At 46.0% G+C, this 72,089-nt stretch overlaps 1 protein-coding gene across 2 annotated transcripts; it reads right to left on the bottom strand.

Annotated features, from left to right (window-relative positions):
- Positions 1-16,161: 16,161 nt before the first annotated feature.
- Positions 16,162-58,725, bottom strand: LOC115078122 (killer cell lectin-like receptor subfamily F member 1). 2 transcript variants are annotated; one of them, XM_029580785.1, is made up of 6 exons: positions 58,555-58,725; positions 41,575-41,673; positions 41,357-41,473; positions 21,426-21,610; positions 20,734-20,843; positions 16,162-16,620 (listed from the first exon to the last, which is right to left on the bottom strand). In XM_029580785.1, the coding sequence occupies exons 1-6, from the start codon at positions 58,637-58,639 to the stop codon at positions 16,497-16,499; spliced, it is 720 nt and encodes a 239-aa protein (XP_029436645.1). In that variant the 5' UTR covers positions 58,640-58,725; the 3' UTR covers positions 16,162-16,496. The 2 variants fall into 2 exon arrangements, with proteins under 2 accessions (XP_029436645.1, XP_029436646.1); XM_029580786.1 differs by having other exon boundaries at positions 41,357-41,470.
- Positions 58,726-72,089: the final 13,364 nt, after the last annotated feature.

Raw genomic sequence — 72,089 nt, 5'->3', positions numbered from 1 at the left:
TTGACGTAACTGCAGAGATGTGGTCAGATATTCCCCACCAATCAGGAAGTCTGTGCAGGCCTTGGCCTCTTCCCTCTTGCTGTGTGGATCCTTCACTAATCGTCCACTTTCCCTCTCTTCCCCTGCCACATAACCACAGAAGCCTTGTTACCGTTCACTAAATTCAGTATGCTAGAACCTTACAGCTTGAAATATCATCTTAGAAATCCTGAAAATGTATGCCACATCCAGTGCACTGTTGATTGTGCACGGAGAGGACCCAGCCACCATGTTAAACCATGCCCATTAAGGCGCAACATTTTTCATTCTGAGCATTTCCCAGTGCTCAATTGTGGTCCAGTGTTGATAGCCTCATTTGCATTTGAAGTTGCAACATTGGGTCACTACATGATGCCCACCAGTAAATTCTAAGAAAATGTTTTGTTTTCCAATTTAAAGAAATTCTAGGGAGCCCCGTGCTTTCTAATTTAACAAACTCAAAAGTTCTTGAGATGAATTGTTTTCCAATATTCCACTGAGTTCTCTGAGGGAGGAGGGGAGTGGGGCAGACACCACTTTTTCAAGGCTACAGGGACACAGGGACTCATACAGCCCTTCTACTAAGACCCTTGGAGATGGGAAGGATACAGCTAGTTTGGGAATTCCAGTGATAGGGTCAACCACAATTCTGTTCACTCTCAGAGCCTTGATACAAAACTGAGCTGTTTTGGGACATCAAGGGTCTGTTTTCTAGTGCTTTGCTACTCATTCGCCTGGCATGAGGATGTACCATTGAGAAACTGATGGTTTTATAATTTAGTATTATTTTGCATATCATTTTAGTGTGTCATGTTGAGGTTTTTTGGTTTAGAAGTTGTTTTTATTGAATTATGCATGTATTTTATAAACTGCTTAGAACTGTATGATTAAGCTGTAGAAATTTTATAAATAAATAAATAAAATCCCATGCCTGATACCTTTGAAGGCTATTTTCACTCATAGCATCTCTGAAATACAGGTGCTGACATATCGGGAGCCATTCCTCCAGTTGACTCCAGGAATTTTGTAGCTTCGCACCGTCCCTTCCTTCTTGCCAAAGGTAGTCTCGAAGTTTCACCTGAACCAGTCCATTTCCTTACCGTCCCTAGATAGATGCAAGGACTCGGAAGATTACAGCCTCCTATGCCACTTAAACATCAGTAGGCTGTTAGTATGGTATCTGGAGCGATTAGAATGGTGCACAAGATGGCCGCTTCTTTGTTCTTTCCTGATAAGAAAGCCTGGAAATCTCTCCTTCTCCCCATAGCCTCTACTGGGCAAGATCATCTGCAAGATAGAACACCACAGAGGTCTAGTCCTACTAGTGGCTCCAGTTTGGCCCAGATGCCTGTGGTACACAGACATGCAAAGACTCATTGCGGGGAGCCCTCTGTGCCTCCCTCCACAAAGGAACCTTCTCCAGCAGGGCCCAATCCTTCACAAAGATCATTCTCTATTCTCTCTTATGGTCTGGCCCTTGAGAGGACTCACCTGAAGAAGCGCAGTTACTCAAAGGCGCGCGCAGAAGTTACTCAAAGGCGCGCAGTTACTCAAAGGCGCGCGCGGAAGTTCTCAACGTCTCTGAGCATACATGAGCGGCCAAGATCTCCATGATTCTGGAATTCCTACAGAATGGTATGAGAGGGCAAAGTGGATAGGGGAGTAGGGAGAGCAAGAGGAAGGGACCTTCTTACAGTGAATTTCTAGGGGAATTCTGCTCAAAATATTTAAAATTCTGCATCTGTAATAACTTTTTTCTGTATTAATTTAAAATGTAATTAATTAAAGACTGTCATGTAAATTGTGTTATTTTAACCAATATAAAGTTTGCAGAATTTTAAGTTTTTGTGCACAGCATTTTAAAAAATTTTTGTGCAGAATTTCTCCAGGAGTACAGCTGTCCAATGTTGCCTATAGCAGAAACCTGGGTTGAGTCAGGCTTAGGCCAGAGTTTCATGGGACCACTCTTCTTGACTGCTAGTGTAGCCAGAGGATTCTTTGGTAACCTGGAGTTCAATGCTAGGGTGTGACACCAGGGAGTCATCCTGAGGAGATGATAGGCTGCGATGGCGCCGATGTGCCCTGTCCAATGTCATTGACCTTCTTGCTCGACGTGGGGGAGAAAACCTGTGCACGCTTCCTGGGAGAGAAGGTTCAATCCGTGTTCTTCTCTCCACCTTGCATGCTTGGTGCATTTACCATGGTAGTCCTTCCAGGCAGGGGACTTACTGGAAGACCCCCCTACGCTGTGCTTCCAGATTGATAGGTTCAGGTATGTTGATGTGTCCTTCAACCTCCCCAATGTGGATGCTAGCAGCAGCGCATCGGGTGGAGGAAGGATCACCCTTCCTGACAGCAGGTCTCATGTATGTCCATAGGCATTAGCTTCCCAATGGGTGGATGAACCAGGCAAGCATCCCACGGTCTCAGTGGACCATCGAGGTCCTAAGTGTGATACCGATCCCATTCAAGCTTCATCTCTGAGTGGTCCTCGATGTATGCAGGATACGCGGGAATTATACAGTAGTCTCTTCGTCTGTGGGAAGAGGGAAACATCTTGTACTAGGCAAAGCCCGTGTGGGCAGACGGGGTAGCCTGGACACCCTATTGCTTTTGGTGACTGATGTAATAAATCTAATGGTAGTTAGTCTGCGGAGTTAGCAATCTGTTGTCAAAACTCACATAAGGTCCCAAGGAAGCTGGAAAGGATTAGGCTCCCACCTTTTTGAAATGTGTTAGGCAGTGCAATAGTGGCTGTGACCATGCGGAAAGGGTGTATCTCCATCCCATATGGCTTGTTTCTTAGGATTTGAAGGCTCCAGAGCCCCGGGGGGGGGGGGGGGGGGAGAGCATGTCCCATACATAGGTATTTGTATCCCTAGGATAGGACCACCTAGTAACTCGAGGTGGGGAGTAGGTAAGAGTGTAGGGGGTTAGGGGCCGCTTTCACATTGTACATGAGACGTACGAACAGAACAGTGGTCTCTTGTGAAGATTTGCTGGCCGTCGGAGTGAGGAAACTCACTCCAAGATGAGATTTGGGCAAGGGTCTCTCAACCTAGCTTGATGTTACCCAGGTAGAGAGTCCATCAAGCTAGGTTGAGAGACCCTTGCCCAAATCTCATCTTGGAGTGAGTTTCCTCACTCCGAAGGCCAGCTAATCTTCACAAGAGACCACTGTTCTGTTCGTACGTCTCATGTACAATGTGAAAGCGGCCCCTAACCCCCTACACTCTTACCTACTCCCCACCTCGAGTTACTAGGTGGGCCTATCCTAGGGATACAAATACCTATGTATGGGACATGCTATTATGGCCAGTCTCTCTCTCTCTCTCTCTCTCTCTCTCTCTCTCTCTCTCTCTCTCTCTCTCTCTCTCTCTCTCTCTCTCTCTCTCTCTCTCTCTCTCTCTCTCTCTCTCTCTCTCTCTCTCAGAAATACATCAGGTTTGGCACTTATCACAGAATATGAAATGGTATCGCACTAACTTAGCTCTTTGCACAGGTAAGTATCACAAAATGCGATAAATACTACATTAGCATAAACCATGTCCCTTTTGCTATCGCATGCGGTACTTACCACATTTTGATAAATCTAGGCCAATGTTTGTAGTAGCGATAGCTTCCAGGCAGAAGAGAATCTTCAGAGTGTCCAGGAACATGGGCCCTTAAGGAGCGAGTGCCGGTTCCTATCTGTAATCTGAAAATAAAGAAAAAAGCGAGGCCCCCGAGGAGCGGGTACCTCTGGTAAGTCCGAGGAGGCAGAGTAGCTTGGGAGGAGTAGTCCAAAGGTAGCGAGATACAATCCCATACCAACCCCTTGCTAACTCAGTTTGATAGTGAAAATAGAGACCTTTAAATATTGGAAGCGGATGAAGTCATCTCAGGGGGACGCCCCTGAGGTTCGCGCCCTTGCTGATACATCAATCAGAGCACGCGCATGCGTGCAACCTAGGTCTTCAGGCAACATGACGGATCTGCAGCATCGAGCCAGTCCTGGAACGCTGGAGGGAGATGGCATGGAGATGCCGCGGCAGCCAACCATCCATCAGACCCGGAAGGAGTCGCCACAGAGGTAAAGAGGGCAGAGTGAGGGCATTGAGCAGTGTTGGTCGCAACAACTGAGGTGTTCTAGAGCGGTCCCCTGCCTGATGAGGTGACCTGCCACTGCATGGCTAGATTCCCATTCTCAGGAGTAAGTTGTCATCACAACCGTCTACTGTGGTATCCCTGCATAGGCTGTGGCTATTCAGAGTGTGAAAGCCTGAGCTCCTTTCTACTGCCAGATGAGTCCCTCTTCTTGGAGGCCATTTGCAGAGTCGATCCTCTTCCTTCGTCTGTATAGGGGATTGTCCTCTGGCCACCTATGTGGGCCATGATTACTGCCCTCACCGGAATCGCTTGGGTTTGAATCTAAGGTGTATGGGCGCCCCCGTCTTTGTTGGAGATGTGGTACATCCGTTTGCTGATGGCCTTCCTTTGGGTCACCATGGAGGGTGGCAAGCACCAGAATTGCCACCTCTTACATTCATCATATGTAGATCTGCCCTGGTGAGGGGGGGGGGGCAGGCATTTCATCCCCGTCTTGCCCGCCTCGATTATTAGTGGGTTACGTATAATCACATAGCTGACGTCGCTTTCATTTTCCGACTGGTTGACACTTGCTGGCTGGGCACTGCACCCTGCCACTAATCCAGCCACAGGCCACAGTCCTTGGATTTCGGTAGTCACATTTTGTTTTCTTTTATGCTAAGTGTTGCCCGGGGCCGCCAAAAAAATTTGCCAAATTTGTCGCTTCGTTTCCCAGTCTGTAACACATTGTTACAGCCCTAAATCATTCCTTTCTCCAATGAGTTGAAGGGTTTTGGCCCCATGTGGCTGATAGTGAGGCCAGCTTCCTCAGCCTTGCTGATGGCTAGCTGGCATTCAAGGCCACCAGCTGCTGGTGTTCTGGTTAGCAGATCCATTGCGTCAACTGTTTTCTGAGTGGGTGACTATCCCCGTAGAAGATGTCTCACCCCGGGGGATGGAGGTAGACCTGAGATCTCCCTCCCCCCCCCCCCCCCAAGGCTTCCCCATCTCAATGAAGCATGGGGAAGGTGGACTGCGCTGTGGCCAGATCATTGCAACCCAGTCGCAACTACACTGCTTCATCGGTATCTGAAGCGGTCATAGTATGCCATGAGCCTCCACCCTGGGATCAGGCAACCTCAACTGACAAGACCAATGCACTGGACAGGAGAAACATATTCTTCCTTCTTAGGCAAACCTTGTTAGCTCATCAGAGGAGATCATCGCCAGTCAGTGAGATAACTAGCACTTCCGAGAGAAGCCCCTTCAAGAAACTCTTCCCGGGTGAGCCTATGCTCAAACCTTCTTGACCAAACGCCTCTTTGATCAGGATGCCAGAATGGTGAGGCTGTCAGTCCATTGTGCTTACATGCATGGGGTTGAACCATCCTCAAGTCCATGTACACCAGCTGGCCAGCCTCCTAAGCCTTGTCTATATTTATATTGGAGTAACGCCTCCACAGGTCAGCCTACCTCCAGCATAGATTCTGCACATCGATGCATAGCCAACTCTCTCTTACACCTCAATCAGGTCATGACACCTCTGTGCGGTGAAGGGAGGTACGCAGCTTGGGATCCCCAAATGGGAAGATACCCGCTGCTGAATGAGCTGATGCCTTGGCTTCAACCAGTCACTCTGACGCAAATGCTTCAAAGCATCAGATGCATTGCATCAATGAAGCACGTAGAAGCCTCTGCTTCGATGAAGCGCAACGATGTATCAGGTTCGGTGAAAGTGCTTGGATGCATCGAGTGGATGGAAGTACTTCAAATGGATGGCAGCGCTTGGATGCATTGCATGGATGGACAGTCCACGATGCTCCACTCTGAACCAGCATGGGGTGCTTAACAAAGTCCATGGCTCACTATAGGGCCTTGCTGAAAAGGCCATCTCACTCTCGGGGAAGTCCCATCTGGGCCCCGGAGCTGACTCAATGACACTGGTCTGACACCAAGCAGCACAGACCCAGCTTCCACCTTCCATTGTGAATCTTCTTCCAAACAGTGAATGAAGGTAACCAAATTAATAACAAAAATAAAGTAAGAGAGAGCGAGAGCTCCGTGTGCACCCAGTAGCTCAGAAAGAACAAGACTGAGGCAGGATGGGAGTTACTGGGAGATACTCCCACGTGGGCACTCAGAGCACAGCTCTGTGTGCTTTGAGAGAGCTCTGCTACATAGAGGACCGGAGGAAGTTCCCCAAAGCCATGGCTAATTCAGCCTGCTTATCTGCGGAAAACCCTTAGTCCTTAAGCTGGAGTCCGAGTTCAACAACACTGGAGAAATCTCCAAATTAACGAGTTTTGAAGGTACTTCTTTTTGTAGATGATATTCTTTTGTTTGCACCTGAGGCCACAGTTAATTCGCTATTAGCACTGAATATGTTTTTTAAGATTATGGACAGTTTTCTAGCTGCCAGTTAAACCTGGATAAATCTGAGGAATTATATCTCACAGGCTCCATGAAAAAGGGGCTGGGTTAGGCTTTCCTTTGAACTGGGCTGATGATTCAATTAGATATTTGGGATTACACATTCATAAAGATCCTGCTAAATGGTGTGTTTGGAATATTCCTCCCATAATTCAGGAATTTAAAATTAAACTACAGGACTGGATGCAATTTCCTGGTTTATTAACAGGTAGAATAGCGCTTCTAAAGATGCTGCCGCTCACAAAATTACTTTTTATATTGCAAATCCTTCCCTTAATATTGAAGGAAAGAGATCTTTGATTAGTAAATAGCTGTAATATGTTCTATGCTTTATTATATGTATTAGCTAGCAGAATAACTTGATTTGGAGCATTTCACTCTATAAGTGTTAATTCTGTCTGAAAATTATGAATGTTATTTTGTAAACCGTCGTGATCTTGATATGGAAAGACAGTATATAAAATGTCTAAATAAATAAATAAATAAAGACTGGCTCTAAATTTATCTGTGAGGGGGAAGAAGATGAGATTGAGAAGTTATCAGTCTCTAAGGAGAAAATGAACTTCCTAATAAATCATTTTTTTATTTTATTTATTTATTTAAAATTCTTTTATTTTGCTGCCTCTATACAATAGTTCAGCACGGATTACAAAAGGCAATCATAAAATTTAAAAACAGACAATAAAAATATATATAAATTAACAAAAAACACTTAAAATCATTATTGATAAACTGCAGATTAAAATACAAGTATCATCCAAATGCTATCTGAAAAAAAGACTGCCTTCAATGCTTTTCTAAAGTCTTTTAACTCCCCTAGCTGCTTCACCTCCTGTGGAATTTTATTCCATTCACTGGGAGCAACTATAGCAAAAGCACACCCTCTAGTTCTAGCTAGCTTGAAATTCCTTACAAATGGAACCTCCAACAAATTACACTGTGTAGAGCATAAAGCGCGGGAGGGAACATTTGGTCTTATCAAGTCGCTCAAAGCACAAGAGGAGAGATTATGTACAAATTTAAAACTATGGTCATAAGTCTAAATTTACTTCTCCATTTTATAGGAAGCCAATGCAACTCTCTCAAAATTGGCGTTATGTGTTGACTTCTGGAAATTCCCTTCAAAACCTATGCAGCAGAAGTTTGTACTATCTGCATTGCACACAAAACGCTATCTGATAAACCAATGTATAATGTACTACAATAATCCAGATGGGTAAGAACCAAGGCTTGCAATACTGGTCGAAAAAATGTGGGTGGTAACATCACTTTTAGCAGACGCAACATCTTTAATTTATAAAAAGCTACCTTAATAACATGACTAACCTGAGACTTCATTGACAATTGAGAGTCCAAAAGAATCCCCAAACTCTTGATCTCTGACTGTATAGGCACCACAAAATTTGTGGATAACCACACATTCTTTCCAATCTTTGGGTCTGTATCCCAACCTATCCATAATATGTTGGTTTTCTTAATATTTAGAAATAAGCAACGGATGGTCAACTAATCTTTCAACTGTTTAATGTCTCCTGAAGTTTTTCCTGTGGAACTTCACCCTGAACATTACTGGGCAAAAAAAAAAAAAAATGTCATCTGCATAGATGAAATACTTAACATTGAAAGCTTGATTTTTTCCTATTGGGGCCAAATAAAGGTTAAACAATGTCGAAGACAAGGCAGAGCCCTGAGGCACACCACACCTGATTTTAAACCAATCTGAAAATTGTGTTTCTATTTGAACCCTTTGTTTTCTATCAGACAAAAAGGAGTGGAACCAACTTAAAACAGTGCCACCTATACCTATAGCTTACAACTTGTTTATGAGTTTGTCATGATGAACCATGTCAAATGCCACTGACAGATTTAACTGGACTAAAACGCCAGATCCACCTCAATCAAGACAATTTAGCAAAGTATCAGTGACAGATAACAACAGCTCTGTTGAATAATTTTTATGAAATCCAAACTAATATCTATCCAGCAAATCATATTCACTTTTATATTGATCTAATTGTCCTAAAACAACTTTCTCAAGAACTTTCATCACTGTAGGTAAATTAGAGATTTGCCGATAATTTTCCAAATCTGCAGAGGACTGCTTATCGTCCTTCTTGAGTGGTCTCACAATAGCTTGTTTCCAAACTCTAGGAAGCATGCCGTCCTTCAGAGATCTGTTAATCATATCTCTCACAACACCACATGTTACTTCTTGTAGATTTTTCACAATTTGAAAAGGACATGGATCTGAGGTTGTAAAAAAGATACCTAATGCTCAATACTTTAGCATCAACCTCTTTTAATGATGTCATTTCAAACTCCTGCCACATCACTTGAGAGGGGGCTGCTCTCCTTACACTCACTACTACTGACATTTGACTGATTAATTTGCTGTTGAAGATTTTGGATTTTCATATCGAAGAATTTAGCCAACAAGTTTCAATCAGGGGTCTCAGATATACCTAAAGAGGCTCTCTCGGTTAATCTCTTTACAATTCTTAACAATTCCTTTGGTTTGTTAATGGAAAGCTCAAGTTTGGAAACATAAAACTCTCTCAAAGCTTTTAAACAGTAATCATGATCGTCCTTCATTGCTTTCTTATAAGCTATGTGAGTCAATTCATCCCTTATTTTCCACCATTGTTTTTCACTTCTCCTAACTACCTTCGTTATTTCTGCACCATCATGAGTAAACCAAATTGCACACTTTTTTGACTCACTTACATATACCTCGTGTGTCGGTGGCACTTGGTTATATGCTTGGCTTAATGAAGCAGACCACTTTTGCACATTTGATCAAGTGACAAACTATCCCAGTTAAAGTTGCCTATTTCCTTCAACCAGCTTTCCTTAAACTTCTCATTATCTACATTAGAGTGCTTTATTTTCTTTACATTTAATGTTGAAGTTTTTTGTCTGGGGGCTTCAACTAACAAAGCAAAATGAATTAAACAATGATCAGACTGGGGGAAAGTGACGTCACCCAATGCAGACAGATGCTTGAGACCTCTGCTTCGGACACGATCCCGATTATTACTATCAAAAATGACCCAGCCCCGGTCAAAAAGACTTAATTATGCTGACTGAAGGGTTGCAGAATGTCTACCAGGAAGAAGTTGGTGGATCTAAAGCTCTTCTACTATGATTCTAGCAATTTGAGGTTCATGGCTTTGGGTGAAACTTCAGACCCCAGAAAAAAGCAACATGGCCAATACAACCACTAAGCCCATGGAAGGGAGAGAATCTCCTATGCCTGGTATGGAACTCACCAAGGAAAATTTTAAAAATTGGTTTCAAGAGATCCAATGAGACATTAAATCCATTAAGGCAGATATGCAAGGCACCCTTAATGAGTTTCATTTGGAGTTGGTAGATTTTGGGAGGCACGTCGAAGTTGTGGAAGCTGCAATGGAAGATCAGAAGTCCGAGATGACTTTTATAAAAATAGAGATTGTGGGTCTCCAAAAAATAAACTCGGAGTTTACACTTAAATTTGAAGACCTTGGAAACAGGTCTCGAAGATCTAATATTCACATCCAAGGTGTACCGCAATCTGAGGCTTTTGATGACACTAGCCTAGTAGTGCGGAAGATCTGTCAAGCAATTTTAAATGTGAGAGACAATACTGATGATCTTGGCGATGATCATTGGGGGCGCCAAAGAAGAACATCCCCAGAGACATAATAGCATATGTTCATAGTTATCGCATGAAAGAAAAAATACTGTAACAGGCGAGAACCATGAGTAATATCTCCTGGGAAGGCCACAGCATAGCAACCTACAACGATCTGGCTCCCATAGCATTGAAGAGAAGGAAAAACCTGCAGTCTGTAACATCATTTTTGCATAGGGAGAATGTTTGTTATCATTGGATCTACTCAGAAGAAGAAGCAATTCCAATACTGGCTCCACTGGGATTTTCTGCACAAGCACAGCCTGATAACGCATGCTCAAAAACACGTGGAGAAGCCCAGATGGCAGCGCGTAGGCAAGAATGGCTCCAGACTCCGGCACAAATCTAAAGATCACCTTCTTTCTCAGGAGGGTGCCACATGAAGCGGTAATCATGCAGCACTATGGGGACAGTAAACCTTCTTTTACAATTTTCTGAAAAGTGGTATACAGGGCTCTCAGCACTGCTTAACGGGACTGATGTCGTGGTATTGGGATGGAGCTTTTCTCATTGATATTCAGGGGGTGGGGGGATGTGGGTGCACACTCCCTCTTAGAGGCTCCGCTGTGGTGGTGGCAATTACAGAGAGTGGAGGGTGGGAAGGGAATGCATAGGTGGGTAAGAGAGGTTTGGGACAGTTTTACATGGTTGACATGGGACTTGTTTTCATACCTAAAGCAGAAGTTTTTTCAAGACTCTGGCTCTAGATTGGGGCTTTTGTCCTTACATTATTCGGAATGGATGGGTAATTATGTAATCTTTTGATGGCTACCATTAAGTTTAAATTTAAAGGTTTAAATTCCCCGTATAAAAGGAGTGCTCTATTTAAAGAATTGCTCTCCCTGAAAGCTACGATTGCATTTATACAGGAAACACATTTGTGTAAAAGGGATGAGAGATTATTATGCTCCCCACAGTATAACCAAATAATTCTTGCAGCTAGATCTCCATCTCATAAATATACTGGAGTTGTGGTTCTCATCTCTAAGGACCTGCGGGCTCAGGTGGAATTCGTGTACTGTGATGAGAAGGGAAGTTTTTTGATTGTGTACCTTCATAAACAACAGGAGATATTCGTCTTGGTTAACATTTACTGCCCAAACGTGTTTCAAAGAGAGCTTTTCCAAGAGCTAGATACAATATTATTACAATTTGAATGTGGAAAGGTAGTAATGGGGGGCGATTTCAATATTGCCCCCCCCCCCCAATTACTCCCTTTCCACTGTTCTAAAGGAGGTGTACATCGTTCCTCACAGGACAGGAAAGCTCTCTACAGTTTTATGTCCAGGTGGAACTTAATTGATATCTGGAGGGATAAGCATTATGCAGAGTGGGATTATACTTTCTACTCAATACCCCATGATACATATACTAGAATTGATTTCTTCCTGATCAATAGATCCCTAGTGTTGGTAACCGAGGAGGCTGGGGTAGGGAATATTTCATGGTCTGACCATGCTCCAGTGTAGCTAATGGAGAGAGATTTTGGAAACTAAAGATTCCCTGGTAAAGGATCGAGATACAGAATTACAAATCAGGGCAGCAATCCTAGAGTCCTCCAATTCAATAAAACATCAGATGTGAATCCAGTTGTATTATGGGACTGCTTGAAAGCTGTGCTTAGGGTGATATTGATATCTCTAGCCTCACATAAAAAGAAGGAAAAAGGGTGTCTGTGACAACTACTGATTGCCCAATTGAAAATAACAGAACAGGCACATAAAAGCATCCCTTTCCCAGGCTGCTACAAGCTAAGGGATATTCGTTACAAATTGCAGGCACTAGAGATAGAGGAAATGGTTTTTAAAATGGATCTGCTGAAGCAGACTCATTCTGAGCATTGTATTAAAGCTGGCAAGCTACTAGCCCACGTACTAAAGACTAAACTCTCCCAATCCCAAATAATAAAAATAAAAGATAGCAAAGGGAAAATGATAATAGATGGACAAAATAAGGGATCGACTCAACCAGTTCTATGCTGAATTATATGCTAGGGACCCTAATATTATTGACTCAAACAATGACACCTTTTTATCTGGTGTTAGACTTCCGTGCTTGGACCAGGAGGTGGCTAAGAATCTGGGGGACCCAGTTACCTCTGCTGAGGTACTTGAGGCCATTGCAGAATTAAAAGCTGGAAAAACCCCATGCCTGGTTGGCTTTACCCCTTTAGTCTATAAGAAGTTCAAAGAGGTAGTAGTTGTCCATTAGTCGAAATGTTTAATTATCTCAGGACAGAAGGCTTTTTGATACCATCCTCTAAAGTGGCGGGAATAACCATAATCCCCAAACCTGAGAAAGATGTGATGCTATGCAGCTCTTATCGGCCGATATCACTCATAAATGTAGGCTTGAAATTATTAGCTAGGATCTTGGCTAAGCGATTGAGTCTTGTTATCTCCTTATTGATACATGAAGACCAGGGGGGCTTTATACCTGGACATATGGTGGTAGATAATTTCAGGAAGATTATCGATCTTACCCGTAATGCCAAGCAAACCAAAACCCCTTCAGTTCTGTTTGGGGAAGATGCTGATAAAGCATTTGACCGGCTACACTGGTTCTTCTCATTCCAGGTTATGGGGAAAATGGGGATTGATGGACATTTTCTTAATTGGGTCAAAGTATTGTATAGGAATCCTACAGCTTGTATAAAGATCAATGGTGGGTACGCAAGGAATTTTGAGGTGCAACAGGGAACAAGGCAGGAGTGCCCATTGTTACCGTTATTATTTGAAATCTGTGTGGAACCGCTAGCAGAGGGGATCAGGCAAAACTCGGCCATTAAAGGTATTCAAATTGGGGGAAATCATATCAATATAAAATATCCCTATATGCAGATGACATATTGTTCACCCTAACGGACCCCGAAGCATCCCTGAGCTTCATAGTGAAGGAGTTAAATGAGTATAGGAAGGTATCAGGTTTCAAAATCAATATCGATAAATCAGAGTTGTTACCTATATATGTGCAGGAAGGGATGCTTCAGTGGCTCAAGGGGCTTTTCTCTTTTCAATGGGCACGATTAGCTGTGAAATATTTAGGGGTAATGATTGGGTCGGAATATTCTGAGTTATTTCGCGTAAATTATTTACCATTGTCTAAAAAGCTTGGGAAAGATTTAGAATCATGGGAGTGGTTAACTATATCATGGCTGGGTAGGACTGCAGCAGTGAAAATGTCTCTCCTACCAAAAGCAGGGTATCCTTTCCAAACGCTGCCATGTAGGTACCAGTGGGATATCTTAAAATATTTCAATGGAAGATCTTTTCCTTTATATGGAATCTCAAGATCTGTACTATTTCAACCTAAGAACATAAGAAACATAAGAAATTGCCATGCTGAGTCAGACCAAGGGTCCATCAAGCCCAGCATCCTGTTTCCAACAGAGACCAAACCAGGCCACAAGAACCTGGCAAGTACCCAAACACTAAGAAGAACCCATGCTACTGATGCAATTAATAGCAGTGGCTATTCCCTGAGTCAACTTTATTAATAGCAGTTAATGGACTTCTCTTCTTGTTTGCCCTTGGTCAGTAACCCATCGTGCCCTCCCGGGGACTCTTACAGTGCACATTTCAGAAGGGAGAAGTTGGTTTATCTTCAAATTAAGAGCTTTATTAATTCGAATTTCAAACTCAGAACTGACAGCCTACGTTGGAAACGTTTCAGAGATTAAAGCATCTGTATAAAGTCAGTAAAGGTACAATGTCCTCCCTTTATCCATTTCTTCCTTCTCTTATGTCCTAGAATAGCTTGGCTGAAACCTGGCATGCAGACATTATAGTGGGGTAACTGAGATGACATCTTTCTATGTAGCACTGACTGTGTGCTACAACATGGGAGAGAGTTATTAGGCAAATTGTGTCAGATATGGTAAATATCAATATTCAACCAGCACCTGCCTTGGATATTCTGGGCAATGCAAGTTGTCTTAACATAGAAACATAGAAACATAGAAGTGACGGCAGAAGAAGACCAAACGGCCCATCCAGTCTGCACAGCAAGCTTTCAGACCTAATTGTTTTCATACTTATCTGTTACTCTGACCGCTGAGGTCAGGGCCCTTATTTGTAACTTTTTGGTTCCAATTCCCTTCCACCCCCACCATCGATGCAGACAGCAGTGCTGGAGCTGCATCTAAGTGAAGTATCTAGCTAATTGGTTTGGGGTAGTAACCGCCGTAATAAGCAAGCTACTCCCACGCTTGTTTACCCTGCCTGTGCAATTCAGTCCTTGTTGGTTGTCTGAATATAAATCCTCTTTACTTCATTCCCCCCTGCCGTTGAAGCAGTGAACTGCACTGGATATGTATTCCAAGTATCAGGCTTAATTGATTTGGGGTAGTAACCGCTGTAAGAGCGCTAATACGAGCTCGAGATGTAACAATTGAATACAAACAGCGCGATCTTTTAAATTTTATTGCAAAGGCTACCAATATTTTAGTTTTTAGATTGTTTTACATATTTTATAGTCAATTTTATGATGCTTTTATGTTGAGCTTTATGCTGTCTTAACGGCTAATTTATTTCTTATTCTGTGTAGTTTTAGCTGTTACTATTTTATGAATTATTGTATTTCTTATAATATTATAATCTTGTAAACCGGTGTGATGGTTTGTCTGATACATCGGTATATAAACAACAATAAACTAAACCAAACTAAACTAATAAGCAAGCTACACCCATGCTTATTTGTTACCCAGAGTATGTATTTCATTCCTTGTTGGTTGTAGACTGAATATAAATTGTCTTTTCTTCATTCTCCATTCTCCCTGCCATTGAAGCAGAGAGCTATGCTGGATATGCATTGAAAGTGAAGTATCAGGCTTATTTGGTTTGGGGTAGTAACCGCCATAACAAGCAAGCTACTCCCCTGCTTTTTTGAGGATGCAAAGCTGTTATTGTATCAAAATGGTTGGCCACAGATGCTGCAAACAGCAAATTATGGAAATGACTGAATTATTGTCTTTAGAATTTAAGATGTTGGATACCAAACCTAAAAAGGCAGACTAGAGGATTCTGAAGATTTGGGGTTCCCTCTATGAAATCATTACCCACTGACACAATCTTAAGTCTCCGCATGTAGGAGGGAGGGTTTCATTTTCCTCTTGCCATTATCCCCCATACGTTATGTTCCCCAGATGGGGGCTTTCTGCGTGAATGTTTTCTGCTGTCGATGGGAAGTTAATTTGTTGATTACTCGGGAAATGAATATTTCTTATTTGCATTATGTTATGATGATATTGAAAAAAATAAATCAGAGCTATTTATAGTTTTTACAGGGGGAGGGGGAGGATGTCGCCAATTTCAATTTTTCCACAGGGCACCATTAATCCTGCCCCTCCCCCTTCTACCATGCACTACCACCTGTGCACCTCTACACCCCCGTGCACCTCTCCAGCACCCCCTGTGCACCTCTCCACCATCCCCTGTGCATCTCCTCTCCACTCCCTGTGCACCTCTTCACCACCTCCTGTGCACCTCCCCACCACCCCCTGTGCACCTCTCCACCACCCCTGTGCACCTTCCCACACTCTGTGCACATTCCCACACCCCCTGTGCACCACCCCACCTCCCCCTGTGCGCCCCACACTGTCGGTGATCGTTTGCTTTCTCATGGGAAGACTGTGCATGCAGTGGAGGGGGGGGCGGAGAGTTTTGTGAAAGGAGAGGAGGATGCAGCAGTCTGATGAAGGGGTAGGAGGGGATGGCAGGGCTGCTAGAGGGATCTCTTGGTTTCTGCGATGCTGTCACTGCAAATTCTGCAGCAAGGAAGCAATAAGGTAATGGAGGAGCCAGCAAATGTCATTTTTGTGGCAGGAGTGATCAGGAGTGACTGGGGATGGCTCCTTCCATCTTTGAAGACCAGGAATGGCCAAAGGGGGTAGTAGGGGGGTCAGGGATGGTGGTGGCAAGCACAGCGGGCTTTTCTCTTTTTTTAATTTTTTTTACCAAATTGGAGGCTTTATTATTATTATTATTTTATTATTTTTTTAGTGCTACTGTAAAATAGCACGCACTAAAGACACAACAAAGAAAATACCAAAACAAGACAAAAAGACAAAGCCTGAACAAGGAAAACAAAAGTTAAGTGAGTTTTACAAAAGCTTTGAAGACAGGGGAAATCTCTTCCAGCACAGGAGCTCCAGTAATTTATCTTTAAAATCTGTTTCCTTTCTCTTAGTCCACAGGAGGCGTCTGTAATAAGGAAGGGGTCATTACTGTCTGGCTCTCGTGGTTGAAATGATCCATGGCTTCCTTTTCTGTGGCTTCCCCTCACAGGCCACGAGCAGCTCTGGGGCTCTTTACTCTTTTCCAGCTTCTTTCTGGCAAATCCATTCAAAAAGACGGTTGCAGGAGTCAGAATAAAACCTGCCGTAACCCAGTGCCATGCACCGGTCCTGTCCCATAGATTCCGATACAGAGACCCTAAGAAAGAAAGGAGAGAGACGGGACAGGGATCAGCACAGAGGAAGCAAACACAGAAATCAGCAGCAGCCGGACCTTGTGAAAGGTCATTAACTCCCTGATGGAGTCAAAATGAGGTGGGAGCTGCGGGGAGAGTGAGAAAGCAGAGCAGGAGGCCTGAGGAAGGAGGATAGCAAATCACCTGGACCAGATGGTATGCATCCTGGGTTCTGAAGGAACTCAAAAATGAAATTTCAGATCTATTAGTTAAAATTTCTAACCTATCATTAAAATCATCCATTGTACCTGAAGACTGGAGGGTGGCCAATGTAACCCCAATATTTAAAAAAGGCTCCAGGGGCGAGCCGGGTAACTATAGACCAGTGAGCCTGACTTCAGTGCCGGGAAAAATAGTGGAAACTATTCTCAAGATCAAAATTGTAGAGCATATAGAAAGACATGATTTAATGGGACACAATCAACATGGATTTACCCAAGGGAAGTCTTGCCTAACAAATCTGCTTCATTTTTTTGAAGGGGTTAATAAACATGTGGATAAAGGTGAACCGGTAGATATAGTGTATTTGGATTTTCAGAAGGCGTTTGACAAAGTCCCTCATGAGAGGCTTCTACGAAATCTAAAAAGTCATGGGATAGGAAGTGATGTCCTTTCGTGGATTACAAACTGGCTAAAAGACAGGAAACAGAGAGTAGGATTAAATGGACAATTTTCTCAGTGGAAAAGGGTAAACAGTGGAGTGCCTCAGGGATCTGTACTTGGACCGGTGCTTTTCAATATATATATATATATATATATATATATATATATATATATATATATATATAAATGATCTGGCAAGGAATACGACGAGTGAGGTTATCAAATTTGCGGATGATACAAAATTATTCAGAGTAGTTAAATCACAAGCAGACTGTGATACATTACAGGAGAACCTTGCAAGACTGGAAGATTGGGCATCCAAATGGCAGATGAAATTTAGTGTGGACAAGTGCAAGGTGTTGCATATAGGGAAAAATAACCCTTGCTGTAGTTACACAATGTTAGGTTCCATATTAGGAGCTACCACCCAGGAAAAAGATCTAGGCATCATAGCAGATAATACTTTAAAATTGTCGGCTCAGTGTGCTGCAGCAGTCAAAAAAGCATACAGAATGTTAGGAATTATTAGGAAGGGAATGGTTAATAGAAAGGAAAATGTCATAATGCCTCTTTATCACTCCATGGTGAGACCGCACCTTGAATACTGTGTACAATTCTGGTCGCCACATCTCAATAAAATTATAATTGCAATGGAGAAGGTGCAGAGAAGGGCTACCAAAATGATAAGGGGAATAGAACAGCTCCCCTATGAGGAAAGACTAAAGAGGTTAGGACGTTTCAGCTTGGAGAAGAGACGGCTGAGGGGGGATATGATAGAGGTCTTTAAGATCATGAGAGGTCTTGAACTAGTAGATGTGACTCGGTTATTTACACTTTCGAATAATAGAAGGACTAGGGGGCATTCCATGAAGTCAGCAAGTAGCACATTTAAGGCTAATCGGAGAAAATTGTTTTTTCACTCAACGCACAATAAAGTACTGGAATTTGTTGCCAGAGGATGTGGTTAGTGCAGTTTGGGTCGGATTTTAAAAGCCCTGCGCACGTAAATCTGGCCGGATTTACGCGTGCAGGGCACTCGCACGCTGGCACACCTATTTTGCATAGGCTGCCGGCGCGCGCACAGCCCAGGGATGCGCGTAAGTCCCGGGGCTTCGTAAAAGTGGTGGGGAGGGGCGGGGAGGGGGCGTGCCCGAGGCCTCCGTACCCACCCCCGGGTCGGGTGATGGCGCACCAGCAGCCCACTGGCGTGCGCAGATTTACGCCTGCTGGAAGCAGGCGTAAATTTGCCAACAAAGGTAGGGGGGGTTTAGATAGGGCCGCGGGGTGGATTAGGTAGAGGAAGGGAGCAGAAGGGGAGGGGAGGCGGAAGGAAAGTTCTCTCCGAGGCCACTCCGATTTCGGAGCGGCCTTGGAGGGAACAGGCAGCGCGCGCCAGATTCGGCGCGCGCATGTTGCACAAATGTGCACCCCTTTGCGGCTACGCGCGTATCTTATAAAATCCAGCATACTTTTATAAAGTCTACCCTTTAGTGTAGCTGGGTTCAAAAAAGTTTTGGATAAGTTCTTGGAGGAGAAGTCCATTAACGATTATTAATCAAGTTTACTTAGGGAATGATCTCTGCTATTAATTACATCAGTAGCATGGGATCTTCTAAGTGTTTGGGTAATTGCCAGGTTCTTATGGCCTGGATTGGCCACTGTTGGAAACAGGATGCTGGGCTTGATGGACCCTTGGTCTGACCCAGCATGACAATTTCTTATGTTCTTATGTGCCAGAGGAACAGGATTAGCTGAAGTTTAGGAAATGATCTGAAGGATTTTACTCACTCAGGCTCTCCCCTGATTTTATTTTTCTGGCATATTTTCACAGTTACGTTATTGTATTCTCTTTTTTAACTCTATTTATTAATTTCCTCACAGTATTCACGGCTTTTTTGTTTTACGTGTTTTATTGCAGTTATGCATGCTTCATTGTGATCTGCGTTGAAGGATAGGATCGGAGTTTGCAGAATAAAGAACAAAATAATTAAATAGATGGAAATAGAAGTGGATAGAAAATGTCATAAGCCTAACACAGAAGGAGAGAGGGTGACCAGCGTGGTGCTGCAGTTACAGCCCTGAACCTTTTTCTGGGCAGACTGGATGGGATATTTTGGTCTTTATCTGCCCTCATTCACTCTGGGGCTGATGCAATAAGAGCCTGAGTAATAAGAGCCAGCGCACCTGAGCCTCTGCACCTAATGCCTTCATTAGCATGAGATTTCCATGGATGCAGGGTTAGACACAAACATTGTTTATGCACAAAACCCCTTGCTGTATTGGAGTAAAGTAAGAACTTACCCAAACCTTTTTTAAACCGAGCTACACTAACTGCACTAACCACATCCCCTGGCAACAAATTCCAGAGCTTAATTGTGCGTTGAGTGAAAAATAATTTTCTCCAAACCTATCATTCAATTCTGCCTGTGCACCTGAGACTTGGAGGGTGGCAAATATAACGCCAGCTTTTAAAAAGGCCCTCAGGGGTGACCCAGGTAAACTTACTGCTCCTACAAACCTGGCTTAATGGGGAGAGCCAGCAAAGAGTTAGCAAAGGGAGATGCTGCTTACAGCCTGTTAGAAAGCTTTGAGGGTATAAACGAGCACTCGAGTAACGATGAGCTGATCTAGTCAGTGTATTTAGACTTTCAGAAGGCGTTTGATAACGTTTCCCATGGGAGACTCTTTATAAAACGGTGCAGCTTTGTGAAAATTTACCCCAAAAAGACTGAGGCCTTCCCTAAGGTAAACGTCCTTAAACTCAGAGAGGCTGCGGAAGAGTCAAGCTCAGCCTACGCATAACTGGGAACAAGGGTTCCCATCTGCAGGACTGTCTCTAGAAGTTCAGTCTCTTATGATATAAGAGGGCCAGCGTGCAAGTGTTTGCTTGCAAAATAAGCTATGGCGAACCACACAAATCTATGTTGTATGAATAGGGACCTTCCTGTTCAGTTTTTATTTTGTTTTACCTGGGAAGTTTAATGCGATGACAAAAACAAAATCAGTGGAAAAATAACTTATCCATTTAATTTTCTCCTGTATCATAACAAAGTCATTTTTTTTGTTATAACAATGAAAATCCTAGGCAAAATAAAATAACAACTGAAAACAAAGGTCCCTACATATGAAACAAGCACCATTAAAACAATGATATTAACTTATAAAGAGCCCATCAGCGCTACCTTTGGAAGTGAATAATAAGGGATTGACTTTTTTTAGACTGATAATGCGGGGAGATGAAATGTTCCCCTCTGCCCGGGTGTAGAATAGACCCCTCCTCCTCCCGCTGCCCCCCCCCCCCCCCCCGATGTTATATGAGGTCTGCAGATAGGGGGGCCTCATGCATCCGAGCGATCTGATTGGGTGATCCCCTCTGGTGTTTTATGTGCTATAGGGGGAACCATGAAATGAGAGGAAAACCAGAGCCATTGTAACTGAAACTGAGACTGAAAACATCCTGGGGAGCCACTTACAGCTTTTCACTGATGGGGGAGCCATCCACCCAGGTCCAGGACCTCCCTGGTGACGAGATGTGAAGTCCTATCCAGTGATACCTGTCACCTGCCTGATGGTGTATGAAATCCTGTGCAAACACAGAACAGAAACCATTTGTACAGCTCAGCAAAGCAAACCTCAGAATCAGAAGCCCCAAGCAAAGAAAATCCCCAAAAAACGAGACATGTTCAATGCACCCCTGCCCCAAGAAAAGAAATATTCCAGCTCGGTTAATATTTATATTTATTTGATAACCCAAAATATCCTCTGCATCTCCCATGCATTGGATGAACCACCTCATGTGTGCAGAGAAGTGAAGAAGGCAGAGGAGGACATTTAGTTACCCTAAATCTATTTTATGGGGAAATTAATACAAGTCAGGTACAGAAGAAGAGTTATTTAAGGCATTATCCAATCCCACTGGACCTTTCCTCTGACTTGCTCATCTCTCCCAGAGGAAGAGCACAGTGGGACCCGAGAGATCACATTGGGTTTGCGTTAAACAAATCTTTGAATCTGTAGAATACATTTGCTGGGCTGGATTTTTGCTTTCTTGCATGTGTAACCCTGACCGCTCTTCTCTTTCCTGCTTCTCCTTCACTCCCTGTCCCAGTGCAGTGCTCAGGACTCGGTGAGATCTTTGCTGTATCCCTGAATAACTTCTCCTCACCTTCTCCTCCTGGTCCTGTATCACCAGGAGCTGAGAGTCCCTCTTTGCACAGTCCTCACGGCTCCTGCTCCAGCTCCTCCCAGTGTCTCTAGAGAAGTAATAGCACTTTCCCTTGTGCCAGAGCCAGTCCATGGGGCAGGGCTGAGCACCAGATCCACTTCCAGGAAGACAAGGACACAGGGGTGCTGTGAATATTGTAAATACATTTTAAACAGTCTGTTAGTCCAGAAAATCAGTAAAACGGTGCAGTGGGATATGGAGGGATAAGACAGAGAGAGACTGGACAGACCAAGCTTTCTCAGCTGGGGCTGATTTAAAGTTAGGGGTGGGAGGCAGGGCACCCTATGGTAGGAGCAGCGAGTGCATGTGCATGCATGTCTTTGTGGGGGCTGAAAACGTATACATGACTGTGTGTCTGTGAGTGGCTGCGTATGTGTGTATGTGTGCTGCAGGATCTGTTGTAAAATGAGTACCCAAAATGTAATAGTTTTACTCTTAGAATTGATGATGCATGCATGTATGAGGTCCTGGATTCAGCTTTTCCTGGGCAGTGAGAATAGTACAATATAGACACAAAGGCAGGTAATCATATTGTTGCGTCTGTCGGTCGCAGATGGCTGTGGCCTCTCTGCCTCACCTCTCTTTTGCATTTCTCCTCCTCCTTTGAGAAGATGACTACCTCCGCTGCTGACTGCCGAACTCCTCGGTGTCTCCGAGCCAGCATGGGTATCCCCATCTGCCATGCTTCTTCCTGAGGCCTCCAGGGTGTGCGCGAGCACGCAGATCGCACTCTTAACCACGTCATGGCGGGAACCTCGAGGGCCACCACATGACATCAGTATCTCTGGGTATTTAAACCACCGCTCCACTCCATCCAAACGAGTTAGCAAGGACTTCAGTTATTCTGCACTGACCGCTTTTAAGCTGCTTGCTTGGATTCCTATCACCCTCCGGAGTCACTCGCTCCTACTGAAGCTCTGGGTACCTGCTCCTCGGGGAGCCTCTCGCTTCTCTACCTCTCTGGAGAAAGCTATCCTTAAGGACACCCGCTCCTCGGGGGGTCCTGTCTGCTTTCTTTCTCAAACTCACCTGGCTCCTATGTACTCGGCTCCTCGAGGGCCTATCCTGCTCAGGGTATCCTGCACCTTGGACCTCGGGTCCTTCCTCCTCATTTCTACCACGAATACATCAACACTGTCTGTTACCACTACACTCCAGCTCTCTGCATACAGCCCTGCAGGTTTACATGTTATCCTGCACTGCGAAACACTACCGGACCTTTGCTACTTCTGGGTGAGATCACCAACTACAGAGACTATCTAGAGTTCTACTGGGATTTCACTCATTCACAGCCTTGTCCTTTCCTTGGGCAAGTTTCATTTTCATCAAAAGCAGTATAATAAAGCTTTCCTTCCTCAATGTCCGTTCACTACTGAGTCTAGCCTATCATAGTGGTTTCCCACGGGGGACCCTCCCCATGGGAGGAGTGATCACCACTTCGACCAAGAGTCCACAATATGCCACTAACACAACAGATTGCTAACTCCATGGACTCGGCTCAGCTAGCAGCCTTGCAGGCCATTCCTGGTCTAGCCCAGCGGATCTCTGAGCAACAACAGTCTCTGGAAAGTCTGACTGCTGCCTTCAATCTGTTACATGCACAAATGAATACCTCAGCAACTCCTGTGAAAGAATTGCTGTCTCTGGTGGTGACTATCAAGACCACCATACCATTATCCACGCCTACCCGGCGAAGCATGGATGTGTAGAGCGTTTGTCAACCAATGCAGTATGCATTTCTCATTGCAACCTACCCTCTTTCCCACAGAAGCTTCCAAGACCACTTACATCATATCTTTACTTGAAGGAAGATCCTTGGCTTGGGCTTCACTGCTATGGGACGTGAAGATCCTACCCTGAATAACTTATCAGGATTTCTAAAACTTTTCAAATCTATCTTTGATGACCCGGCTCAACTAACCGTCACTGGATCTGCTCTGCTCAACCTCCAGCAAAGTAACAAGCCGCTCACAGACTGATCGAATTCAATACTTTAGCATCCGAACTACTCTGGGACACAGGATGTCTACGTGCTATCTTCATGGAAGGTCTCAACTCTCGTTTAAAAGACAAACTGATGGTTCGCACTCTGCCTGATACCCTTGAGTCTCTCATGGAACTGGCCGGGAGAACTGACTACCATATTCGAGACCGGACTCAAGAGGCTAAGAGTTCTCAGAAGCCCGTCCTGGGAGCTAACCATCCTAAACCCGAGCCAATTGCCTCAAGCCTTCCGTCTGCCCCTTAGAAGAAGATGAGTCTATGCAATTAGGACGAAGTCATTTAACGTCTAAAGAGAGACGATTCTGCAAATGCATGGGGTTATGCATGTACTGTGGTAAAGCAGGCCACACCGTCCAAACTTGTCCCATCTGTACGGGAAAATGACAGACTAGGACCTGCCGGAGGACTTCTCCTAGGCCTCACCACTACTTCTCCTCCATTATCTCTACCAGTCTCACTGATCTATGGAGGTCTTGAGTTTCAGACCCTTGCTCTCATAGACTCCGGTGCCAGAGAAAATTTCATCTTACAATGCTTAGTAGAACATCTATGGATTCCTACTACACCAATAGCTAAACCATTGCTATTATCTTCAATTCATGGGGAACCACTTTCAGGAGAAGTTTCATTGACTACATAGGCCATTTGCCTGCACACTGGAGCTTTACACTCTGAGAACATCTCCTTCCTCGTATTGGAAAAGGCCATACATCCAGTGGTGCTTGGATTGCCCTGGCTACAAGACCATATGCCACAGTTTAACTGGGAAATGCTGGAATTATCCCGGTGGGGACCTGGCTGACATGGTCGGTGTCTTGCTGAAGTTTCACTGTTAATATGCATGCCCACTACACCATCGTTACCAGGCCTACCTCCACAATACGCCTCCTTCCAGGATGTCTTCTCTAAACAAGCTGCAGATGTACTTCCACCTTACAGAGTCTTTGACTGTGCTATATACCTAAAACCCAATAAAGAGCCTTTAAAAGGAAGAGCCTACTCTCTTTCAGTAACTGAGACCAAGGCTATGTCTGTGTACATACAGGAGAACCTTCAAAAAGGATTCATCAGACCCTCCAAATCCCCGGCTGGTGCAGGATTCTTTTTTGTAGGAAAAAAAGATGGCACCTTGTGTCCCTGCATCGACTATAGGGGTCTGAATTTAATCACCATCAAGGACCGGTATCCCCTGCCTTTAATTTCTGAATTATTTGACAGACTCCAGGGAGCCAAGATATTTTCTAAACTGGATCTCAAAGGAGCTTGCAACTTGCTGCATTTTCATGAAGGAGACGAATGGAAGACAGCCTTTAACACCCGCGATGGACACTTCGAATATCTCGTCATGCCCTTCGGATTAAGTAACACACCTGCAGTCTTTCAAAATATGATGAACAAAATCTTACGGGACTTACTATACAAATGTGTAGTAGTGTATCTTGATGACATCTTGATATTCTCCCAGGACTTTCAAAAACACCAAGAGGATGTCAAGAAGGTTTTAAGATGCCTACGAGAATTTCGCTTGTACGCTAAACTCGAGAAGTGCGAGTTTCACAAGGAGTCTGTACCCTTCCTGGGATACATTGTTTCAAGAAACGGGTATCAGATGGACCCCAAGAAATTAGAAAGCATCCTAGATTGGCCCCAACCTACAGGCCTGAAGGCATTGCGTCGCTTCTTGGGTTCACGAACTACTACCATTCTTTCATCAAGAACTATTCAGCATTGATGGTCCCTCTCACTGCTATGACCAGGAAAGGAGCCAACCCTGCTAAATGGTCTCCTGAAGCCATATCAGCCTTCCTGACCCTTAAAGAGGCTTTTAAAAAAAAGCCATGCCTCCGCCATCCAGATATGCATCGTCTATTCATCGTTGAGGTTGACGCATCGGATGTCGGTGTGGGAGTGGTTTTGAGTCAGTACAATGAATCCAATATGCTCCATCCCTGCTCCTTCTTTTCAAGGCGGTTCTTGCCTGCAGAAAGAAATTACGGAATCGGAGACAAAGAATTACTCACAATTAAACTGGCCTTTGAGGAATGGCGTCCTAGGCTGGAAGGTACACAACATCAAATAGTTGTGTACACCGATCACAAGAACTTGGAGTACCTCAGACATGCACAATGACTCAATCACCGCCAAGCAAGATGGTCACTGTTCTTTAACAGATTTGATTTCCTTTTGAAATACCATCCAGGAGGTAAGAAGACTCAGGATGATGCCCTGTTATGATCCTTCCCACCTCAGGATGTGCCTGACGAACCTCGTCATATTATTGATCTTGAGAAGGTGGTTGTTGCAGCCACCCATGTTGTACCTGCTGGGAAGACGGTTGTGGATAGAAATCAAAGGAAAAAAACTGTTGAAGTGGGCGCATGATTCTCGCCCTGGACAGAGTCGTACCTTGGCCATGTTACAACGGTATTACTGATGGCCTACCATGAAGAAAGATGTACAAGCTTATGTGAGTTCCTGCACTGTCTGTGCCAAGCAAAAGCCACCTGCTGGATGTCCTTGGGACCTGTTACAACCCCTACCATCGCCAGATGAACCTTGGACGCATATAGCATCTGACTTTGTGGTGGACTTACCACTCTCTAACGGGAACAATACCATATGGGTCACAGTTGATCGCTTCCCCAAAATGGCACATTTTGTAGCCTTACCAGGATTACCCTCTGCTGTGGAGTTAGCGAAAACTCTTCATCAAACACATCTTTCGCCTTCATGGAATGCCTAAGCACTAGAGATGTAAATCGGAACCGGAATCGGTTCGGTTCTGGTTCCGATTCAGATCTTACAATTTTTATAGTCTGACACGATTGGTTTTTTGTTTATCGGCTGCGCCCGAGCCGATAAACAAAAAGCCCACCCGACCCTTTAAAAATGACCCCTTTGCTTCCCGAACCCCCCCAAAACCGTTTTAAAATTACCTGGTGGTCCAGTGGGGGTGCGGGGAGCGATCTCCCACTCTCAGGCCATCGGCTGCACTAATAAAAATGGCGCCGATGGCCCTTTGCCCTTACCATGTGACAGGGTATCCGTGCCAATGGCCGGCCCCTGTCACATGGTAGGAGCACTGGATGGCCGGTACCATCTTTAAAAATGGCACCGGCCATCCAGTGCTACTACCATGTGACAGGGGCCGGCCAATGGAATCTATATTAGGAAATTATAAAGCGAAGAGAAAACAAAACAGCCACGGAGCTCAGTTTTTTGCTGCTCACTCATCGGCAGCCATTTTGTCTCCCCATCAGACAAATTCAATCTTGAAACAGGTGTATCGCAGGGATCAGCCTTATCTGCCACCCTTTTTAACATATACATGCTTCCATTATGCCATCTACTAGCAGGATTAGGAATCATACATTACATCTATGCAGATGATATTCAATTAATTCTACCAATCGACGACACAATAGAAAAAACATTAAACCTAGCTAACTTGTACCTAGATATCATAAAGCAACTATTAAACCAAATGGAACTAGTGATCAATATTGAAAAAAACGGAATTTCTACACTTAGGAAGAAAAAATATCAAAATCATTCAAACTCCAATTATACTCAAGAACAACCAGAAAATAGAACTAGCGGAAAAAGTAAGGAACCTTGGAATAATAATGGACCCAGAAATTAATCTAAAACAACACATATCGCTAAAAGTAAAAGAAGACAATGCTAAAGTCATGATCCTCAGACAACTTAAACTGTTACTAACTCCTGCAGATTTCAGAACAGTGCTTCAGGTGTTAAGAACCCCGGCCGTGGCGCCCCGCGACCGGGCGTCATGGCCGCTGGCCGCGGCGGGCCGCGACCAGAGTCAGGTCAGCGGTCACGTTAGCGGTACTCACTGGGAGCGCTGGATGCTCCCGCGGTGCAGGAAGGGCCTGTTCGGGTGTTCGCGGGGGCTGCTGCGGCTCCGCACAGCCGCCTGCTTCTCGGCGGTCTGACTCCTCCCCTTCAGACCTCTAGGAGCCGTGCGCGCGGCTGAAGCAAGATTTAAAGGAGCCATGACCGGATATTGTCATGGCTCCTCCTGGGACTCTACCTCCTGGCTCCTGCATTTAAGGCAAGGTCTGAGAACCAGACCTTGCCTTGGTATTGAGGCCTTGCTTGGTTCCTGTTCCTATGTTCCTGGTATCCTGGTTCTTCGTCCCGCTTCTGCTCTTCTCTCCTCGCTGGAATGACTCTTCTGGATTCCGACCCCTGGACTGGCTTTGGACCGCTCTCTGGACTCCGACCCCTGGACCGGCTTTGGACTGCTCTCTGGACTCCGACCCCTGGACTGGCTTTGGATTTTCATCGACTTCTCTACTTGGACTACCTACGACCAGCTGGAGGCGCCAGCCGTCTGGATTCCAAGACCTGCAAGAGGCACCTGCGTCCAGACCATCTTCTTTCTTCAGGTAGTCTCCTAAGTCCCAGTGGCCGTGTCCCTACGGGCTCCTCCTGGGGGGATCACGAGCTTCCAGGGTGAAGCCATCTTCTCCACCTCTTCAGCCGGCCCTGCCATCGGACGGTAGAGACCGACGAAGGTATTCTCCCTTCTCGGCTGCGCTGACTCTACCTCGGAACAGGGCTCCACTCTCTGATCCGTAACAGAATACCAAGGCCATGGACCCGGCAGAGGCCTCAGCCCGGCAGGCCATTCCCGGATTAGCCCAGGTGGTCATGGAGCAACAACGTATACTGGAACAACTTAACACTCGTTTGGATTATATAGCTGTTCCGCCACCTGTATCTCCAGTAGTACAGAGTAATACCCCGACTGTGATTCCTTTACCAACTCCTCCACGCTACGCTGGAGATCCTCGCTTGTGTCAAGGATTTCTCGACCAGTGCAGTATGCACTTTCATCTTCAAGCCTCCCTGTTTCCAGATGATCTTACCAAAACGACATATATCCTGTCGTTGTTGGAAGGTAAGGCTCTAGCCTGGGCTTCTCCGATCTGGCGACGGTCTGAGCCAGTCCTACAAAATCTACCAAAATTCTTGGAATTATTTCAAGCCGTGTTTGACGATCCAGGAAAACAAGTGGTTGCTGGTTCCAAGTTTCTTCAACTTCGGCAAGGTGGGAGACCGCTGGCGGATTACACCATTGAATTCAGGACTCTGGCATCCGAACTCCAATGGGAGGAGAACTGTCTTCGGTCCATATTTTTAGAGGGTCTGTCACCCAGAATAAAAGACGAAATGGCAGCCCGAGAGTTACCTCAATCCTTGGACTCTATCGTGGATTTAGTAACTCGAATCGATAGACGACTACAGGAGAGAGCACGGGAAGGATCAAGCACGAGGAAGCACATAACGGGTGCTGCTTCCTCTCGTCCGGTTCCGGTATCCCAAATAGCTACTAAGCCTGAAGGAGCTACGGAGGAACCTATGCAGTTGGGACGGGGTCCCTTTTCGCCAGAGGAAAGACAAAGACGCCGCAGAGCAGGTCTTTGCCTCTACTGCAGAGAGGCTGGTCATCTCATTGCCCGTTGTCCAACACATCCGGGAAACTCCAAAGCCTAGGCTCTATCGGGGGAGTAACCCTAGGCATTACCTCTCCTGCTCCCCCACTAACTCTGCAAGTTACCCTGGGTTTTGAGGAATATTGGTTCTCCACACTGGCCTTAGTAGATTCTGGAGCTGGTGGAAATTTTATTCTACAAGATTTGGTAGAGCAACTACACATTCCCACGTGCTTATGCCCCAAGCCGTTAGTTATATCCTCCATTCATGGAGATCCCCTGCCGGGGAGGATAACTCATCACACAGTTCCGATGGAATGTCACATTTCTCCGAACCACTCCGAAAGTATCTCCTTCTATGTCATCCAGAGAGCTATTCACCCTATAGTTCTTGGCATCCCATGGTTACAGCAACACAACTCCCAGTTCGACTGGATATCTTTAAAACTAATCCGCTGGTGATCAACTTGTCAAGGGACTTGTATTCTTGGATCAAACCCATCTTGTAGCTTCATCTGTACTTCTCAGCTGGAGGGTTTGCCCTCACAGTACAAGCAATTTTCAGACATTTTCTCCAAAAAAGCTGCGGGCATTTTGCCTCCACATCAAGAGTTTGATTGTAGCATCAATTTGATTCCTGGCACCACTCCGCCTCGGGGAAGGGTCTATCCATTGTCCGCATTGGAAACCCTTGCTATGTCAGAATATATTCGGGACAATTTACAGAAAGGATTCATCAGACGCTCTAAGTCTCCAGCTGGGGCTGGTTTCTTTTTTGTTGGGAAAAAAGATGGGACTTTGCGTCCATGCATTGACTTCCGTGGGCTTAATGCCATTTCTATCAAGGACGGGTATCCGTTACCACTCATAGCGGAACTTTTCGATCGGTTACAAGGAGCCAAGATATTCTCAAAATTAGACCTTCGAGGAGCGTATAATCTCATCAGGATCCTAGAGGGTGACGAGTGGAAGACGGCATTTAACACCAGGGATGGACATTATGAATATTTAGTCATGCCATTTGGGTTAACTAACGCTCCAGCGGTATTTCAACATTTCATTAATGAGATATTCAGGGATCTGCTATATGTATGTGTTGTAGTCTATCTAGATGACATTTTGATTTTCTCTCAGAATTTACAGATGCATAGACAACATGTCGTCCTAGTGTTACAATGTTTAAGAGAAAATCATCTCTATGCCAAGCTCGAAAAATGCATTTTTGAGCAAGAATCCTTACCATTCTTGGGATATATAATTTCTAAACAAGGCTTTCAGATGGATCCGTCCAAATTAAAATGTATCCAAGAATGGCCTCAACCAAACGGATTACGTGCGCTGCAACGCTTCCTTGGCTTTGCTAACTACTACCGTAGTTTTATTCTGAATTTCTCCAAATTAGCAGCACCTCTCACGGCTCTTACACGCAAAGGGGTAGATTTTAAAAGAAGCGCGATCAGCCTACTTTTGCTTGCGCATCAGACTCAAGCAAAAGTACGCTGGATTTTAGTAGATACGCGCGGAGCCGCGCGTATCCACTAAAATCCTGGATCGGCGCGCGCAAGGCTATCGATTTTGTATAGCCTGCGCGCGCCGAGCCGCGCTGCCTCCCCCCGTTCCCTCCAAGGCCGCTCCGAAATCGGAGCGGCCTCGGAGGGAACTTTCCTTTGCCCTCCCCTCACCTTACCCTCCCTTCCCCTACCTAACCCACCCACCCGGCCCTGTCTACACCCCCCCCTTACCTTTGTCGGGGGATTTACGCCTCCCGGAGGGAGACGTAAATCCCCGCGCGCCAGCGGGCCTGCTGCGCGCCAGGCCGCGACCTGGGGGCGGGTACGGAGGGCGCGGCCACGCCCCCTGGCCGTAGCCACGCCCCCGTACCCGCCCCCAAAACGCTGCCGACACGCCCCCGGAACGCCGCGACGACCGGGCCCGCCCCCCGACACGCCCCCCTCCGAGAACCCCGGGACTTACGCGAGTCCCGGGGCTCTGCGCGCGCCGGGAGGCCTATGTAAAATAGGCTTCCCGGCGCGCAGGGCCCTGCTCGCGTAAATCCGCCCGGTTTTGGGCGGATTTACGCGAGCAGGGCTCTGAAAATCCGCCCCAAAGGAGCTAATATTAAAACTTGGCCTCCAGAAGCGGAGGAGGCATTTCGGGCGCTCAAGAGCTCGTTCCTCAAAAAATCATGCCTTCAGCATCCGGATCCCAGACGCCCCTTTGTAGTCGAAGTGGATGCCTCCGCTGAAGGAGAAGGGGCTGTCCTAAGCCAGAATGACACTATGGGAACATCTCATCCTTGCTCATATTACTCTAGGAAATTTTCGTCGGCCGAACGGAATTACTCCATCAGCGACAAAGAACTTCTTGCCATCAAACTGGCATTTGAAGAATGGCGACAGTGGCTGGAGGGAGCTCAGCACCGTATCACAGTTTACACGGACCATAAAAACCTGGTATACCTTCAACAGGCCCAACGTCTGAACCCACGCCAAGCTCGATGGGCATTGTTCTTTACACGTTTTAATTTCGAACTGCGTTATCGACCTGCTAACAAGAATATTAAGGCAGATGCCCTGTCTCGATCCTTCTCGGCAGAGGATATGGAAGAACCTATCCAACATGCTGAAAGAAAGAATAGTGAACTATCTACAGTCCGGAGAATTGATGGACCAGAGGCAACATGGATTCACCAGGGGAAGATCCTGTCAGACAAATCTGATTAACTTTTTTGACTGGGTAACCAAGGAATTGGATCGAGGAAGAGCGCTTGATATCATATACTTGGATTTCAGCAAAGCTTTTGATACGGTTCCACACAGGAGACTGGTGAATAAAACCAGAAGCTTAGGAGTGAGTGCCGAGGTGGTGACCTGGATTGCAAATTGGCTGACAGACAGAAGACAATGTGTGATGGTAAATGGAACCTTCTCTGAAGAGAGAGCGGTTTTAAGTGGTGTACCGCAAGGATCGGTGTTGGGACCGGTCCTGTTCAATATCTTTGTGAGCGACATTGCGGACGGGATAGAAGGTAAGGTTTGTCTTTTTGCGGATGACACGAAGATCAGCAACAGAGTGGACACGCCGGAAGGAGTGGAGAGAATGAGACGGGATCTAAGGAAACTGGAAGAGTGGTCGAAGATATGGCAGCTCAGATTCAATGCCAAGAAGTGCAAAGTCATGCATATGGGGAGTGGAAATCCGAATGAACTGTATTTGATGGGGGGGGGGAAAAGCTGATGTGCACGGAGCAGGAGAGGGACCTTGGGGTGATAGTGTCTAATGATATGAAGTCTGCGAAACAATGCGACAAGGCGATAGCAAAAGCCAGAAGAATGCTGGGCTGCATAGAGAGAGGAATATCGAGTAAGAAAAGGGAAGTGATTATTCCCTTGTACAGGTCCTTGGTGAGGCCTCACCTGGAGTACTGTGTTCAGTTCTGGAGACCGTATCTACAAAAAGACAAAGACAAGATGGAAGCGGTACAGAGAAGGGCGACCAGGAAGGTGGAGGATCTTCATCACATGACGTACGAGGAGAGATTGAAGAATCTAAATATGTACACCCTGGAGGAAAGGAGGAGCAGAGGTGATATGATACAGACTTTCAGATACTTGAAAGGTTTTAATGATCCAAAGACAACGACAAACCTGTTCCGTAGGAAAAAATCAGCAGAACCAGGGGTCACGATTTGAAGCTCCAGGGAGGAAGATTCAGAACCAATGTCAGGAAGTATTTCTTCACGGAGAGGGTGGTGGACGCCTGGAATGCCCTTCCGGAGGATGTGGTGAAGACCAGAACTGTGAAGGACTTCAAAGGGGCGTGGGATAAACACTGTGGATCCATAAAGTCAAGAGGCCGCCAAAGAAGAGTGGGTGACTCACCAGAATGACAGCTACTGCCTGGAGACAATACCCTTATTCAATAAACATACACATGCTTACTGTGACTCCAACATCGCTCTAAGCTTCAACAGCAAGAGGAAATGTGGAAAAATGGATTTACACTCACAAAGAGGGGAGTAGCTGGCTTGTTACGGCGGTTACTACCCCAAACCAAATAAGCCTGATACTTCACCTTCAATGCATATACAGCATAGTTCTCTGCTTCAACGACAGGGGAGAAGAAAAAAGGGTTCGCACTCACAAAGCGGGGAGTAGCTGGCTTGTTACGGCGGTTACTACCCTAACCAAATGTGTCTGATACTTCACTTTCGATGCATATCCAGCATGGCTCTCTGCTTCAACGGCATGGGAGAAGACTGATACATCAAGCATTTCCAGCATAGCTCCCTGCTTCAACAGCAGGGGAGAAGAAAAACAACCAATAAGGACTGTATAACATAGTCTGGGTAAAACAAATAAGCATGGGTGTAGCTTGCTTATTGCGGTGGTTACTACCCCTACTACCCCTAACTAATCAAGCTAGATATTTCAATGGTGGGGGAGGAAGGTAAATAGAACCAAGAGCTAAGAGAAACAGATAAGTATGAGAGAAAAAATGTGTGAAGCTTGCTGGGCAGACTGGATGGGCCGTTTGGTCTTCTTCTGCCGTCATTTCTATGTTTCTATGTTTCTATAAGTATGAGAGAAAAAATGTGTGAAGCTTGCTGGGCAGACTGGATGGGCCGTTTGGTCTTCTTCTGCCGTCATTTCTATGTTTCTATGTTTCTATATTATAAATCCGGCCTGCGGGACGGAGCGGAGGAGAACTTTGTGAGTGAAATTTCTTTACCTGAGCCAGCTGAGCCTGAACTTTTTCTTGGAGGGGTGGAGGAGACGCGTTCTCGGCCCCTGGACGCCCGCCCACTAATTGACAACGCCGACATCATCAGCTGGGGACTGGCACTACAAAAGCCGGTCTCCCTCGGCGTTTTCTGGACAGAGGGGAGGAGAACTTTGTGAGTGAAATTTCTTTACCTGAGCCAGCTGAGCCTGAACTTTTCCTTGGAGGGGTGGAGGAGACGCGTTCTCGGCCCCTGGAGCCCCGCCCACTAATTGACGACGCCGATGTCATCAGCTGGGGACTGGCACTACAAAAGCTGGTCTCTCTCGGCGCTTGTCGCCGTCCCGGCGCGTGTCGTCATAGTTTGGAAAATCGGCTGTCTGAGGAACTGTGAGTAATAATATAATCTCCTAAGCTCCCAACCCGCTCAGATTAGAGATTTTTTTTCTATTAAGAGGACTTTTGATAGAAGTAATATCTGGAATCTTTATATTGTTTCCTAATAAAAATGCCACACACTAAAAGAAAGGCAAAGATTAGAGAGGCTACAACATCCTCTCTATCGGAGCCAATTCAAACTCAGATTCCAGTATTCTTCTCATCTACTCCTAGAATGAAACCGGAGGAGCAGGTCATTGTAGATACAGGCACGGAGCGGATGTCTGACCTACCGACCGAAATATCTCTTAGCCCCGGAGCTCCGTGTATTCCCCCACCGCCACAAAATATTATTTCTTCAGAATTATCTCACATTTCCTCCTCATTAAATGAAGGCGGTGAAGTGGACCTAGCTAACAAGGGGAAAGAAGAATCAGAATCAGGATCAGGATTAAGAACTGATTTGAAATTTTTACCAAGTAAACCAAATGAAATCACACTGGAGTCTCTGTGGTCTGCTATAGTTTCTTTGGAAACTGCAATAGTAAATTTAACTCTACAAACCTCAGAAGTAAATTCCCAATCAAAAAAAATGGAAGCTTCAATAGAAAGAATAGACAAGGATAAACAAGTGATGGAACTAAGGTTAAACACGCTTGAAACTTGTCATCAAAGATTCACAAGAACTGAGATACTACATAATAAAAGATTAGAGATGATTGAAAACCAACCAAAATATTTAAATTTACGTGGGTTAAATTTTCCAAAGTTATCTCTAGTCTCACCTTTGGATATGTTCAAAGAGTACTTACAGTATATTTTGAAATGGCCAGAAAAATCAATGCTTACTATATCCAAAATATATTATGTGGATAATAAGAGTAAGATACTTGAAGAAAATAGAGCTGAAGGGATTATCACTAAATTTATCCGAAGTCTTGGAAATCACATTAGATTCAAAAATTGAAACAAGATCAACATTACATGTTAGTTTTGTTTTTGCAACAGATAGAGAAGCTGTTTTTAGATTGTTTATGAAAAGAAGAACAGAAAATTTCCACGCTGGAAAGATCTGGATTTATCCGGATCTTTCCAGAACAACCCAACTTAGAAGGAAGAAGTTCCTAGAATTAAAATCTGATGTGGAAAATAAAGGGGGGAAAATGATAGTAAAATACCCATGTAAATGTGATATATGGCAAAATGGTCAAAAATTTGTATTTTTTGAAATTACACAATTGAAGAAATTTCTTGATTCTCATTCTCCATCCCCATAAGTTTAGCAATAGGGACGAAGCAGAAGTAAGACAAATATCTAGGTTTAGTCCTTTGTTTTTCAGATGTAAAAGGGTTTCCTGTTTTCCTTACACCGCTCTAAATTCTCTCTCAAATTCTGAGCAATGCCTATTTTTCTTTTACTACAACAATGCAGATTATAAATGAAATTATATGTGGTTATACGCAATATTATGAAAATACTATTATGTATCTGATATTGTTATATCTTTATTTTCCTCTATGTAATGATTATAAAATCAGCATAAATAAAAAATTAAAAAAAAAAAAAATCCGGCCTGCATCAACTTGGCTGCGACTTTCACAGTCTCACCTGGGAAAACAGTGTACCCAAGAGACTACGTAATAAAATGTTGGCCTGGGAACATGACTCTCAGCTAGCAGGACATCCTGGACGAGCTCGGACTCAGACACTTCTACAGCAGTACTATTGGTGGCCGGGAATGTGCAAGGACATACAAGCATATGTGGCCTCCTGTCCAACTTGTGCACAACATAAGATTCCCACGGGGAAAACACAAGGACTGTTACAACCATTACCAGTGCCTTTGAAACCATGGACACACATCTCCACAGATTGCATTGTGGATCTTCCGCCCTCGGAGGGCAACACTGTTATATGGGTAGTAGTGGATCGGTTTTCTAAAATGGCCCACTTTATCCCACTACCCTGCCTCCCGTCTGCTCCTTGTTTGGCTCAACTGTTTATGCGCCATATCTTCAGATTTCACGGTCTCCCGCTACATATTGTTTCCGATCGGGGCCCTCAGTTTACAGCTCATTACTGGCGCAATCTCTGTAAAAAATTTCACATTGCTTTGGATTTTACTACCGCCTTTCACCCACAAGCCAATGGACAGGCTGAACGTACAGATCGTGGATTGAAACAGTTTTTACGATTATACGTCAATTCTCGTCAAGATGATTGGGCGACCCTTCTGTCTTGGGCTGAATTTTCCCATAATTCTCATGCCTGTGTTTCTACGGGGGCTTCTCCTTTTCAGATCGTCTTTGGCAGACAACCCAGACCTCCACTGCCTTTGCCGTTACCAGTCCCATCGCCGGCAGCCCAGCTCACTGCAGCTCAATTAAAACAGCTATGGGTCCATACTCAACAGATGCTTCAGAAAGCGGCCCTCTCTGAAAAGACCTTTGCCGATAAGCGGTGTCAGCCAGGACCCCAATTCCATCCGGGTGAGAAAGTGTGGTTAAGCACCCGGCACATCCGCCTGCCAGTTCCCTCCATGCAATTGGCTCCTCGTTACATTGGGCCCTTTCCGGTGCTTCGACAGCTGGGGCCCGTGACCTATCAGCTTCGCCTGCCAGCGACGTTGCGAATCCATAATTCCTTCCATGTGTCTCTTTTGAAGCCCGTGATCCTCATTTGGCCTTCCCGGAAATCTCCTGACATACCGCAACTTCGGGCTGAGGATGAGACCATTTACCGGAAAAGAGACAAAACATGGGAGTATCTTCTGTCGTGGGAAGGATTCGGACCTGAGGAAAATTCTTGGGAGCCTGCTAAGAATATACTAGATAAGTCTCTTCTCACGAACTTTCATGTTGCCCATCCTGGAAAACCCAAGCCTTCTCGGGGGAGGCCTAAAGGAGGAGGTACTGTTAAGAGCCCCGGCCGCGGTGCCCCGCGACCGGGCATCATGGCCGCTGGCTGCGGCGGCCCGCGACCAGAGTCAGGTCGGCGGTCACGTTAGCGGTACTCACCAGGAGCACTGGAGGCTCCCGCCATACAGGAAGGGCCTGTCCGGGTGTTCGTGGGGGCTGCTGCGGTTCCGCACGGCCGCCTGCTTCTCGGCGGTCTGACTCCTCCCCCTCAGCCCTCTAGGAGCCGCGCGCGCGGCTGAAGCAAGATTTAAAGGAGCCATGACCGGATATTGTCATGGTTCCTCCTGGGACTCCACCTCCTGGCTCCTGCATTTAAGGCAAGGTCTGAGAACCAGACCTTGCCTTGGTATTGAGGCTTTGCTTGGTTCCTGTTCCTGTGTTCCTGGTATCCTGGTTCTTCGTCCCGCTTCTGCTTTTTCCTCCTCGCTGGATTGACTCTTCTGGATTCCGACCCCTGGACTGGCTTTGGACCGCTCTCTGGACTCCGACCCCTGGACCGGCTTTGGATTTTCTTCGACTTCTCTACTTGGACTATCTACAACCAGCTGGAGGTGCCAGCCGTCTGGATTCCATGACCTGCAGGAGGCGCCTGTGTCCAGACCATCTTCTTTCTTCAGGTAATCTCCTAAGTCCCAGTGGCTGTGTCCCTACGGGCTCCTCCTGGGGGGATCACGAGCTTCCATGGTGAAGCCATCTTCTCCACCTCTTCAGCCGGCCCTGCCATCCGATGGTAGAGACTGACAAAGGTATTCTCCCTTCTCGGCTGCGCTGACTCTACCTCGGAACAGGGGGTCCACTCTCTGGTCCGTAACATCAGGCACTAGTTTTCACCAGTACTAATTACTGTAATGCACTTTTTCTAGGACTCCCAAATACAACAATAAGACCACTTCAAATTCTACAAAACTCAGCAGCAAGAATACTAACTGGAAAAAGAAGAAGAGACCATATAACTGAAACTCTGGCCAAATTTCACTGGCTACCCAGAGAACAAAGAATAAAATACAAAGCACTATGCACCATACATAAACTAATACATGATGAAAAAGCAGACTGGCTAAACACTGCACTACAGGTACACGTACCACACAGGCACCTTCGTTCAGCAAATAAAGCTCTCTTAACCATTCCTTCAGTCAAGACAGCGAGACTAACACAGGTAAGAGAGAGGGCATTGTCTTTAGCAGGACCCACACTCTGGAACACAATGCCTTTGGAGATCAGATTTCAGAGACCCCAAAACATTCAAGAAAAGTCTAAAGACATGACTTTTTAAACAAGCCTTTTATAAAGAGACCAGAGAATAGAAAATACACTGGAATAAACAGAAGAGCACCAGCACACAGCACTATTCTCATAAATGTGCATTACAATATTTTAAAAATATTGAGTACACAATGGGGTAGATTTTCAAAAACGGCACGTTCGTGTACTTTTGTTGGCGCTCCAGGCGCAAACAAAAGTACGCGGGATTTTAGCAGATACGCGCGTAGCCACACGTATCTGCTAAAATCCTGGATCGGCGCGCGCAAGGCTGCCTATTCTGTGTAGCCGGCGGGCGCCGAGCCGCGCAGCCTGCCGCCGTTCCCTCCAAGGCCGCTCCGATTTCGGAGCGGCCTCGGAGGGAATTCGCTAACGCCCTTCCCTCACCTTCCCCTCCCTTCCTCTACCTAACCCACCCCCCCGGCCCTGTCTAAACCCCCCCCCCCACCTTTGTTGGGGGATTTACGCCTCCCAGAGGGAGAAGTAAATCCCCGTGTGCCAGCGGGCCACTGGCGCGCGTAGATGCGAGCCGGGGGCGGTTCCGGAGGGAGCGGCCACGCCCCTGGACCGCTCCGGGCCGAAAACACGCCCCCGGGCCCGCTCCCGAAACGCCGCGTCCCGCCCTGAAAACGGCACGCCGCTCGTCCCCGCCCCCGACACGCCCCCTCAGAAAACCCCGGGACTTACGCGAGTCCCGGGGCTCTGCGCGCGCCGGTAGGCCTATTGAACATAGGCGCACTGGCGAGCAGGGCTCTTAAAATCCGCCCCAATGAATGTAATAATATAACACAGTAAATGTGATTTTTTTGACCTATAAAAGTACCTTCTAGGTACACCTGGCCAGAACCTACATCACTAAACATTTGTATGCATTTTTATGATTTAATGTAACCGAAACTTAATGGCACCTGTTAGAATGTTCTATAGTATGCTTACTCCAAACTTACTTATATGCCTACTTGTAAACCGTTGTGATGCTATATAACTTAGCGATGGTATAGAAAAGACTTTAAATAAATAAATAAATAAATAAATAAATAAATAAATAAATAAATAAATAAATAAAATGTAAGAGTGAGAGGGACCTGTGTGATGTGAGGAAGAAAGTCAGAGAGACCTGTGAAGCGTGAGGTGAGGGAGAGAGAGAGGGGCACCTGTGTGATGTGGGAGGTGAGAATGAGAGACCTGTGTGCCATGAATGTCCCTTTTAACAGTCTGGGAAAGTTCAATGATATAATCAAGGGACAAAGGGATGAGATAAGAGAGGAAATCTCTTTTCCTTCAAGTTAATATCTGCCTTCTTGTGTATTGATTCTTTATGGTTTTAACTTTTGTTAGACAAGGGGGGGTAATTAGATCATCCTGTGTGTCTCTCTCTCAAATGTAAGCCTGTCAGCATATAGGTAGTGCCTCAGGCTCTGCTCAGTGCTATGTGTGTGTTTTGTGTATCATACAATACATGTAGGCCCAAGAGCCTTACTGAATTACATTGTGGATATGTACAATAGGGGTGTGCATTCGTTTTGAACTTAAATGGAAAACGCAACTTTTTTTTTTTTTTGACTTAAAAAAAAGATGAGGCGTAAACGATCGGATTTCCAACGTATTCAACATAGCTATGTTGAATACGTTGGAAATCGCGATTGTTGATCTAAATACAAATTTAAACCCCTCACCCTCCTTAATCCCCCCCCCAAGACTTACCAAAGCTGGCCAAAAGTTCCGTGAGGGTCCGGGAGCGGACGCGTGGGGAATCACGTGACGTCGGCGCCACGTCAGAGTGACGCGGCGTCACGTGATTCCCCTCGGGTTCGCTCCCGGAACCCTCGTTGGGCCCAAAAGGCACTTTTGGCCAGCTTGGGGGGGTCAGGAGGCCCAAAAGGAACTTTTGGCCAGCTTGGGGGGGCCTCCTGACCCCCCCAAGCTGGCCAAATTGCCTTTTGGGCCCAACAAGGGTTCCGGGAGCGAACCCGAGGGGAATCACGTGACGCCGACGTCACGTGCTCCTTGCAAAGGAGTTCAGGAATGGCATCCTGACCCCGCTGGACCACCAGGGAGTTTTGGTAAGTCTTGGGGGGGGGGGGGGATTAAGGCGGGTGAGGGGTTTAAATTTTTATTTGCACATATGGACATAGACCCCCATTCGACTTATGGACTTATGAACTTAAACTTTTGGTCTGCACATCCCTAATGTACAATACTGACATTTGTCTGATGTGGGATGATTTCACCCCATTTAACCTTGGAATTCACATTGACAGTGAAAACTGAAATTAGCTGTAGAGACACTGACCTGCAATGTACTCAACGTTCCCCCAGTCATAGACATTGAAGAACTGAAACACCAGACTCTAAAACCCTCTGCAATCCAACCTTATATCTTGGAATTGAAGAAAGCCTGGGAAGTGAGGATTAAAGCTTGGGATGGGCACAGAGGATCCTCAGAGGTAGGGGAGTGAGGGGTAAAGACTGGGACAGGCACAGAGGATCCTCAGAGGTGGGGGGGGGGGGGGAGGAGGTATATGGGAGAGAGATAAGAAAGGAGGAAATGGAAGAGGAGGAGAGGGGAGATGGATAGATGTGGTGAGAAAGAAGTGATGGAGGAGATGGAGAGAAGGGACAGTGTAAGTATGAAGGAGAGGGGGATTAGGGTAGAGAAGGAGGAAGGGAAGAAGAGAACAGGGAGAAGAAAAGAAAACAGAGGGAGAACTGATGAGTGAGAAGGAGAGGACCCCTGTGTGAGAAGATGGAGAGAAACAGGAAGAAGAGAAGGGAGGGGGCAGGCCCAATCACTCAGTGTCAGTGAATCTGGTTCCCAATTCAATCCCCCTGTGAGATCTTTGCTCCCGGCTGTGCTGGTGCTGGGGATGCCACCCATGCAGGACTCCCAGCCCCGGGAGGGTGTACGGTGCCAGGATCATCGTTAAGGATCACTCCTGGTGGCTCATGGGGCCAGGATCCCAACCCTGGTTCTGACTGAGCTGACAGTAAAAGGAGAGAAAAGGAACTAACAGGGCTGAAAAGGAAAAACAAAACACGAGACAGAGCCATGGATATAAAGAAGCAGGGAACGAGAGATCTGGAGTGAGAGGTGGTGAGGGGGAGGAGGTGAGGGGAGCTCACCTGCTGAGTGACTTGGAGAAGAATCAATCTGCCAGGTCCCACACCCTGGGACAGATGAGTTCCCCAGAGGTTTCCTGCACCTTGTATGGGCGTCGTCCTGATTACACAGGAATCCTGCTAACAAGAAGAATGACCTCGTGCTTGTTTAAATCATAATCACTGCTTTCGCTACACGTTAAATACATGTTACATGCATGATTTCGGGATACAGCACTTACCGAAAATTCTCAGGGCAATCACAGTCAGGAGCAGAACAACATTAAGGACCCCGCTTATTCTGAAAGCCGGACGATACCAGTGCGGGACCTGTGGCTTGGCTGGAAAAACAATGAAAAGGTTAGAGAAAGATGTTAGAGGTAAATGGGGAAGCCACATGGCATGGTGAACCCAGATACTTAATCCCGGGCGCCGTCCCCAAATTTTACTTACCTCTTAGCTCAACCGGTGGGAAATTGGGCTTAAACTGCAGGCAGCGTGGTGGAGGCTCGAGTGACAATTTACATTTTGCCTGCTTGTGCGGTTATGACTACCAGATCGGCAAAGAAAGAAAAAAGTTTACCACCTCACAATATCCAAAATGGCATCCGGCAAGGAAAACCTCTTCCAAACAGAGCTGAACTCTTCACAAGTGATGACATTGACCACCTCCGTCATAGCAGCTCTGAATGGGCATTTTGATTCCCTCTCAGGGACCTATATAGGGGCAAGCTCACCTCTCTTTCTCTGCTGACCATTCCTCTCCCTATGCAGCCAAGCAACTTTCTGGCTTTTACCATCGCTTTATCCACTTATCTGTTGGGTCACCTTAAGATCATCAGAAGTATCATAAAAGTTGGATATAAATAATTTTTAAAAAACACACCAAAGTTGATTGTCACACACAAGGGAAACAGCGTAATTTTACCCCTAGTGAGCGGACTATTTTACAATGGCTCCTTGGAGCCTCATTAATCCATCTTAACGTGGTTAGATCCATTTCAAGATTCTCCAGCACCCTCCATCCTGCGTGCTAACCTCTTTCAGCGCTGTGCCTTATTGCAGCATTTTGTGTGTGCTTCCAAGCCTGGACATGACCGATCTGATTTTCAAACTCAAGGTGCCGGCATGAATCGAGTTTGCATGTTGAGTTGCTGTGCCGCTAAAAGCACGCTTGCAACTTCTCCCATCACAAAGCTCGGTGGAAAGTTTCATATGCAAGCGGCATGTTGGCCACACACGCATAACGTTTGAAAACTAAAGGGACGAGCATAAATTCATAATGCTTCCTCCCTCAGAACATCTTAATGCAGTCACATTCATGTGCATACTTGTAGGAGGTTGAGAATTTGCTGCACCCTATACTTGAAAGATACTTGAGGAGATCAATCATCAGAAGCCATTTAGCAGGTAAATACTGGATTTAAATAGTGCTTTAGCCAAGAAAATGGACTGAAAATTGCAAGCTCTTATGTGGCTCAAAAACACGCAAAGTTTTAAGCAGGTAAGGAGGAGGAGTTCCCAGAGCCCTCTCTAAAGAAACAGCGCGAGTGCCTCATATTTTTAAATCTCCACTCGCTGTTCTCGAGGAGCTGCAGAACAAGCTGAAGCAGATCTCTGCGGAGACTTTCCTGGGACAGTTCTGAAAGGGGAGGTGTGCGTGCAGAAGGAGCGCAAAGCCCCCACGGGTTAAAGTACCCCAGACTCTGCGACAGAGCGGGCACTATGGAAACTGCCTGAAACTATTTTCATTAAAAGAAAGGATACCAAAAAGTCTCTCTCTTTAAAGATGGGTCCAAAAAGGCAACATTTTTTTTCTGTTTGATTCACAAATTTTTTTTTGTAATTTATACTTTTATTGGAATTTCAAGAGAACAGCATAATGCAAACACTCGAAAGTGAAATTGAATTACAAGTACATTCCAACACTGTTATAAACAAGAAACCTAAGAGACCAGTTTCAATCATGAACAGGGGATATGTACAGTGAAAGCATAGGGACAATTCCCCGTTCAGTACCTCATCTCTAGTTCCCCATAATGAGTCAATAACCCCTCCCCGCCCCCCCCTCCCCCCCTCCCACGGGTGAGTAGAGGAAACAAAAATAAACTATAGAGTGAGACTTATTTGAGTCTACTGCAAAAGAACGCATAAAGAGATCTGCTGGTAATATCTATGCAATCACTCAAACCAACAGAGTGCATGGGAGGTTAGCAGACATATAACGCCCCTGAAGAGCTACGGCATACCATTCATGGACCAGGTCTGATGGAGTCCCTCAATCTCCTTCCCAATCATCTGGTCAAACATTCATTCATGCCCCTCCCACGAGTCCATAGGCTTCTACCGGGGGGTGTCAGATGCTGAATCCAGCCATTGCTCGAGCGGCTGCAACCAACTCACGTGCCTCGGCGTTCGGCTACGGGAGCTAAAAATCCCCACCAGAAAGCGCCGTAGCTGAGTTAATCGCTCCCGAACCCGGGTCGCCGAGGGAATTATATCAGTTTTCCATACCAGCGCAAGTTCACATCTCGCTGCCATTATCACTAACTGAGCAATCTTCCACTTAGCATGAGGAAGATCGGCCGGTACATTCAGTAGCGCATTCTCGGGTTTAAGAATGATCTGCACCCCAAGTATCTGGTGGAGAACATTTGTTATGTATTGCCAATAAGTAGCTACCTTAGCACATGACCACCACAAGTGATAGAAAGTTCCCACTTGACCACACCCTTTCCAACACTGCGGAGATATCCGGGGTGCAATTTTGTGAATCCTGTCCGGTGAGTAATACCACCGAAATAAGAGTTTATAGCAGTTTTCAGCTAAGGTCGTATACTGTGACGCCTTCTTAGTGGCCACAAAAATCTCATCCCACTGCTCCTTAGATAAGGGCCTTCCCAGATCCATCTCCCATGCCCGCATATACCAAAGTTTCCGGTCTGGGTCTGCATTAAAAAAAGCATAGATTCTGGATATTACTTTCTTCAGACCATCGGCATGGTCACACCAATGCTCCATCTGCGTTTTGCCCTTGTCAAGTTCACACCCGACCCCCTCTTTAAGAAAATAATGGCGAACCTGAATATAGGCAAACACATCACCAGATTGTAACTGGAACTGCTCTTGTAGTGCTGGGTATGGAATTAGGGCTCCCTGGGACCACAATTGACCCATTGCTCGGATGCCTCTCGCTGCCCATGTCCGAGCAAACGTCGGGCATCTCTCGTTCATTAATAAAGCATTAGCGGTCAAGCTAGAACTATGGAAATATCGTCTATCACCCACTAGGGTCTTCCTCCACACCTCCCATAAGTGTAAAGTGGTTTGCACCGTCAGAGGATCAGAACGGAGAGATAGCCAAGCCCGTTTAGGCAACCAGACAGAATCCCGAAGCGGCATCTCTCCCACCAAAGCTTGCTCGATTAAGTGCCATTGTTTCTTTTCCCCCTTCCGATGCCAATCTAGTATGGCTCTCAATTGAGCCGCTGTGTAATACCATCTAAGGTTGGGCACCCCTAGCCCCCCTTGCAATCGAGTGCGATACATGATTTTGTGGGAGAGCCTAGGAGGCCTACGTCTCCATATGAAGGAGAAGATTTTCCGCTGCCATTGTTTCAGCAACTTAGTAGAAAGATGGATGGGTATTGCTTGAAAGAGGTAGCCCAACCTAGGAAGAATGTTCATTTTAATGGAAGAGATGCGGCCAAACCATGACAAATAAAGGCCCGACCAGCGGTCCAAATCCTGGAAAATTCTCTGAAGGAGCGGGGGATAATTCAATTGATACAATTCTTGAAGGTCTTTGCTAATATTTACCCCGAGATATTTAATTTTCTTTGGTGCCCACTTAAACGAGAACTGGGATTTCATACGAAGCAATTCTGGCTCAGGTACAGTAACATTTAAAATTTCCGATTTGTCTATGTTCAACTTAAAGCCTGACACTTCACTAAAGCTTTGCAATTCTCGCAACGTCTCTCCCAGGGATTGGACTGGATCGGTGAGGGAGAATAGCACGTCATCTGCGAACATGGACATCTTATACCCCACGCCTCCTAGATTTACCCCAGAAATTTGCGAATTGGCACGCACTTTAATCGCTAGAGGTTCCAGAAAGATGGCAAATAACAAGGGGGACAACGGACACCCTTGTCTTGTCCCTCTATCAATGGAAAACGCCTCAGAGTACGTGCCATTGACTTTCACTCGAGCCTTAGGACCATTATATAGCTGACGTAAACAATTTAAGAAGAAAGGGCCAAAATTCAGACGTTTCAGTGTGGCAAATAGAAATGGCCAGTGGACCATGTCAAATGCTTTTTCAGCGTCCTCTGACAAAAGCACTAATGGGATATCCCTATCTCGAGCCCACCAAATCAAATCTACAATTTTTCTAATATTGTCGGAGGCCATTCTTCCAGGAATAAAACCCGCTTGGTCGGTGTGTATCAACCGAGGCAGGATTCTATTAAGGCGGGTGGCTAGGACCTTGGCCAACAGCTTGAGGTCCACATTGATAAGGGAGATTGGCCTATAGGATCCGCACTGCGACAGGTCCCGTCCAGGTTTACCAATAACAGTAATTCCCGCAGTGTTGGATTCCGGCCCCAAAGAGTTCCCGTCCCGCAGATGATTAAAAAAATTTTTTAATGGGGGAAGAAGATCGGAAGAAAATTTCTTATAAAAAGCCGATGAATAGCCATCTAAGCCTGGGGCCTTACCCGGCTTAAGATCTTTAATAGCCTCAGCTATTTCATCCTGCGTTATCTCCTTTTCTAAGAAGGTACGCTCTTGCTCAGTTAGTGGGGGTAGATCGGTATGTTGCAAATATTTCTCTATGCGGTCTAACTCAATGGTGGGGTCAGCCGAATACAGCTCGCCATAGAATTGCTGAAACCTACCTCTAATGTCAGGGGGAGAAGTAAGTAGCTCCCCATCAATACTTCGGAGCTCCGTAATCTGAGATTGCGACTGCTTAAGCTTCAAATAACGAGCTAATAACCGCCCTGATCTATTTCCCCATTCAAATTTTTCTCGCGTCTGCAGAAACAATTTGGCCTTCAACTCTGCATCAGCTATCTGTTGTAGTTCAGCCCTGGCCTGCTGAAGTTGTGTATAGGTGGATTTAGCCAAAGTGACTTTATGTAAGGCGGACAATCTAGCTATAGTATCATGCAAAGATTGCTTCACCTGCAATTGCTGCTTTTTAAGATACGAGCCTCTAGAAATTAAATGGCCTCTCGTAACTGCTTTCAGGCATTCCCATACTACACAGGGGTCACCAGTATTTGTAGCCAAATATGCAGTCAGCATTTCCCCAAGCGTGCGACAAAAATCATCATCTAAAAGCAAAGAGTCATTCAGCCTCCAAGGACTAAAGCCTTTCCCCTGCCCCTTATCTTCTAACTCTAGGCTGATAAGTGCATGGTCAGACCATGTAATCGGAGCAATATTCACCCCTTTGACCCTCCCAAGGGACATCTTGTCCAAAAGAAAAAAGTCTATACGAGAATATGAGTGATGGGACATAGAAAATAAATTGTACTGTTTGTCAGTGGGATGATGCTGACGCCATACATCAGATAGGTGCCAGTGCTGAGCAAGAGATCTCAGTTTCTTCCTGGGTTTTCCAGATCCCATGTGAGGGCTCCCTGTATTATCAAGCTTTGGACACATAGTCAAATTAAAATCACCCACCAAAATGATTGTACCTTCTCCTTGCTCATTTAAGAGGTGGTCCAAGGAAGCAAAGAAATCTTGTTGTTGATTATGAGGAGCATAGACATTCAAGAGAGTGAACACTTCCCCCCTGTACTCAAATTTCACCAACACATATCGTCCACATGGGTCGGTTACATGGGATTTGATAACATAGTCCAGCCCCTGTTTAAATAAAGTACAGACACCCGTATACTTCTGATTTTTATGGGCAGGCGAAAAGAACCTGTAGGCAAACATAGGCCAGTCTAATAAGTGTTCATATCGCCGCTTCAGGTGGGTTTCTTGTAGGCATATAATGCCCGCTGTCTGGCTAATGATATCCTGCTTTAACAACTGCCTTTTGCGCGGGATATTAAGTCCCTTGACATTCAAGGAGATAATTTTAAGCGCCATCAAACCATATGGACAGGTATTGGATATTATACTTCTCATCTAACCCCTCGAATCCAAAGCCCGGACTGGACACCCTATCCCCTCTCACCACACCCCTCTTTCTTAAACAGAAAAGCATGCCAGGTGCACAGTGTAGTTTTGGCCAGCAACCCCTCAGGGCACCAGATCCTCTTGTCTCCTCAGCGTTAGGCAGCCTGAAGTCCCAGCACCCCCTCTTCTCACCCCCCTCCCACTCCCCTCTCCCTCCCCTCCCCAGCAATCTCAGCCATGATAACATGGCATACCTGCCAAGGCAGGCCAGTAGAGCTGTACGTCAACAATAGAACTGAGCCATCCCCACCCCCACCACCGCAACCCTCCCCCCTCCCCACCCCCGCTCCCTAAATCACAATGAAGGAGAAACGATCCCGCTTCCCAACCGCAGTTACACAAACATATCAACCAACCCCTAAAGAAACAGCTCAAAATAGGGGTAAACGTACATGGAAAAGGCATTGCAGCACTTGCCAGAGTATCATAACCAACAAAGTCTCGCTAGAAGTCCTATCAGTCTATCCCCTCTGCGTCGCCAGCATCTCTCCGTCCAGCATTCCGTCGTAGGCGGCGGCCTCCCTTTTCCACTCTCTGCCACTTCGCTGGCTCCTGCCTGCTGGTGCCGACCGGTGGTGGCAGCGCCACCACCGCGATGCCTGCAGCTTTCAAAATGGCCGCCGCTTCATCCGGGTTACTCGCTCGAGACGTCGTGCCTTGTATAGTGATAGCTATCCCCACCGGGAACAGCCAACGGTATCTGATTTTGTCCTTGCGGAGCACCGCTGTGAGATGCTGATAGGATTGCCGACGTTGCAGGGTCCCCGGGGCAAGGTCTGCGAACACCGAAATGCTGTGTCCGTCCCACTGCCAGGTTTGTTGCTTTCGCGCCGCCATCAGGACCTTCTCCTTTTCTGGATAGCGCAGGAAACAGGCAATTATATCTCGCGGAAGGTTTCCCCTGCGCGGCCAGAGAGTGCGATGCGCTCTTTCCAGTTCGACGGGTCCCAAAAACTTGTCGCCAGGCTGATCGCCGCTTTGTTCAAGAAAAAATTTACTCAGGGAGCGAACCACCTCATGGCAATCGCCATATTGTTCAGTCTCGGGGATCCCACGAAACCGCAAATTACTCCTGTGGTTCCGGTTTTCCAAGTCCTCTAATTTTAGTAGCATGTTGTCTCTATCCTTGATCAGAGAGGCATAATGTTGTTGCAAGGTCCACACTTTATGTTCCTGGGCTTCCAGTCTGGTATCACAGTCGTCCACTCTGCGGCCTACGTCGCTCATCTCCTCCTTCAATTCAGCCATCCTTTCCAACAACTCTCTCCTATTGTCCTTCATATCCTTCCGGAGATCGCTAAACCATTGTCTGAACTCTGATCGGGTAGGTAAATCTGATCCTTCAGTAGTCTCCGCTGCTGTTGGCAAGTCAGTTTCCTCCTCCAAGAGGACAGCCAGGTCTGGGCCTGCTCCACTCTCAGGATCATCCATCTCTCCTCCTGCTTTTGAATAAGAGAAACGGCGCAGATCTGGTCCCTTTTTCTTCTGAGACATAACTTACTGTTATATCAAGGGTGGATCGCTGATTAAAGTCGCGCTGGAGCGGGGATGGCCGGAGATTGTAGCAATATTAGCTCGTGGTGGAAGGGAGCTCACAGCTCAAGCTGCCATTCCACTTGCTGACGTCACAGCCCCCCTTGATTCACAAATTTAACCTCAGAGCTGATAAGTCCCAGCCACGCTTTCTGTACAGTTTTGCTTTGCCTGGGCGTATTTTTTCTCTGTTATGATTGTTTTGTCCTTTCCTGAAATTGCAGGGAATGAATTCCTTTTGGGAAAAGGATGTTTTGGAAGGAAACCTGCCCTCAGGCATGGAATTATGAAAGGCAGAAAACGGTGCTGGGCCTGTTGCACAATGTTCGGATGCTGCCCAGAGCTCTAACCCCTGGCATTCACCCCCAGAATGGCCCTGTCAGCTCGCGGGCAGAAGGCTGTGAGGTAATGAACAGATATCTCGCTAGCTGTGAAAAGTTCAAAAGGGATGAGTTAGACTCTAAGAATCATAATATATATCATCCATGGCATTGACAGAATAAAAACTTTCCGAAATTCAATAGAAACACCAATATTAGTCATAACATGCACAATCAGAAACCTCCCACAGTTGTTACAGATAAGAGAACCTATGGCAGTCCCATTAGAGATAGGAGTGCTAAACGCATTCGTAGCATAACAGATGATTTATTTATTTATTTATTTAAAGGCTTTTATATACCGATGTTCATGTACTGGTACATATCACGTTGGTTTACATAGAACCAAAGTTGGAAATTACATCGAACAAGAGGTTACAAATAACAGGGCTAACTTGTAAGAGATTATAGAAAAGGTGAGAACGATTTAAAATTATTATTACAAAAAAAACATAGTAAATAACAGTCAAGCTCGGATTAACGAAAGCCTTCTTAAGCCAGGGTGCATATTTTAGTCCAATTAACTGGCGAAATTATGGTTACGGCATCATATATCTGGCGTGGAGTAAGAAAAGCGTGAATCGGAGACCTTTAAGTGAATGCCTTTGTGAAAAGCCAAGTTTTGAGCTTCTTTTTGAACGTTTGACAACAAGTTTCTAGACGAAGGTCCGTGGGCTTGATGAGCTTGATCCCTCAGCTCCACTTTTTACAACTAGGCCAGACGAACCAAGTCCCAAAAAATTAGACCAACAGGTTTTTCATTTAGGAAAAATTTGAAGAAGGGACTCCACGAAAACAGTGGGGCATGACAAGAGATGGTAAAACCCCTTTCAGAGAGGAAGAGGAAGGGGGAGAGGGAGGGGCAGATGGAGAGAGTTTCACAATCAGAATTACTAAATAGAAATAGGACTGAAAATAATAGAATCACTAATATCTCCAAACATACATTAAACAAAGAACAAAGGTCTCTCATTTGTTCCTACTTCAAAGTATAACACCTTCAATACTAGAGCAGACTTTTTTAAATTTATTAGAAAGCATAAGATTATGGACCTATTTTCCAACAAAGAGCCTTGTCCTTGCGGCGTGGATGCCGCTGTCGGCAGCACCTCTCCTGCCTTCTTAAAGGGCCCACAGTGGGAGTAGCCCTGCGGCCCCACTTGATGATGTCATCTGGGTGTCTCCTCTTCAGCCCATAAAAGGGCTCTTTGTCAGTTCTACAGCACCTTCGCAAGGAGGCAGTCTTCTCCTGGACTCCTCGTTGATTTCAGCTTCTTCAAGGCACTCCATTCTTCATGGCTTCCCTCATCATCATTGTGGTTCCTGGTCTCTCATTGGATCCCATGTCTTCGTCTTCAGATGTCCAGATGTCCTCATTTTCAGATGTCCCTGATGTCCTCATTTTCAGATTTCACGTCTCCAGATGTCCTATTTCTTCTGGCTCCTCTCTTTGGATGCCCTTGTCCTTGGATGTTCCTGGTTCCGGTTTCGACTCCTAGCTTTCCTGCCAATTTCTGCTTTGAGATGACCTGCCAGGGCGTCTGTCACGCCGAGCCACTGAAGCCCCTGCCTGGGCTGGATCCTGCTTCAAGTGTTGCCTGGACTCTCCTTCATCCTGAATTTTAACCTTGCTGTTGTCTTTCCACTCACCAAAATTCTTTGCCTCATCCAAGTGTTCAAGTATCTCCGCCTCATCCACCTAGTTCCCTTCGGCTCCTCTGTTTGGATGTTCCAGGTTCTGGGGGCCAGCCCTAGCCTCCTCCAGTGGACTCTGCTTCTAGATGACTTTCAGGGCATTGCCACGCCAGGTCACTGAAGCCTCTTCTGGCTGGACCCTGCTTCGAGAGCCTCCTGGATCCTCTCTTCATCCTGAGCCTCAGCCCTGCCTTAGTCTTGCCCATTCACCTACTGTCTTTGCCTCATCCAAGTCTCTAAGTACCCTCGTCCTGACCATGTCTCAAAGTGTCTTGTTTGTTCCTGTTCCAGTACCATCGCCTGTCCTCGACATCTGTCCATCCTATTGCATCTGCTGTTTCCAGGCAAAAGGTCCAAAAGGGCTATTGAGTGGCTGGAGGGCTACCCCAGAGACCAGCATTGCATTGTTGGGTCTCTTCTGGTGCGTTCAGGTTCAGCAGAGCTGAGGGATCCTGGTTGTCAGCCTATCCGCCTGTGCTTGGACACGTCTTGCCTGCCTCGGCGCTTCCTCGGAGCTTCTCTGCAATTGTGCCATGGTCCAAGGGCACACCAACCTCCCCGGAATCAAGACCTCTCCCTAGCACTCCTGCAACACTTCTATTTCATTCCTGGAAATCCTAATAACACTGAAAGAATGTTCAAAACTGATATTTATCGTAAACCCACAGACATTAACTCATTCTTGGATTTTAATACTTGTCATAGTAGGCCACTTAATAAAAAGATCCCTTACTCCCAATTTTTGAGGATACATAGACTTTGTACTGATGAACATACTTTCCAAGTAAGGGCTACTGAACTGAAGAAACGCTTCCAGGATAGAAATTATCCAGAAACATATATTAACAGTGTGCTCACATGAGCTAAACAACAAAAAAGAGTGGAACTGTTAGTCACCAAAACTAGCCCGAAGAATTAAAAAATAATATGTCCGATCACATACAATCACATATCCAAAAACGTTACTAAGATTTAAAAAAAACACTGGCACATTATACAATCCTTACTGGCCTTTAGGGATAAAGAATTTATGATTGCCCATAGGAGAGCAAGAAATCTCAAGGATTTACTATCACCTTCAGATTTATTTTTTGCAACCAATCAAGATGTTAGGCCGGCAGGACACAGACCTTGTGGAGAGGTGGAAATTTAGATAACATATTATTGATTGTTGGGATTCCGACAAATTGTCAACAGCCCTACTCATGAAGCAGGCCACACATTGGACCTCATTTTCATTAATGAAGGCATCTCTCTCTCCACCAAGCCTAATTGCTCACCGGTCCCTTGGTCGGATCACTGGATCATCTCCACGGTTCTTGAGATCAAAGAACACCCACCCCAATCCTTCCCCAAAACTACAATCCACTTCAGGAAACCTTGCTCCATGGAATACCTCAGCAGTCAGCTATCCAAGGAATTAGCCCAACTCGACCTCTCAGATGCAAGGGCAGCTACCACTTCCTGGATCAACATCATCAATAAAGTTGTAGACCAAACCTGCCCAACCACCACCAAAGTACTACAACCTGCCCCGGACAACAGGAAACCATGGTTCACCCCAGAACTGAAGTCCCTCAAACAAGACCTAAGAAGCAAAGAAGATACATGGCATAAAAACCCCTCCACCACAACGCTAGCTGCTTACAAATCCCTCCTAAATGACTACAGGAACACCATCCTTAAAACAAAGAAAGATTTTTTCGTAAAAAAATCCATCACTTCATCTTTAATTCGAAAGCCCTGTTTTCATATGTCTCAGCCCTCACCAAACCATCCCCTCCTACCATTCCAGACGACCAAGCTCTTAGCAAAGCCACAGAACTGGCCAATTACTTCGAGAAAAAATCTCCAACCTAATTGAACCCCTTACAACATCCAATCCCTTGCCTCCTCCCCCTGTCTCTACCCTTCCTCAACGAAACACAACTTTTGAATCTTTCTATTCTACATCATCTCTTGAGATAGAAAATATTCTCAAGAAACTGAAACCTGCCTCACATCAATTGGACCCAATTCCATCTAACCTTCTCATCACCATCCCGATTACCATTTCCAAGCCAATTGCAGAGTTCATAAACTGCTCTCTAGCTCAAGGTCTAGTGCCAGACCAGCTAAAGCTCGCAATTTTAAAACCCGTTTTGAAAAAACCAAACTTGTCAACAACCGACCCAGCTAACTTCCGCCCTATAGCTAACTTGCCTCTGATTGCTAAACTTATGGAAAAAATAGTCAACAAGAAACTCTCAGAATACCTGGATGAACATAATATACACGCCCCATCTCAGTTTGGCTTCCGCAAATTGTTAAACACAGAGGGGCGGATTTTAAAAGCCCTGCTCGCGTAAATCCGCCCGGATTTACGCGAGCAGGGCCTTGCGCGCCGGTGCGCCTATGTTCCATAGGCCTACCGGCGCGCGCAGAGCCCCGGGACTCGCGTAAGTCCCGGGGTTTTTCGAGGGGGGCGTGTCGGGGGCGCGGCGTTTTGAGGGCGGGACGCGGCGTTTTGGGGGCGGGCCCGGGGCCGTGGTTTTGGCCCCGGGTGGTCCGGGGGCGTGGCCGCGCCCTCAGGTTGCGTCTCGGCGCGCTAGCGGCCCGCTGGCGCGCGGGGATTTACTTCTCCCTCCGGGAGGCGTAAATCCCCCGACAAAGGTAGGGGGGGTCTAGATAGGGCCGGGGGGGTGGGTTAGATAGAGGAAGGGAGGGGAAGGTGAGGGGAGGGCAAAAGCGAGTTCCCTCCGAGGCCGCTCCAATTTCGGAGCGGCCTTGGAGGGAACGGCGGCAGGCTGCGCAGCTCGGCGCGCACCGGCTATATGACATCGGCAGCCTTGCGCGCGCTGATCCTGGATTTTAGCTGATACGCGCGGCTACGTGCGTATCTACTAAAATCAAGCGTACTTTTGTTTGCGCTAGTGCGCCAACAAAAATACGCGAAGGTGCACTTTCTTAAAATCTACCCCAGAATCCCTCCTAATTTCGCTCACGGACACCATCCTCTTAAACCTGGAAAAAAGACAACCCTATCTTCTTGCTCTCCTAGATCTATCGGCGGCCTTCAACATGGTGAACCACGCAATTCTACTAGATCACCTCACAGACATAGGCATAAAGGGAACGGCACTCAGTTAGTTCAAATCCTTCCTCTGTAACAGGTTCTTCAAGGTCAGGATTAACAACAAAGAATCGCACCCAGTCCGCTCCAAACTGGGAGTCCCACAAGGTTCATCCCTTTCTCCTACCTTGTTCAACATCTACCTTCTCCCGCTCTGCCACTTACTCACAAATCTAAAGCTAACGCACCACCTCTACGTGGACGATGTACAAATACTCATCCCGATCACAGAATCTCTCCATAAAACCTTGATCCACTGGAATAGCTGCCTTCAATCAATTAACCTCCTTCTCTCCAGCCTCAATTTAGTCCTCAACACCAACAAGACCGAGATTCTCATCATCTCTCAGGACAACAACAACGGTCATATCAACTCACCAAGCTCTTCTCAATTCGTTAATTTAAAGTTAAATCACTCACCTTATGTGAGAGATCTAGGCATTCTTCTGCATAACCAGCTAAACCTAAAAAAATTTGTAAACACCACCACAAAGGAATGCTTTTTCAAACTGCAAGTACTAAGAAAACTGAAACCTCTCCTTCACTTCCGTGACTTCCGCATGGTGCTCCAATCCATCATCCTGTCTAAAATCGACTATTGTAACTCCCTTCTTCTCGGTCTCCCAGCCAACTCCTTCAAACCCCTACAGATGGTTCAGAACGCCACCGCCAGGATTCTTACAAACTCCAACAAAAGAGAACACATCACTCCCATCCTTTGAAACCTCCATTGGTTGCCCATCAAATCCAGGATTCTCTTTAAAGTTCTCACAATTATGCACAAAGCTACGCACAACCTCACCCCCCTGAACCTAAGTATCCAACTTCATCCTCATACATCGTCCAGACCTATCAGAAGACCATTGTATGCCCCCCCCGGCAAAAACATCCTTAAGGAAGCGCGCCTTATCTACAGCAGGTACACCATAGTGGAATGCGCTCCCCCCGGACCTTCGCCAAGAACTTTGCCCAACGGTTTTAAAAAAAAACCTCAAAACGTGGCTTTTCAGCCAAGCATTTCCAGAAACATAACTCTCATTAATGTTACAATTGGCATATACATTTCAAATTCATGTCCTAGCTTTTCAGACCTCTTCTTTGATCCCACCCAGAGTGTGCTTCTTCAACTGTACCCACTCATCCAAGATGTCTATAGATAATCATGAGAAGAAAATTGAGAAATGTGAAAAGGATATGGTAATGGTCACTAATAAAATACAATTGATACAAGCATCAGAGGATGCTTTTATCAAAGATAGCTTGATTATCCATAAAGACATAGAATATATGGAAAATTTAATAAGGGTAAAAAATTTAAGATTAACAAACTTTCCTATGACCAGGCTCCTATCCTCCTGGGAATTATTTAAAAAATACCTTAAAGAGAACCTCTTATACGAGGAGGATGAAATCCCTAAATTGTCAAAAAATTTTTATTTACCTCAGAAAACCCCTAGAGGATCTAGGGGGTATGATGTTAGGGAAGAACCCTCCTCACCAGGTCTATCAACATTTTTAGAAGATTCGGTAGACCTGATAAATAAGAGGGCTACTCTGATAATATCTTGTGTTTCCGAACAGGATAAGGAGAAATTATTTAAGAACTATTTCTCGGTTAAAGATATACCATTCTGTGGACATCGAGTTCAAATCTATCCTGATGTGGCTAGGGCCACTCAGGCTAGGAGAAGAACTTTTTTGACATTAAAACCTAAAGTTGTGGCACTAGGTGCTACCTTTTTTTTTTAATTTCCATGTTTGTGTTTGCTGAATTATAATGGAAGAAAATATGGTTTTTTGGATCCAATGCAATTAGAAAATTTCCTATTAGATAAACATCCAACTTCTGTACCAGAGACAGAAGCCGTATAGAAATTTAATACTCTCTCTCTGTATTTTCCACTTGATTGATATTTGTAAACTAAAGTTTTAGTTATTCCTTGTCTTCTCCTAAATATAGGTAATTGTGGAAGTGTATAGAGTATTCCTATATTGTATTTACTTTATTTTATGAACAAGAAATACATATGCCACTTTTTTCTTTGTTTTCATAAATTGTAATTTGTAAAAATTAATAAAATATAAATTAAAAAAAAAATAGCAGTTAATGGACTTCTCTTCCAAGAACTTATCCAAACCTTTTTTGAACCCAGCTACACCAACTGCACTAACCACATCCTCTGGCAACAAATTCCCGAGCTTTGTTGTGCGTTGAGTGAAAAATAATTTTCTCCGATTGGTCTTAAATGTGCCACATGCTAACTTCATGGAATGCCCCCTAGTCCTTCTATTATTTGAAAGTGTAAATAACCGAGTCACATCTATTCGTTCAAGACCTCTCATGATCTGAAAGACCTCTATTATATCCCCCCTCAGCCTTCTCTTCTCCAAGCTGAACAACCCTAACCTCTTCAGCCTTTCCTCATAGGGGAGCTGTTCCATCCCCTTTATCATTTTGGTTGCCCTTCTCTGTACCTTCTCCATTGCAACTATATCTTTTTTGAGATTCGGCGACCAGAATTGTACACAGTATTCAAGGTGTGGTCTCACCATGGAGCGATATAGAGGCATTATGACATTTTCTGTTTCATTCACCATTCCCTTCCTAATAATTCCTAACATTCTATTTGCTTTTTTGACTGCTGCAGCACACTGAGCCGATGATTTCAATGTATTATCTACTATGATGCCTAGATCTCTTTCTTGGGTGGTAGCTCCTAATATGGAACCTAACATCGTGTAACTACAGCAAGGGTTATTTTTCCCTATATGCAACACCTTTCACTTGTCCACATTAAATTTCATCTGCCATTTGGATGCCCAATCTTCCAGTCGTGCAAGGTCCTCCTGTAATGTATCACAGTCTGCTTGTGATTTAACTACTCTGAATAATTTTGTATCATCCGCAAATGTGATAATGTCACTCATCGTATTCCTTTCCAGATCATTTATATATATATTGAAAAGCACTGGTCCAAGTACAGATCCCTGAGGCACTCCACTGTTTACTCTTTTCCACTGAGAAAATTGACCATTTAGTCCTACTGTTTCCTGTCTTTTAACCAGTTTGTAATCTACGAAAGGACATCGCCTCCTATCCCATGAATTCTCTCTCTCCCATTCAGTGTGTGTCTCTCTGCATCCTGCTATCTCCTGCTTTCTTCTCTCACTCCCTTTTCATTTCTCTCTTTCTGCATCCTATCTCCTGCTTTCTTCTCTCTCTCTCCCTTTCCGTGTGTGTCTCTCTGCATCCTATCTCCTGCTTTCTTTTCTCTCTCCCTTTCTGTATCTCTCGCTGCATCCTATCTCCTGCTTTTTTCTCTCTTTATGTCTATCTCTGCATCCTATCTCCTGCTTTCTTCTCCCTTTCCCTTTCTGTGTGTCTCTCTCTCTGCATCCTATCTCTTGCTTTCTTCTCTCTCCCTTTCCAGGTCTCTCTCTCTCTCTCTGCATCCTATCTCCTGCTTTCTTCTCTCTCTCCCTTTCCGCGTGTCTCTCTCTCTATCCTGCTATCTCCTATTTTCATCTCTCTCCCTTTTTGTGTCTCTCTCTGCATCCTATCTCCTGCTTTACTCTCTCTTTCTCTCTCTCCCTTTCCGTGTGTCTCTCTCTCTGCATCCTGCTATCTCCTGCTTTCTTCTCTCTCCCTTTTTGTGTTTGTCTCTCTCTACATCCTGCTATCTCCTGCTTTCTTCCCTCTCTCCCTTTTTGTGTGTGTCTCTCTCTGCATCCTGCTATCTATTGCTTTCTTCTCTCTCCCTTTCTGTGTCTCTCTCTGCATCCATATAGAAACATACAAACATAGAAATGACGGCAGAAGACCAAATGGGCCATCCAGTCTGCCCAGCAAGCCTCACACATTTTTTCTCTCATACTTATCTGTTTCTCTTAGCTCTTGGTTCTATTTCCCTTCCTCCCCCACCATTCTTCTCCCTGCGCTGTTATTTTCTCTCGCTCACTCCCTCTCTGTTATTCTGCTTCTCTCCCCTTTCTCATGTTTTCTCTCTCAGGTTAGGTTGGCCATCCTCTTATTTTCTGTCAGTCTTTGTTTCCCTGTCTGTCTCTCCCCCCCCCTCCCCTGACCACCCCATGTTATCCTCCCTCAGTAGCACCTCCACGCATTCAACTCAAATCAATAACAGGTCCCTCAAGCTGAATCCCAATTTCTCATTTCCAGTTCTCACAGTCCTTCAGATAATCTATGATGATTACAACATGGCTCCCCCTTACATACACCCCATGCACCACAACAGAGAAAGAGAGATTAAGGTAAATGCTGTCAGATCATACCACACCTTCCTTCATGTCTTGCGATGCCCCAGGCCTGGGTCTCTTCTTCACATCAAAGTTCAACGCCGTGTAATAATCCTCGCCCTGCATCCCAAGATGTGCAGAACAAGAGGTTTCTGTGCCCTAAAACCCTTCCACTGCAGTTGACAGGAAGCTAAGGCAAGTGAAGAGAACGCGAGGTCCATCTCTCAGCTTGCCCGCGGCCACCACACAGGACGCGACACCTTTCTACCTCACAGGACCTGCCCCCAGCCCCTCAGAGTCTGGCTCTGCTCTTTAGTTAATATTTTTTCCACTGTTTCTGTGGATCAGGAGGGGGGATTTTAGGGGGGAGGGGGCAGGAGGCAGGAGGCTGGGCTTTATCTGTCCCAGAGAGGGAACGGGTGAGGAGGGACTTTCTCAACTGAAAAGGGAGCATCCAGTCTGTGATGGGGAGGGGGAATATGTGAGGGAGGGGTAACAATGTGTAACAGCCGGACACCTCCCCTCTCCCTAACCTAATACACAATGGGTTTGTGCTTAATGTGATGTCATGGGTGAATGTTTTGTTCACTGGTAATCTGAGACCAGGACAGCAGTATACAAATGTTCAAAAGGGTTGGGAATAGGGATGTGAATCGGGCTTCGGACGATTGAAAATATCGTCGATATTTTCAAAATTGTCAGAAATTGGGGGCTCCCCCGAAACGATAGGAAAACCCCATGATATTGATCGTAGGTGTTCTCTTATCGTTTTGGGGGAGGGCGGGAAAATCGGCACACAAAAATAACCCCTAAACTCACCCCGACCCTTTAAAACTAATCCCTTTGCTTCCCCCACCTTCCCAACCCCCCCCAAAAACATTTTACAGGTACCTGGTGGTCCATTTTTAAAGATGGCACCGGCCATCCAGTGCTCCCTCCATGTGACAGGGGCCGGCCAATGGCACGGATACCCTGTCACATGGTAAGGGCAAAGGGCCATCGGCACCATTTTGATTAGTGGCAGCCGACGGTCCGAGAGCGGGAGATTGCTCCCGGGACCCCCACTGGACCAACAGGTACCAGTAAAATGTTTTTTTTTTGGGGGGGGGGAGTCGGGAGGGTGGGGGAAGCAAAGGGATTCGTTTTAAAGGGTCGGGGTGGGTTTTTTGTTTAGCGGCTCGGGTGCAGCCAATAAACAAAACCGCGATCGGGCCCGATGAAAAAAAACCCTACATGTGAATTGGAACCGGAATCCAAACCAATTCCGGTTCCGATTCACATCCCTAGGTGGGAAGCACCGATGATCCTTGACATTTATTTATGTATTTATTTATTTAACATTTTTATATACCAACATTCGTTAGTAATATCACATCGGTTACCATTAAACAAAAATGCAGTCACAGAGGCTTTACAGTAGAACTGATTATGAAACTGGGGCGTGGGAAGATCAATAAACAGGAGCTACTGAGTGGGGGGACTAAGGAGGGGGGTGCAATTATAATTAGGAAAGGAAGGTAATACAATACAATACAATATTCTTCTTTATATTATATGCATAAATATTAATATTCTTCAACTGCACGTATGTATTGGGGAATGGGAGAGGGTGTCGGACTAGGAGTTGGAGGATGGGAGTAGGAAGGAATCAGGATGTGTGAGTAGAGCTGTGAGGAGTGTTAGGGAGTGTGTGTTATGGGATAGGAAGGAGTCAGGGTGTGTGTGTAGAGGTGTGAGAAGGGGTGTCTGGGAGTGAGTGTTGGGTGAAGGGTAGCAGTCAGGATATGTATGTAGAGGTGTGAGAAGGGGTGTCCAGGAGTGTGTGTTGGCGGATCGGATTGGAAGAAGCAGGGGTGTGTGTGTATGTAGAGATGTGAAAAGGAGTGTCAGGGAGTGTGTTATGGGATGGAAACGAGTATTGGGGTGGGTGTATAGTAGTGGTGAAGGGATGTCAGCGACAGGGAGTGTGGGTTGGCAGATGGGATGGGAAGGAGTTCTGGTGTGTGAGAAGGAATGTCCAGAAATGTGTGTTGGGGAGTGTTGGAGTATGTGTGTGTGTGTGTAGAAGTGTGAGAAGGGATGTCTGGCAGTGTGTTGGACTGAAAGGAATCAGGGTGTGCATGTGTAGAGGTGTGAGAAGGGGTGTCTGGGAGTGTGTTAGGGGGCGTGAATGAATCAGGGTATATATATGTAGAGGTGTGAGAAAGGTGTGTGGGATTATGATTTGGGGGATGGAATAGGAAGGAGTTGTGATGTGTGAGCAGGAATGTCAGGCAGTGCATGTTGGGTGATGGGATGAGAAGGAGTTGGAGTGTGTGAGAAGAGGTGTGTGAAAATTTGTGTTGGGGAATGGGATGGGAAGGTGTCAGGGTGTGTGTATAGACGTGTGAGAAGGGATGTCTGGGAATGTGTGTTGGGGATGGGATGGGAAGGAGTTGGGGTGTGTGTAGAGAGGTGTGAAAAGAATTGTCAGGGAGTGTGTGTAGGGGGATGGATGGAAGGAGTCAGGGGGTATGTATGAGTGGAAGTGAGAGACGGGGTGTCAGGGAGTGTGTTGGGGTATGGTAGGGGAAGGAGTCAGTATGTGCATAGAGGTGTGAGAAGGAGTGTGTGTATGGGGATGGATGGAAGGAGTCGGGGTGTGTGTATGAGCAGAAATGTGAGAAAGGGTGTCTGGGTGTGTGCATTGGATGATGGGATGGAAGGAGTCAGGGGTGTGTGAATGAGTAGAGATATGAGAAGGGGTGCTGGGACTGTGTGTTGGGGTATGGTATGGGAAGGAGTCGGTATATGCGTAGAGGTGTGAGGAGTGTCATGGAGTGTGTATAGGGGATGGATGGAAGGAATCGGCGGGTGTGTATGAGTAGAGGTGTGAGAAAGGGTGTCTGGGTGTGTGTGTGTTGGATGATGGGATGGGAAGGAGTCAAGGAGTGTGTGTGTGTGTGTGTGTGTGTAAAGGGTGTCTGGGTGTGTGTGTGTTGGATGATGGGATGGGAAGGAGTCAAGGAGTGTGTGTGTGTGTGTGTGTGTGTATATAGAGGTGTGAGGAGGAGTGTTGGGGAGTATGTGTAGGGGGCTGGGAAGATTATTTCTGAGCTTCCTTCCTTGTTATGAGCACATCTGAGGCCTCTGATCTCTGCACTCATCAGAAGGTTCCCTGCCAGGGCTGTCCTTAGGAGGGGGATGGGGTAAACAGGGTTCACTGCCCTGAACACCACACTTTGGAGGGTAGGCTCCTTTCTACCATGGTAGCACCATCCCTAGAACTATAATTTTGGTGTTACAGGGCCCTACATCCTCCTGAGGTCAGCCCTGCTTGCTGCACAGATCTCAGATAGAAACAGCTCAGGCTGTAGTCTTGAAGGGTGAGGGCCAGGCCCACTAGGAAGCTCACAGCAGTGTTTCCACAGTGCTGTCTCTCTCACATGTTTGCTTCTCTTCCACCTATCTCTCCCCCTGCTCTCTCCCCTCCCTACCTCTGTCTCTTATTCTTTGTCTCTATCTCTCCCCTCTTCTCAGTCACTTTTCTTTCTTTCTACCTCTCCACCTCCAGCCATGCTGCTCTCACTCTCTTCTACTCTCCCTCCCCATCTAATGCTTTCTCCCCCTCTCTTCCTCTCCTACCCCCTCTCAACCAATCGCCTTTACACTTTCAGACCAAAAACATGAAAATAAACTCATTTTCCGGCAAACAAAACCTTCAAGTCCACAACACTCAAAAAGTGTCCAAGTTGAATGAAAGCAGCCCCCCCATTTCCAGCACCTTCTTGACTCCCCCTGTCTTCAGTCTGCATCTCTCGCCATCAGCATCACACAGGCTTACTGAGCCACTCGCCGGGGAGCTGGACAAAGCCACTGCAGCTTTAGTGAGCATCCCCATGAAACCACTCACACCTCTCCTCCACACCTCTGAAACGCTGTCACCCATACTTGGGTATTTTTAGAATCGCTCGTGCAGGGCAATGTGGCACCATCGGTCAGCAAAGCCTTGCTGTGTGACTGCAGTGACCAAAACTGAGCTGCAGAAAATGAAACATAGAGACTGTGATCCCAGATAAGCACAATAAGCTCCATCTGTTGCAACCTGAGGCCTCGCTATCTGTTGAGAGTGACGAGGTCTTTGCAATCTGTAGCGATTGGGATTCAAGCCTGCTCTATGGGTGAGTGTGAGCCCTTGGGTCACAGCACAACCCCAGGGCAAGGCTCCAAGGTACGCACCGTGGGTAGGCGAGCGCATCTGGGCATGGCCTAGGCTGAAGCTTAGAAGCACTTGGAGACCTGGAACACTTAAGCCTCCACTGAACCTGGATGCAGAGGAGTGAGACCCAGGAACACAATGCTGGTCTCTGGGGTAGCCCTCCAGCCTCTCCGAAAGCCCTTTCAGACTACCACATGGAAACGGTTGGCGTGAGTTCAGGCGAAGGGACTTAGAAGACACGGACATCACTTGGAACGTGGAGCATCACTTGGAACAAGGGGGATCTGCGGACTGGACAAGCTCCACAAGACTGGAACCAGGAACGAGATTAGGAACTAGGAACTCAGAACTTGAGACTTGAGACGTGGAACTTTAAAACAGAGATGGACTCCAAGGACTTGACCCAGCAAAGAAGGACTTTTAATGACAGCAGAGAGGACTGCGCCAAGAGGCCCGCCCAGCTTCTGGTGATACAGGATCAAAGCGAGCTGGTAAGGGGTTAACTGCAGGGGAGAGGAAAAGCCGAGCTGCTGGTGCGATGTCATGGGCAGGCTGTGACGCGGAGGAGATAGGAAGTCACAGAGCCTTCAGAGGTAAAATGCAGAGAAAACAGAGCGAGCACTCCCTGCTCTTACCCAAGGATCTGAGTGGAAAGAGATTTATTGAAGCAGCGAGACTGAAAATGTCAGACTCTTATCTGCCTATAAATCAGAATCGGGTGCCCTAGGCAAACCTTCAGTCTTGTGCCCGGCCCCCTCCGCCTTATCTATCGGCTGAGGCAGGAGGAGAGAACGGGCCCCGCTCCGGTAGTGAGGAGGAGGATTCAGGGAGCAGCGAGCCAGACCTGGAAAGTGCCGGGCCTTCCTTTAAAGTGGGCCTGCAGCCTGTGGATGTTTCTAGCATTCTGTTACCTTTTCCCCCCACCCAAAAGAAAATGTTTTCGGTGCGCTAGGCCACGGTGTGGTTCGCCGAAAGGAAGGGCCGTCCGTGCTCGGCACAGTATAAATGAAGCAGGGATGGTTGGAAGGATTTGATGCTGTACCCAGGTGCAGGGTGCATGGGGGCAATGACGGGATGGGATGGTTGGAACGATAGACACTGCAGTGGATGCAGGACGAATGAACAATTAACACAACGACCTGCAACAGCGTGCATGATTGTCAGACTGGAGGCCCCGTACAGCACAAACACGCCGGGAACTGATTTATTATTAGATAGGCAAGAACATAAAACTCCCTGACTTACGATGCACTGCAGGTACAAACAAACAGCGGACGTCTCGCAAGACTGCAAACACGGTTTGGGTGAAGCTTAAATCCGGTGCACTACACGTTTGTATGTCACCATCCGTGTTCTTGCCAAGGTGGTTTCCGTTTTTTTAATTTTGAAATATTCGTTACTGGCTCTGGCCTGGCAGCAGCAGCAGAGGAGGAGCAGGACCCGGACAGCAGTGGCACCGGGTGCAGGCCTGAGAGAGGGAGGCAGGGGTGGCAGAATGTGGTGGGAGCGGCCGCGGGCCTGAGTCGGGGTCCTCGCAGTCGGCAGCCCTCAGCACCCAGAAGGAAAAGGTCAAGCAGGGGCACGGGAGTCACCGCTGTAGCTGAAGGGAAAGCTGAGGTTTAGCAGCTGCAGCCCGCGAGGAGGAGCTGAGGGAAGGTGAGCAGGGCGCTGGGAATGCTGTTTGCTGCAGCTCGGGTACGGCTCTGCCCTCTCACTTGCTCGGCGGCTGTCCCTGCCGCTTAAAGTGAAAAGCGGGAAGGTGATTGCTGCAGTGAGAGGACGGGGGGGGGGGGGGCACAGCTGGGAGCTGGAAAACAGCTGGCAGAGGATTGGCAAGCTGCTCAGAGCCTGGCAACGGCGTCGCGGGGCACAGCTGGGAGCTGGGAAACAGCGGCTCAGAGCCTGGCGACGGCGTCGTGGGGCACAGCCCACCCCTCCAGGAAGTTGCTGGTGCCTGTGCACTATGAACGCTACGCCCCTGGTCGCAACCTGTCCAATTAAATCCAGCGCCAAAACGTAACCACCAAGAAACAGGTTTCTGTCACATTTCCTGGACAGCTCTAGTGCATTATGTTGGATCTGTATTAACTGTTTATCTGCTGATTACAGAGAGGCTGTTCTGATTCTGGCAGGATTTCCTAGACAATAGCAGAAAAAGGAAAATTAGTTCTTACCTGTTAATTTTCGTTCCTGTAGTACCAAGGATCAGTCCAGACTGCTGGCTTATGCCTCCCTTCCAGCAGATGGAAACAGAGAAAAGCTGAAAGCACCTCCCATATAACCTGGAGTGCCACCTGCGATCCCGCAGTATAATCGATATCAAAGCAGAATGAATGGCTGTTGCTATAATTATCTTAGTCTTTTATACGTAAATACGCTTTATCATCCAGTGACTAGACCAAGTTAAACCTAAATCCGTTAAAAAAGTAGAACTTGTATGAATGTCTAAAGAAAGAACAACCAGAACTAGAACTATGCTGCGGAGATGAGTAGTCTTGGAACATAATATGTCAAGAGAAATACAAACAGCTGAACGGACTCTCCTGTCCATGGGCAGGCATCTGGACTGATCCTTGGTACTACAGGAATGAAAATTAACAGGTAAGAACTAATTTTCCTTTCCCTGTACGTACCCGGATCAGTCCAGACTGCTGGGACGTACCCAAGCTGCCCTAAAAGGGATGGGACCTGGAGAAGCCCGCGCGAAGCACACCGCTACCAAAAGAATCCACCTTTAGATCCCTCACATCCAACTGGTAAAGTTTAGCAAACGTGTGCAGGGATTTCCAAGTGGCCGCCCGACAAATCTCTTGGGGCAAGACACAGTGGCTTTCTGCCCAGGACACTGCTTGCGACCTAACAGAGTGCGCCTTAAGACCATCCGGAACTGGTCACTCGTGACAAACGTAAGCTGAAGCAATAGCATCTTTCAACCAGCGGGCAATAGTAGTTTTAGAAGCCTTAGTCCCTTTCTTAGGACCGCTCCACAACACAAAAAGATGATCAGACAAAATCGTAACCATGAAATTGCCCTCTTTTACAAATTTGTCTAATATACTGCCCTCCGAGCTTACTAGAATTAAATATCTCCCCGCTAATTGAGTTCTTAACAACACATTTAAACACTGAAAAACCCACCATCATACTAGGAGACTTCAACCTTCACTTAGACACAAAGCCCCTATCCCTCACCTGCCAAACACTATTGGATATTATGACAGCACTAGGATTCACTCTAATTACTGATAAACCTACGCATAGAGCAGGACACTCTCTCGATATATCATTCATTAACCACAGCCACCTAGAACACATTAAAACCGATTACACACCCATCCCATGGTCAGATCACTTCCTCATACAATCCTCGATTAAACACATTGAACCCCAAACACAAGAAAAGAAAAAAGAACCCTTTAAATTTAAATATCGCCCACCGTATGACTTAGAAACCCTAAAAGACAAGTTAGAAGAAAAATTAACAAAATTAGACTACACCAACTGCTGCTCTGCTACCACAGCATGGATGCAAACAACCAGAAAGCTAGCTGAAGAGATAAACCCAATCAAACATATTAACATTAGGGATACCAAACAAACGAACCCATGGTATAATGAAAAGATAAAGGAAATCAAGGGACAGCTAAGAAAAAAAGAAAAAGATTGGAGAAAAAATAAAACTAACGAAAACCTAACAAAATACAGAAAAAACCTAGCTTACTATAAACAGGTTATTCTAGATACAAAAAAACAATTCTATAGCTCTAAAATAGAAAAATATGCAAACAACCCAAGAACCTTATTTACCATAGTAAGAAACCTCACTAATGACAAATCAGAATCTCCACAAAACCTTCCAGAAAATAGATGCAATGAAATTGCAACATTTTTCAATGACAAAATTAAGAACCTAAAAAATAAAATCCCAAATACAACGAAACAAGAAATTAAAATGAAAAAAAAGAGATGTTAAACAATGGTCAACATTCAATGAGGTATCAGAACTGGAAATCGAATCTATACTAAAAAAAACTAAATCCCGCCCACATGCTTATGACACAATAACAACCACAGACATAAAAAAAGTAGCCAATACTGTATCCCAGTCACTGGCAAAGATCGTTAATCTATCCTTAGAGGAAGAATCCATGCCAGATGCACTAAAAGGTGCAATAGTAAAACCGATTTTAAAGAAGAAAAACAGCGACCCACTTAACCTGAGCAACCACAGACCAGTATCAAACCTACCCTTAATTGCAAAATTAATAGAAAAAACTATACAAAAGCAACTAGCAGAACACCTAGATAGCAATAACATCCTATATCCCTCACAACATGGCTTTCGGAAACACTATAGCACAGAGACACTTCTGCTTGCACTTACAGATAACATCATGAGGGGATTTGATAACGGTAAACAGTACATACTAGTGATGCTAGACCTCTCAGCAGCGTTTGATACGGTAAATCACAACATACTTTTAAATAGACTAGAAGAAATAGGATTAAACAACAAAACAATCAGCTGGTTTAGATCATATCTAAGCAACAGATATTTTCAAGTGCAAATCAAAGATTCTATCTCATATTTATTTATTTATTTATTTATTTATTTTGTATACCGACATTCGATCGAAATATCACATCGGTTTCCAGATAACAGGTTGAATAGGGCGAAAACTGCCCTATTTTACATTGTAACAAGATAACAATTAATTATTTAATATAAGAAACAATGCAACAGCTGAATATAATTAAATGTGGGTATAGAGAAATGGCATATAGCCTATATACAGTATGTACAAAATGACTTGGTTACGAATAGAATGGGGGACGGGGAAGTGGGAGTACAGGGAGGGGGAGAGGGAGGGAAAGGTGGGGGGAGGGGTGGTGAAGGGGGGGAAGGGGTGTTGTGTGTTAGTGCAGGGTAGTAGTCAAGCGGGGAGGATTTCAAGAACATGTATTTTAGGATGTTGGGGTTCAGGAGGGAAGGCTTTCAAGAACAGCCATGTTTTGAGCTGTTTTTTAAAGACTTGAGGAGAGGGTTCGTTTCTGAGATGTGTGGGGAGGGAGTTCCACAGGGTAGGGCCAGCTATTGTAATGACGCGTTTGCGTGTTGCATTGAGGTGAGCATTTTTGAGATTTGGGATGGAGAGGAGACCTGAGTTGGAGGATCTGAGAGTTCTTTGTGTGATATATGGTTGGATGGTGTTGTTTAGCCAGACCATTTTGTCGTTGTTTATTTTTTTTGTGTATAAGGGTGAGGGTTTTATACTGGATTCTTTGTGTGATGGGCAGCCAGTGGAGATCTTTGAGAGTGGGTGTGATGTGGGAGGATTTTCTGTGGTTGGTGATAATTCTGGCGGCGGCGTTTTGTAGGACTTGGAGGGGCTTGATGTGGATTTCTGGTAGTCCAAGGAGGAGGGAGTTGCAGTAGTCGGGTTTTGAGAAGATAATTGATTGCAGTACTGTACGGAAATCATGCGGTTGGAGGAGGGGTTTGAGCTTTTTAAGTGTTTGGAGTTTGAAAAATCCATCTTTGATTGTATTGGAGATGTGTCGTTTAAAGTTGAGTTGGCTGTCGATGGTGACTCCTAGGTTTTTTATAGAAACATAGAAACATAGTTTCTATGTTTCTATAAAAAACCTAGGAGTCACCATCGACAGCCAACTCAACTTTAAACGACACATCTCCAATACAATCAAAGATGGATTTTTCAAACTCCAAACATGTTTCTATATGTTTCTATATTTCTATATAAGTGATAGTTGGGATAGCAGTTGTGATAGTTTTGAACTGAGTTTGTTCCATCTTTCCATGGTGAGTTCAATGGATTTGGTTATGGGGAGTAGAATTTGAATGTCGTCTGCATAAACAAAGTAGGTGAGATTGGCATCTGAGAGGTATTTGCATAGTGGGAGGAGGTAGATATTGAAGAGGGTCGATGATAGTGAAGAACCTTGAGGGACGCCATGGGTGAGGGGTACTTGGGAGGATTCAGATGAGTTTGTCTTGACAATAAAGGATCTGTTAGTGAGGTATGATTTGAACCAATTGAGTGTAGTGTCTTGCAGACCGATTTCTTTAAGCCTGGTGAGGAGTGTTCTGTGGTTGATGGTGTCAAAGGCGGCTGACATATCGAGGAGGATCAGGAGGAATGTTTTGCCACTGTCACGACCTCTGAGGATGGTGTCAGTGAGAGAGAGGAGGAGAGTTTCTGTGCTGTAGACTTTTCTGAAGCCGTGCTGTGTTGGATGGAGAAAATTGTGGGCGTCAAGGTGGTCTGTGAGTTGATTGTTGACAGTTTTCTCGATGATTTTTGCAAGGAATGGGAGGTTGGAGACTGGTCTGTAGTTTGCAGGATCTGATTTGTCGAGTTGTGGTTTTTTGATGATTGGTTTGATGATGGCATTTTTGAGTTTGTCTGGGAAGATTCCTTGCTCGAGAGATAGAAACATAGAAACATAGAAATGACGGCAGAAGAAGACCAAACGGCCCATCCAGTCTGCCCAGCAAGCCACGCAGTTTATCCATTTTTTTTTTTTAATCTTCCCCCCCACCCCTTTTTTTCTCCCCCTCCCCCGTCACTATTGGCTTCCAGCACCCTCCGGCCCCAATTCCCTTCCACCCCTCCACCAATGCAGAGAGCAGTGCCGTATCCGCATCCCAATGAACATCCAGCTCAATCAGGGGTAGCAACTGCCGCAATAAGGTTGATAGGTTGATGATTTGAGTTATGGGTTTGGCAATAATCTCTTTGATGTGCTTTAGGGTTTTGATGGGGATGGAGTCTACGGGGTGGGAAGCTGGTTTGGTTTTTTTGATGATGGGTTCAATTTCTGTAGATGCAATGGGTGTGAATTGGGTCCATGTGTGGATGGGTGGAGGGATGTTAGTTGCGTTGTTGTGGGATTGGGGAATCTTGGCAATGATGTTGTCGACTTTGTCCTTGAAAAATTGTGCTAGTTTGTCACTGGAGATGTTGTTGGAGTTTGGCGTTGTGTCATTCTGGATGGGGTTGGTGAGTTCTTTGACGTATGAGAAGAGGGTCCTCGGGTTGAATTGGTATTCATGAATTCGAGATGTGTAGAAATTGCGTTTTGCTGTGTTGAGGTCAGCTGTATATTTGTGTAGTAGTGTTCTGTATTTGTCTTTCAGGTTTGGTGTAGGTGTTCGTCTCCATTGTTTTTCGGTTTGTCTCAGTGTTCGTTTGGATGTTTTCAGTTCAGGGGTGTACCAAGGAGCATTTTGTTTAGTAGATGGTCTGATTTCCTTTTTTATTGTGGGGCATAATGTGTTGGCTATGTCAGCGCTGATGGAGATCCAGGAGTTTGTAGCTGAGTTGGCATCATGTAGGTTAATTGTTTTTAGTGCTTCCGGGAGCAGCTCTGCTAGGTCTTCACTGGAGCAAGGTTTGGTGTATTCAATGAAGCAGGAGTCTGTTTTCGCTGTGGTCGATTGATGTTGAAGCTTGGCTTGAATGAGGTAGTGGTCGGACCAAGGAGTTGGGGTTGTGGTGGGTGGTTCAGTTGCAGATATTTTATTGTTAATGAAGATTAAATCAAGGGTGTGCCCAGATTTCTGAGTGGGGGTGTTAATGATTTGGGAGAATCCGAGGGCAGTCATGGTGGATAGGAGCAGTTCGCAGGTGGGAGATGGTGGGTGGGTGTCAATGTGGAGATTAAAGTCTCCTAGTATGACGGCTGGTTCTTGTAGGTTGATGTGTGTTGTGATGGCTTCTACCAGGGGGGAGAGGTTGTGTTGTAGGCAGTCAGGTGGAGCATAGAGAAGTATTTGAAGATGTTTCGATTTAAATAGGTTGGTCTCGAATGGAGGAGGTAAGTTTAGGGGGAAGGAGGAGAATTTAAGTTTTTTGTGGGCTAGGAATAGTAGTCCACCTCCCTTCCTTTTGCTTCTAGGTATGGAGAATATGTTGTATGTGTTTCTGGGCAGTTGATTGAGTAGGACTGTGTCAGTGTGTTTGAGCCATGATTCAGTTATACAGAATATGTCTGGTTGGTGGTCATGAATGATTGGGATTTTTTTGGAGATAGATTGAGCATTGATGAGGAGGAGAGTGATGAGTGTGAGAGTATTAAAGGATATTTTAGGGTTAGTGTGGATTTTGGTGAGACGTCTGGTGGCAGGGGTGTATTTGGGAGGGTGGTGCTTGTTGTGGTGGTGGGGTAGTTTGGGAATGCATTGGATTAGATCCATTGCGTGTGTTTTTGTTGTGTGCGAGAGCCTGCTTGATTGCTGCGTGACTGATTAATGATGTGGGGAAGGTTTTGTTAGTAGCGGGTTGTATAGAAGATTTCATGAGTTGAGTGAGGGTGGACGGAGTTCGGTAGGTCGGATGTTTAGGGAAGTGGGGGGTCAGTGGGGAAGTCTATGACGATTGAGTCACATAACGAGGTTGCAGAACAAAAGGGAGTGCACAAAGAGAGTGCACGAAGGAGCGCACAAAGGAGCAGGCTCCTTTGTCGTGCTCCTTAGGCGTGCGACGCTAGGCGCGCGGCACCTGGGTGACTCTCAATTTAAATTTAAAGTCTAATCAGGGCTGTCCCCTGATTGGCTGTGCGTGTTCAGCGTTCCCCTCGGAGGCGGAGGAAGGTCCGGAGGATGTCGTCAGCGTCTGCGGCTCAGGGAAGACGGCAGGGGCTGCCTCGTGGTCGGGGTCGGAGGCGGCCGTGGGTAAGTGAAAAAAATCGGGCCTTACCCCGGCGGGTCTCCGGCGCCGATCGCGCAGGCCCTGCGCCGCTTCACCTGCTCTGCCCAGCCATGCCGCGTCTGGATGAAGAGGGCTCGATCGGAGAGACTTTCAGATTTAAAGGCCAATCAGGGCTGTCCCCTGATTGGCTGTGCGTGTTCAGCGTTCCCCTCGGAGGCGGAGGAAGGTCCGGAGGATGTCGTCAGCGTCTGCGGCTCAGGGAAGACGGCAGGGGCTGCCTCGTGGTTGGGGTCGGAGGCGGCCGTGGGTAAGTGAAAAAAAAATCGGGCCTTACCCCGGCGGATCTCCGGCGCCGATCGCGCAGGCCCTGCGCCGCTTCACCTGCTCTGCCCAGCCGTGCCGCGTCCGGATGAAGAGGGCTCGATCGGAGAGACTTTCAGATTTAAAGGCCTGTGGTACTGCGGATCCCTGTGGTACTCCAAACAGGAGTACCACAGGGATCCGCCCTATCTGCTACACTTTTCAACATATACCTGCTACCATTATGCCACCTGTTAGCTGGTCTGGGAATCATACACTATATATACGCGGATGATATTCAATTAATATTACCCATTGACGATACAATTGAAAAGACATTAAACATAGCGAACATGTATCTAGATATTATCAAGCAGCTATTAAACCAAATGGAGCTAATGATTAA

This window comes from Rhinatrema bivittatum, chromosome 16 (genome assembly GCF_901001135.1).
Source record: "Rhinatrema bivittatum chromosome 16, aRhiBiv1.1, whole genome shotgun sequence".
In the NCBI taxonomy this organism is placed as follows: Eukaryota; Metazoa; Chordata; class Amphibia; order Gymnophiona; family Rhinatrematidae; genus Rhinatrema; species Rhinatrema bivittatum.
This window is presented reverse-complemented; position numbering and strand designations above follow the sequence as displayed.

What these genes read in the sequence shown, in the direction of transcription:
- LOC115078122 (XM_029580785.1), bottom strand. Translation starts at nt 58,639, where the DNA reads ATGCAGGGCGAGGATTATTACACGGCGTTGAACTTTGATGTGAAGAAG. An exon ending in TTCTCCAAGTCACTCAGCAG is followed by an intron (nt 21,611 to 41,356) that starts GTGAGCTCCCCT and finishes CAATATTCACAG; the next exon opens with CACCCCTGTGTCCTTGTCTT. An exon ending in TCCCCCATCAGTGAAAAGCT is followed by an intron (nt 16,621 to 20,733) that starts GTAAGTGGCTCC and finishes TTTCTTTCTTAG; the next exon opens with GGTCTCTGTATCGGAATCTA.